The sequence below is a fragment of the Dryobates pubescens genome, chromosome 6 (assembly GCF_014839835.1).
Source record: "Dryobates pubescens isolate bDryPub1 chromosome 6, bDryPub1.pri, whole genome shotgun sequence".
Taxonomy (NCBI): Eukaryota; Metazoa; Chordata; class Aves; order Piciformes; family Picidae; genus Dryobates; species Dryobates pubescens.
Genome location: NC_071617.1, coordinates 32924957 through 32994463, shown reverse-complemented (window position 1 = coordinate 32994463; position 69507 = coordinate 32924957). Strand labels below are relative to the sequence as shown.

At 40.0% G+C, this 69507-nt stretch overlaps 1 protein-coding gene across 1 annotated transcript; it reads left to right on the top strand.

Annotated features, from left to right (window-relative positions):
• Positions 1 to 16190: 16190 nt before the first annotated feature.
• NID1 (nidogen 1) lies at positions 16191 to 62087 on the top strand. Its single transcript, XM_009907552.2, has 20 exons — positions 16191 to 16400; positions 23036 to 23335; positions 24563 to 24792; positions 25258 to 25685; positions 27299 to 27448; positions 28728 to 28979; positions 30043 to 30243; positions 32042 to 32287; positions 33295 to 33438; positions 35150 to 35278; positions 37873 to 38016; positions 38683 to 38805; positions 46638 to 46862; positions 47514 to 47686; positions 49651 to 49777; positions 54521 to 54692; positions 56668 to 56825; positions 58172 to 58295; positions 59352 to 59464; positions 60948 to 62087. The coding sequence occupies exons 1-20, from the start codon at positions 16197 to 16199 to the stop codon at positions 61067 to 61069; spliced, it is 3765 nt and encodes a 1254-aa protein (XP_009905854.2). The 5' UTR covers positions 16191 to 16196; the 3' UTR covers positions 61070 to 62087.
• Positions 62088 to 69507: the final 7420 nt, after the last annotated feature.

The window sequence follows — 69507 nt, the reverse complement described above, 5'->3', positions numbered from 1 at the left end:
TTCTAATACAACCCAGGATGCCATTGGCTTTCTTGGCCCCCTAGCACACTGCTGACTCATACGTATCCAACAGCTCTTGCAATCACTGATACTCTGCAGGAATGATCACTGAATTAAAGTTACACTGTATTAACAGGCATGATTTCACATATGCTAAAAAGAAAGAAACTATCATCTACAAAATAAACATGTATTCAGACCATGAAGTATTTTAGGAAGAGCATCATATGGACCTTTGTGTTTTCATCATTGGTTATCTTAATATTGGATACCTCAGTATGGCTGAAGAGTCAACCACAAAGCATAAAGATTTTTATACCTTTAATTTAGAGGTGATCCCCAAAGGCGGGGGGGGGGGGGGGGGAGAAGGGGCAGGGGGAGGGGGGCAATATATACTGAACATGTTTGGTCACTGAAAGTCACTATTTTACTACTTCTGGATCAAATGAAAACCATTGTTTTCAAGCTTTTAGGCACACAGGTACACTGTCTTCCTCGTGTGCAATGGCTCAGATTGTTGTCTTCTTTTGTTTGAATTTTGCATATATCCAACAACCAGAAATCTTTGAGCTAAAAATGTGATGATGGTAATGCCCAGTGTAACTCTTCACAGTATCACAGTATAACTAAGGTTGGAAGAGACCCCAAAGATCATCAAGTCCAACCTGTCTCGACAGACCTCACGACTAGACCATGGCACCAAGTGCCAGGTCCAATCTCCCCTTGAACACCTCCAGGGACGGTGACTCCACCACCTCCCTGGGCAGCCCATTCCAATGATGAACGACTCTCTCAGTGAAGAACTTTCTCCTCACCTTGAGTCTAAACCTCCCCTGGCACAGCTTGAGACTGTGTCCCCTTGTTCTGGTGCTGGTTGCCTGGGAGAAGAGACCAACCCCTTCCTGTCTACAGTCACCTTTCAGGTAATGGTAGAGGGCAATGAGGTCACCTCTGATCCTTCTCTTCTCCAGGCTAAACAATCCCAGCTCCCTCAGCCTCTCCTCATAGGGCTTGTGCTCAAGGCCTCTCCCCAGCCTTGTTGCCCTTCTCTGGACACATTCAAGTGTCTCAATGTCCTTCCTAAACTGAGGGGCCCAGAACTGAACACAGTACTCAAGGTGTGGCCTAACCAATGCAGAGTACAGGGGCACAATGACCTCCCTGCTCCTGCTGGCCACACTATTCCTAATGCAGGCCAGGATGCCATTGGCCCTCTTGGCCACCTGGGCACACTGCTGGCTCATGTTTAGGTGGCTGTCAATCACCCCAGGTCCCTCTCTGTTTGGCAGCTCTCCAGCCACTCTGACCCCAGCCTGTAGCTCTGCATGGGGTTGCCGTGGTCAAAGTGCAGCACCTGGCACTTGGACTTGTTAAATGCCATCCTGTTGGCCTCTGCCCATCTGTCCAGTCGGTCGAGGTCCCTCTGCAGAGCCCTTTAACTCTCTAACTGACCAACATCTGCTCCCAACTTGGTGTCATCTGCAAACTTGCTGATGACTGACTCAATCCCCTCATCCAGATCATCAATGAAGATGATAAAGAGGATGGGGCCCAGTACTGATCCCTGGGGGACGCCACTGGTGACCGGCCGCCAGCTGGATGTGGCACCATTCACCACCACTCTCTGGGCTCGGCCCTCCAGCCAGTTCCTAACCCAGCACAGAGTGCTGCTGTCCAAGCCACGAGCTGACAGCTTAGCCAGCAGTTTGCTGTGGGGGACAGTGTCAAAGGCCTTGCTGAAGTCCAGGTAGACCACATCCACAGGCCTCCCCACGTCCACCAGACAGGTCACCTGATCATAGAAGGATCTCAGGTTGGAGAGGCAGGACCTGCCCTTCCTAAATCCATGTTGGCTGGACCTGAGCCCTTGGCCATCCTTTCAGGTGTGCAGTTATTGCCACCAGGATAATCTGCTCCATCACTTTCCCTGGCACTGAGGTCAGGCTGACTGGCCTGGAGTTTCCAGGTTCCTCCATCCGACCCTTCTTGTGGATGGGGACCACATTGGCCAGTTTCCAGTCATCTGGGACCTCTCCAGTGAGCCAGGACTGGAGGAAAATGATGGAGAGCGGCTTGGCCAGCTCATCTGCCAGCTCTCTCAGCACCCTAGGATGGATCCCATCCGGTCCCATGGACTTGCGAGTGTCCAAGTGGCTCAGCAGGTGCCGAACCAATTCCTCATGGATTTCCAGGGCATCACACTGCTCCCCGACCCCATTGCCCAGCTCAGGAGGCCACTCATCCTGGACTCCTACCTTGCTGTTAAACACCGAGGCAAAGAAGGTGTTCAGGACCTCAGCCTTTTCCTTGTCTTCAGTCACCGTGTTCCCCTTCAGGTCCAATTCATTACAATCTCCCACATAAGGTTGCTACTGTAACTAAAGTGATAATTAATATTGGTCTGTTTGGGAAATAAATCTTGTCATATGTGGTAACAGTTTATGGATCTTGTTATTAACACTGAAATTCAGTGTGCTTTCTGTGCATAAGCTTTTCAGACCTGTATGTGTGTAGTGAGGCAGTTGCAGACCACTTACAGAGAGTATCACCTATTATATCCTGGGCTTGACATGAGAGATCCGGCTGCAGCTCCTGTCAAGCCCTGTACTAGCAGCAGGTGTATTCATGGCGGCGGCCAGCGGAGGGTGCTGTTGTTAAATGTCTGTGCCGGAGCATGGCGGGAAAACGCTGATACTGTGCCAGCGTGGGGTCCTGCTGCTCCCCTCCCAGCGTGGCGTGTGCGAGCGCCCACCCACCCCAGCCTCGAAAACCTTTGAAGCAGTTAATAGTGGTTCACTGTGAGCATCATCTCCAGTCTGAAAGACAAGGTGTACTTGCTAAGCGGTCCAGGTGGGTAAGCGGGAAGGGAACAACTTCCTTTGGGAAGGTGTTCTCAGCAGAGTGCTGCAAAACGCTGCGTGGTGGGAGTCAGTCCATTCTTTCACTTTTAGCGCATAAGGCTTAACACATTAGCTGGGAAGAGGCGTTAGGCCCAGTGTGTCATGCTAGCGGTTTGAGTTCTGTAGTCTGAACTGTCTCAGTGGAGCTTCAAAACTATGGTTTACCTTCTTTAGCATAATAAGCTTTGGCTTCGTAATTAAGACCCGTTGTGGTGAGCTTGTGCTTCCCTTGTGATGTGGCAGCTTCTTGGCTGTTTTCAAGCAAGCCTGATATCAATATCAAAAAGTCACCTTCCAGAGGTTGTAAGGTATGCAGTATTAAAAGTATCACGTGTCATAGCCCATGCATGTTGAATTGCATGTACTTGGATCTTTGCTGGTTAACCTCACAGGCGTGGAACCTCTGTCAAGGAAAAACCCTCGTGGAGCCCTTAGCTTCTGTTCTGTTCTATTTGGAGTTTGCCTGCTATCCTACAGAGAAAGCCTGCAATGCCAACAAGTCATTAATGCCCACTGAATGGAGTTTGAAGACAGAAATCAACTATTAGACATAGGAAGTAGGAGTCAATCTCAGCCAGAAATAACTTCTAAATACATTTTAAGACTTGTAGTGCCTCCTGTGTGCTGGTCTGTCTGTTTTGTGGTCACTGTCTTCACCCTCACCTAGGTTTTACTCTTTAGACCAGTACCAGTGCCTTTGTTGTGCCTAGTGAGTCAGGTGTGCCTATTCCTTTAATTTCTCTAAGCACCTTTACTTACTACTGAGTGGCAGCATTTCTTACTTCAAACATAGCAGGAACCCATTTAAAGAATTCTCTCATCTCAGCTGAGCATTACTGAAGACAGGAGAGATCTTCAGTCAAAGAACAGATTTTTAATTATTTTTTTTTCTTTAATGCAGCGTGCCAGGACCACGGATTTCATTTGGTAGTGCTGTAATGCTGGGAGTGTACACCTGGTTAGGTAGGAGTCCACATCTTGCCTCTTTGCCTGCCGCATTGGATAGCCCAAGTTGTTCTCCTCTACTTGCTGTGACTGTGTAACCAGCCCTCTTAAAGTGAATGGGACAATCTGCATACAAAAGTGCTGGTAGTATCAGGTATATTGTATTTACCATCTGACTTAACTCAATTCTCTTTCCTGGCATCCTTCTCTTCTCTGATTCTTTTTTGAAATCCAGTTTTTCCACTCCCTGATTATTCTTTGAAAAAAAGACATCTTCAAAGTAGGAGGTGAGGTTATTGAAGTCAATGGAAGTCCAGCAACTTCCTCTTCTGGGCCCTAGGACTGGCTCTGCCACAGTCAGGAGTAGCCAATAGCAGCTGGTTCAGATGCTGGGACAGTAATTGAGTTGTTACTCTACTGAAGCAACACATAGCAAATGTTTGTATTTGGTACCAAGAGGGAGAAAGCATGTTCAGCAAAGATGCAGTGAAGGGCTCTGGAGATGATAAAGCTCTTGACCTTAGGCAACTCTGAATTTGAGGGGATTTCTGTACAGGCCAGTCTGAAAAGATTAAGACTGTAGTAAACTGTGGGAAATGTTCAGAAATCACAGAAACTTGAGAATTGGAATTAATGACAATGAAATAATAAGTATAATGTACTTAAGTTCTTCTGTACATATAATATGGATGATAGTAAAAATATAAACCCCAAGATTGCAAATGCTCAGGCAGAAATGTTCCCAGGTTTTGGTGAACACTTAGATGTATGAAACATGTAAGACATACTGATGAGTATGTGGAAATGAGCATCAGCAAACAAGAAAATGAAGTTAGTCTTGGTGATAGTTTGGCATGTAAAGTGGACACAATGCTGTGGAAGCTTTAAATGTAAGGTGTCGATTCAGGTGAGGATTGTTCCAAATAGAAGTTCCTCTCTAATTCTCCTGTCATTGTACTTTGCTGTGTTTAGAAAGAGGGGGTTTTTTGGAAAGATACTGTACTTTCAGGGGTGATTTTCTGCTGCTGTAGTGTTAAATCCATCTCTTTGGTTTACTTTACTCTGAAGCATACATCCTGTTTTCAAAGTGATGACTCAATTCATGGAGATCAGAAACAGCTTGCAGACATTTAAGACCTATTTTTAAATTCCTCCACCACACAGAATGTAAATTGTGGAAGAAGTTTTCTGTCTTTCTCTACCTATTGACTTGTAATTTGTCAGTCATATGCTCCCAACAAGGCTCAATTTGGCAGCCAGCAGCAGAATTCTTTGTTACACATTAATTTTAGAAAACTGACTTTTAATTTTTCCTTTTGACTTTATGTATTTATTTTTTAAATTAATTAATTAATTTCTGCCATCTATTAGTTTCCTGAATATCTCAATTTGGTAATCTTTCCTGAGATTTGTGAGCATTAGGAATTACTACGCATCTTTGCAGTCTGGATAGTCAGAGAGACAGTTACTAGTTGAAACTGGCATTTGTCTTGGGAAGAAACATAATCTGCTGCACTTCAGAAAGCTGCTTCTCATTGTCAGGAAATGTCCACTGAGTTTCCTGTGACTTGCTATGTGGACAAGCTGTATTTATTTGGTGCTCTAATCTTTCAGTTTGTCAGTGGAATGTCAATGTTTCTGAAATCACCAGAAAAGGTTTTGAGGTACAACACAGTATAACAGAAAGTTCTCATGAGACTATTATACTATAATTGGTGTATGAAAATCTGCTTTATACTTTAGCACTTCTGCAGAGAAAAAGCTGCAGTAAATAATTACTTTTGGAATTAGGCAAAGTCCTGTTCTGAGTTCTCAAGTAACTGAATTGTATTTACTATATGGAGGAAGCAGAGGGCAGTAGATTTCCCTCAGGAAGAACACAATGCTCTTGTTTGTTTGAACACTGTGGCTCATTCTTCAGAAGTTAGACACTCTCTTGAGATAATAAAAATGTAAACAGCAGTACATCCACAAAAATCAATCATTTTGTTAAAACTTAGGTGAAGTGTGGTAAGCTTTTCCCCCCATTGTGTGTTTTCAATAATTGCATCTCCAGATATTTTCAGATTGTGTAAGCTGTGTACACATGGCGAATAGGGGTCTCTAAATGGCAATTGCATATTGTATTTAATGCTCTAGAGGTGGACGGGGTTGCTGCATCATATCATTGTTCTATTGGACAAATGCATTAAATACATGAAATGCATAAGTTAGAATTGTTGTATTTCAAGAAGAAAATAGAGAATTAAGGAGCAGACTTAGATGGTCTTATTTTGGATAACATTTTTTTTTAAAGTAATTTTCTTAAGTTTAGTGGCTGTACTTGTAAATAAGAGCAGCCCATGCTGGCAGAAGTGTGCTTTTAAAGATCTATACTGCTGGAAAACATTCAAATGTTTTTAATGCAGGAAGTTAGAGAGAATCATAAAAGACTGGCAATTAAAGGAAAACAGACGTGAGTTCTGAGAAAGAACTCGAGGAATGAGAACTGGTCAATGAGGCATGAAGTGGGTCAGCCCTAAGATCCCAAAAGGTTAATATCAACTCTCTTCTGGAAAAAAGACAGAAAGAAACTAGGATGAATGCAACTGGTAGGCCCTTGCAGGGAGAAGGTAAAGAAAGAGAATGTATGCAGTGGGTTCAGGGAGCTCAAGGGAGAGAAGACATAGTAAGAAAGATTGTTTAGGTAGAAATTCAAGTAGTGACTGCAGAGCAAGAAGAAATAATTACTCGATAAAGGTTTTGATAACCTTTCACTTGCACAGGTGACTTTTTCAGTTGTAGCAGCCTTGCTATTTCTCCTCCTTGAAGAACTTACTGCCTCTGACTGCAGATACACAGGGACATCTTTATTGTTAAAGAGAGAGGGCCGGGGATCTCTCTCGTGCACTGCACCCCTGATATATATCCTAACTGTTTAAGTGTTAGGTTGATTTCCTCCCTGGTCCAAACAGCTCTTTCCAAGACAAAGCTGAGTGGTGGTCTGGGGACAGTTTGACACACTCAAAAGACAATCCACTGTCTTGCCACGATCAAAAGACAGTCACTAGCCAGGAACAGGCTTTGCTCTTGGTCCTATATAATCTTCCAAAGACAGCCCTAAGGCTTTTCAATTTCAAGTGCCTATACATGTTCTGGTGTCATAGACTGTGGTCCATGACATGTATCCTCTTAGTTTTGTGCTGTAACTAAACCACTGCTGGGCTGCATCATGGTTCACTTTACTTCAGACACTGTGAACTTGGGAGGAAAATAAAAATAAAGTTTTGTTGTCCTAGGGCTTTAGTAACCCAGCAGAGATCATGGGCTAAATGCTATGTAGTGTGGACACAGCTGGTCAGATCTAGGGGTTAGCATTTTGGACACAATCCAGTCCTTGCTACTTGGCCTTGGGGATGACACCCTGTTCCACTCTTAATTGGGAGCGTAGACTATACACAAAATTTATTTTCAGCAGTGTCTTGTAGAAAAAAAAGTTCCTGCTTTTCTTGCTCCTACACTGTCACATCTCCAATGAATAAGTTATTGCATCAATCCTAGTGTTTGCAAACAATGCTTCTTTTTTTCCCCAAGGGCAACATGATTGTTTCTGTGCAGAGTGCCTTTAGTGCAGATCCTGATGTTTAACTGTTGCTCTGTGACAAGACTTCAGTGTTACGTCCTAGACTAAAACACTCAGCAGTGTTTGGGAAGAAAGGAGTAGGCCACTATTTATATTAGTCTGCAGATTCCAAGATAAGTGAGCAGCAATATAAATTCTTAGGTCAGGAAGAATACATACTTGTAATTCATGGTGTTACTCTTGTTTTTGTGTTTCTGGACCATTTCAGGCCAGGGGAAAGTTCACAGTCTATACACATGTTGGGTTTTTTAAAAGAAGAGAAAAATATTTTTGCAGTGTTGTAGAGGAGTTGTGTATTACAGCCAAGTATTTATGATGTCCAACATTTTAAACATTATTTGTCTCCAAGCACACAAATTAGGCCTTCAGATTAAAATGTGCCATAGGTTCTTGAACTTATACCTGTTTAATCTAAAGATAAACTATTATAATACATTATAGATACAATGTCAACTCAAGATACTAGAAATCCTATGAAGGAAAAAACGGAAGAGTAATCTTAAAATGGTGAAAATACTGGGGGGATTTTGCTTGTTGTTTGGTTATTTTCATGTATTTTTACTCAGTATTTTCACTATCATTTTGTATGAATGATCAGCAGGATTGTCACTCCAAAATCCTACCTGTTGACATTGTTCTTGGAGTCTAAGTTATGATCCAGACAAGGTTTTGGGAACAAACATTTTAGTCTTTGAGCATACACTCACATCCACCCCATTCAGCAAATTGTTATAAACTCTCAAATTTCAGTAACTAGTAGGAAACTTTGGTGTGTGCTGAGTGGATTTGTCAGTGAAGAAAGACTTTCATGGGTTTTTTCTTTGGGTTTTTTCCTTCCCTCTTCCCCCTTTGGTAGACCTTATCCAATAAAGAAAACCTTTACAAGCAACCTCATTAAAGGAAACAATAGCTTATACAGGGAACTTTGCTCTCCCTCTATGCAGGACTTTCACATGTACAGATGAACCACAATCTAGTTTTGAGACCATACAGTTAATAACAATGGGTGTTATCTTTATTAAATATTTCTTATATTACCCAGTCTTGCTGTGAAAACCAGTAAATTGTTGGCCTTTGCTTTACCACATCATCATCAGTTTCTCTTTCACTTTACAGCTGCTCAGGGTAATGATACCTTCTTTCTCATGGGTGAATTTCACTATCTTAGGCAATGAATTCCACTTCAGAAAATCAGTTTCAAAAATAACTCCTCTTCAAGGTAAAAGAGATCATCCAGTCATAATGGGGAAAAAGGAGTTAAGCCTTTTCTCTAAATTGTTATGGATATCTAGACTCATCTGAGGAATCATGTATACTTTTTCTACATGAAAATTGTTCTGAATTGTACTATTCTAGCAGGCAAAGAATATAGGCAGGACCAGGACTGCTAAGGCTCTATGCTCCATAGGCGTATGCAAGATAATAGCTTGACTGTCATGAAAGAGACTGTGCCAATGATTCACAATTTATTAGCTCTTCTGTAGAAAAGTTGGGGCTGATCTTCTCTCATAATAATTTGGGTTTGAATTTCTAGCAACTACTAGCATCACACTAGTGCTTCGCCTCTTCTTCCTGTTGACTGTCATCCTGAAGCTTTGCAACATCTTTGTGTGTGTGTGTTCTCCAGGCAAATGACACTATCAGTCATTGCAGTCAAAGTCTGGATCACAAGTAAAACAGAATATAACATTTAGCAATGATTTTGGTTTGGGTGCACATTCAATCTGAAGTGATAGTTTAACCTGAGATTCATTAAATGCCATCACCAGGTTATAAGGCCATGTGTTTTCCCTGTGTGTATTGTCTCTGTTCTAAAATCCAGCACAGTAAGATACCAGTGGGACAAAGCAGTTATTTCTTTACTCTTGGAGTAGATAGGAAGTAAAGGATACCTTTTCTATATCTATCTTCCTGTTCTATTCAAATTGCTTTTCCACATGCTATTCGCCTTGTGTTCCTTCTGATTTAACTGGGTTGTGCATATATGAGAAACTGGTTATACATTTCGTCTTCCTGTCTCCTGTGTGTTTTTTAGAAGTCCAAAGATAGTTGTTATTGTCCATTTGGAGTCTTTTGTTGCACAAAGTTAAAACTTTCACATAATAACAAAACATTCAGGTTTGGAGTAGGTGTAGTAGTTGACTTGGATTAGGTGTTGTAATTAGTTAATGTAGAAGTCTATTTGTACACCTTTTAGACCTCTTGCAGCTCTCCCATTGCAGAAAAGTCCTGGTATTTTTGCTGGATCAGAGACTCCATTCTTGAAAGACAAGAAGTATTAGGATACAAGAAGGATATTTTGACAAAATCTATTTTAAAAAGTTTAAAAGCCTCGTTCTTTTCATATGGCTGCTTTTTTTAACTAGTCAGTTTGGGATTCTGATACTATTCTGTTCTGCTCTCCATCTCATTTTTCCTAAGTTATAAACTGGGACAAAGAAAAGTATTCACACTTCTGTATAAACATAATTTCACTACATAACTTCCTCTGGGATATTTTTTTTTATCTCATTGATTTAACAGTTCTAATAACAAGACACCAAAATAAATTAAGTTAGCCCTGGAATTGTTTACAGTCTCTCCTAGCTCCAGATCTAGCAGGATCCTGAGAGATACTATTTCTCACATGCTTCTAGCCCTGCTCCAGGCAGTTACTAATCTGTTACTGCTGTGTGCCATTATATTGCAGCAGAGTATGTCTCCTGTACTGATCAGGACATTGGCCGAGTCTTGGCACATCCCTGCTCTTGCCCAGCTGTTCTCCATTACAAGATATGAGTTACCAAGCAGCTTGTCCTTTTGTTGCCTTGTAAGATCTCTGCATGAGAAAAAAAGAAAGGATTCTAGAATCTTGTACCCTCTGCTAATGCAGAGGGTGAGATACAATGTTGCTCTTCATGAGCATCTTTTCTTGAAAGCGCCTAACAGCACTTCAAAATTAGTCTTTCTGTAGTAAGTTCTGCAGCAAAATACACCTTTGGGAAGTTGTTCCTGTGCCTTGTGACCTCTATAATGTAGACTCATGTAGAATTACAGAATGAATCTCCTCATGTTCCACTCTAACAAGCAATGAACATCAAGTTCCAAGACAGAGTGATTTAAATTTATGATGCTCACTCCATGATCTTCCTGCAAGCCTTGCCTTAGCTTGTGACCCTCTTATTCCCATGACCCTATCTCTATTAAAAAATGCTTCTCATCAGACCTCAGTCCTTTTCTTTCCTGTCATTATCCCAAATGCTTAGTTCTCTCCAGTTTATCACCACATGGTTACTCTGTCCTTTGATCTATCCGCTAGAATGCTTTGTCATCTTTGGACAGCAGATCATCATGAGGAGCACAAGGCATTATTTTCCTTCCTCCAGTCATGCCAGCAAGTGGGACATTAACTCCCTTTTCTCTGTTAATAGAACCTGGGAAAAAGCATGAGAAGGTCAGGAGAGTCACAGTATCTGCAAATCCCTTTTCCAATTTTCCTCAGATGTGGGCAGTGGAAGTTTTCAAATAGATGTGCATATATATTTGTGAGCTATTTTAGGTTACCAAAGAAGGTAGAAACTCTGGTCAAAATCTGTTGGGGTCCTTGTCCCATGATCACGTACAGAATTAATCCTTAACATCTGTTATTTAGTAATCTGACCAACTGGTGCTGGAGTAATCAAAGCTTTCTGTCGTTCTTTTTCCACCATGCCTAATCTATGATTTTTCTGAAGGGGGAAAGACCTCATAGTGAGTAAATATTTTATCTGTTACTTGGTTTCACAGATTCTTTTAGTTATTTTGATCTCTTAGTTATCTGTACTCCTCAAACTCAACCATATAATTTCTCCATCTGTTTGATAGCACTCCTTGGGTATTTGAAGACATTCCATATCTTTGATGGAAGGTGTTAATTGAATCTCCTCCCCATTATCATTTATCCAAGCACAGACATTCAGTTCTTTAACAATTCCTTGTATGTCACTCCCTCCGATCCTCTGATCTTTTTTGTTATTTCACTCTGGATTCTCTCCAGTGGTGAATTTTCTGCGAGATCTCTGGTCTCACAATCCGTTTCTGGAAAAGCAGTGTCATTATATCTCTTTAGAAAATGTAATTTACCTCCTGGTAACACAATAAAATCTGCTCATTTGTTGTAGAGGGTCTCAGTGACCACTCTGGGGATGTTGTCTTTTTGTAAACTGCTGTCATATTTGATTTATGATTCATTGAAAATATGATGTTCTTTTGGGTATTTACTAGCTATATTCTGAAAGATTAGTCTCAATGGTGTGTTAGCTGGTGATATTCCAGTTTGCCTCTGAATAGATTTCTTCTTAAATCTTGCAATTCTTTTTTTTTTCGGTTCTCCATTCTGGTTAGTGTTAGCAATTCTATATCTCCCAGTTAACCACATTGTATGTAAGCATGGTTTTCTGTCCCTTTTCCTAGTCATTATTGAAGGTGCTAGAAAGGACAGTTAGAAATATTTTTGTTTGTTTCAGTTTTAGGACTACAATTCTCATTACTCCTCACAGTGGGATCCACATGCAAGGTAAACTTATTCAACCACAGCAGAAATACTATGATGCATAGGCAAAACAATCATAGAATGGTTTGGGTTGGAAGGGACCTCTAAAGGTCATCTAGTGTACCCCCCCTGCAGTGAGCTGGGACATCTAGATCAGGTTGCTCAGAGCCCTGTCAAGCCTGACCTTAAATATCTCCAGGAATGGGGCCTCAACCACCTCCTTGGGCAACCTGTTTCAGTGCTCCATCACCCTCATGGTAAAGAACCTGTTCCTAACACCCAATCTGAATCTACTCTTCCCTAGTTTAAAACCATTGCTCCTCATCCTGTGATTACAGGCCTTTGTAAATAGTCTTTCTCCATCCTTCTTGTAGGCCTCCTTCAGGTACTGGAAGGTCTCTATTGGATCCCCACGGAGCCTTCTCCAGGCTGAACAACCCTAGCTCCATCAGCCTGTTCTTGTATGAGAGGTGTTCCAGTGCCCTGATCATTTTCATGGTCTTCCTCTGGACCTGTTCCACCAGGTCCATGCCCTTCTGTTCTCAGGGCTCCAGAGCTGGACACAGTAATCCAGATGAGGTCTTAGCTGAGTAAAGTAACAGAATAACCTCTCTTGATCTGCTGGCCATGCAGCCTAGGATGTGATTTGCCTCCTGGGCTGCAAGCACACAGTGTCAGCTCATGTCCAGCTTCTTGTTCATTAGCACCCCCTAGTCCTTTTCTGCAGGGCTGCTTTCAATTTCATGATACCCCAGCCTGTACTGGTATCTAGGATTGCCCTGACTTAGGGGCAGGACCTTACACTTTGCATCATTGAACCTCATGAGATTCTCCTCAGCCCACCTCTCCAGCCTGTCCAGGTCCTTCTGGATAGCATCCTGTGCTTCAGTCTTATCGACTGCAACACTCAGCTTGGTATCATCTGCAAATTTGCTGTGGGTGCCCTCAATCTCACTGAAGATACTGAATAGCACTGGTCCCAATACAGACCCCTGAGGGACATGACTTGTCACCTGTCTCTATTCAGACATTGAGCCTTTGACAACTACTTCTGGATGCAATCATCCAACCAATTCCTTATCCACTGGACAGTTCACCCATCAAATCTGTATCTCCACCCTAGAGAGAAACATGCTGTGGGGGACTGTGTCAAAAGCTTTACAAAAGTCAAGACAGATGACATCTGTTGGTCTTCCCTTATCCACTGATGTAGTGACATCATTATAGAAAGCCACTAGGCTGGTCAGTGTCATGGACTGAGTTGAACCTGCTGCTGTTATTCACACCATGCCACAGTCAGGCCAGCTTCAAAAAAGGGAAAGTGCTAACTGAAGCAAAGTATTATGTGGCTTGAAATTCAGATTGCAGCATGGGAAGCTTCCTGTTATGGTTGCTGCTTCTGGGTTCTGGCTTCTTGGGTGTGGTGGCTTCTGCAGGTGGTGGAAAGAGTGGAAAGAGTGGGAGTCAGCAGCTGCTGGGTTTCACTGTCTGGTTTATGTTGTTGTTTTTTTTCCCCCTGTGCATTTTTACACTAAGAATCTGGCTTCCCAATGGACCTCATCTTCCAAATTCTGGACATAATGCTAGGAAATCATGTGGATCTGACAGAAAAATGTTACCCTCTCAGAGTCTTCTTCTTGTCATGCTTATACCATGACAGGCTGGAGAAGTGGGCACAAGCCAACCTCATGAGGTTCAACAAGACCAAGTGCAGGGTCCTGCATCTGAGTTGAGGCAATCCTAGGCACAAATACAGGCTGGGCAGTGACTGGATGGAAAGCAGCCCTGAGGAGAGAGACTTGGGGGTGCTGGCGGACGAGAAGCTCAACATGAGCTCTCAATGTGCACTTGCAGCCTGGAAAGCAAATCACATCCTGGGCTGCATCAAGAGAAGTGTGGCCAGCAGGTCAAGGGAGGTGATTCTCCCCCTCTACTCAGCTCTGGTGAGACCCCACCTGGAGTACTGCATCCAATTCTGGAGCCCCTATTACAAGAGGGATATGGATATGCTGGAGTGTGTCCAGAGAAGGGCCACAAGGATGATCAGAGGGCTGGAGCACCTCTCCTATGAGGACAGACTAAAGGAGTTGGGGCTGTTCAGTCTGGAGAAGAGAAGGCTCCGAAGTGACCTAATTGTGGCCTTCCAGTATCTGAAGGGGGCCTACAAGAAGGCTGGGGAGGGACTTCTCAGGATATCAGGTAGTGACAGGACTAGGGGGAATGGAATGAAGCTGGAGGTGGGGAGATTCAGGCTGGACGTGAGGAGGAAGTTCTTCACCATGAGAGTGGTGAAGCCCTGGAATGGGTTGTCCAGGGAGGTGGTTGAGGCCCCATCCCTGGAGGTGTTTAAGACCAGGCTGGATGAGGCTCTGGCCAGCCTGATCTAGTGTGGGGTGTCCCTGCCCATGGCAGGGAGGTTGGAACTAGATGATCCTTGCAGTCCCTTCCAACCCTGACTGATACTATGATATCATCTTCTTACTGAGGTTGACTTATGTATTAAGGGACATTGTGGGTTTGGAAAACTTTAAGAAACAGAAATTACATTTTTATTTCGTGAACTTGTATATGGGATTCGGGAGGTGTTATTCTGTGGAGGTGCATTGCATGAGCACATCTTACCTTTAGGTTCTGCAAGTTTGGAAACAGGCTTGTGCTGGGCAGGGGAGGTTGTAATGGGAGGATGACCTCATAGAGAAAGCAATTGGTAGTACTCCAGTCTTCAGATTTAATGTGGATGGGGAGTTATAGTTGGCTTAACTGCTTGTAGTTTAAGTATCCATTTACCAAATGAAGAGAGAGATATCTCAGATGGGTATTTTGAAGTGTCTTTGTGGATATGATTATGCTCAGGTATGCTGGTGATCCAACCAAGAGAGTGCTTTCACAGCAGTGATTAGCCAGATATCCCTGAATCCTGCCTTTACTTAGTTAAGGCCTCTTAAAATATGGAGGGCCATTGCAGGCAAAAGCACAGTGAGAGAAGACTGTACGGAGAGATCCGTCTTCCTCTCAGACCACCCTGCTACTTGTCTCAGCAGCTGTTTCCACTGAAACACAAAAGTCAATTGGAAATAGTTGCTAGTAATAATAATAATGGTGATTGGATACACAAATGTGTTTGTCTCTTTCTGGGTAGGCATGGTTATAGCTCTACCCTGAAATGCTTTGAGCTCTTACAATTCACAAAATGCAAAATTATGTTTTCCTAAAAAAAAAAAAAAAAAAAAAAAGCAGCATGTGTTTACAGAAAAGCCAAAAAAGCAAAAATACATGTAAAAGCATGTAAAAGCATGTGGGCAGTGTTTCAGCTGCCTTTCCTTGGGTGATTTTCTGTTGCAAACATTTTTGGGAAATATAATGCCATAGGCTTTACTGGGCAAGATTTAATTCTTAAACACCACTGTCTTCACCTTGAAGCTTTAGGAAAGAGATGTGGAAGCTATACGACAAGACAGGGGCAGAAAGAATGTATTTAGATACCCCATACCTGTTTTCTATGTATCTCACACCATCAGTGAGTTTTCATTTAAGAATACTTTTATTTGGTTTTATTTATGCATTGATGGTATTAGCTTATGAAACACATTCTGGTGTATTTTTTCATCCTGCCCCCCATAATAAGCAGCTGGTGTCAAAATTATTTCAGAAGGCAGCACAGGGAGTCTTGTCTTTCTTTTTTTTAAAATTTTGGTTCTTTTGTGTCAGTGGTCTTGGCGCACTGGTAGAAGAGGTTGTAGCTGCTGGGATACCTTTAGAGTCCACATCTCCCAAACTAACGCAGAAACCTCACTGGTCCTGAGAGACTGCCGTGGCTCTGAGAATCTGGGATGCCTACAGCCCTGCACCAGTGCAGTTTATCGAGGTGCTCATTCCACAAGGGACAGGCTGCTCCCGAAAGCTGTCGAGTCTCTCGAGGCCAGCGCCTCCTCGAGAACCCTTTCCCCTCTGCAGGCTCTCGAAGGCTGAGAGCCGGCAGGCGAATCTCCGAGCCGGGAGAGCCCCCTCCCCTTGCCCCCCATCTCGGGGCTGCGGGAGCGGGCTCCAGGGGGTCCCAGTGGCGGGCGGAGCGTGCCTGCGGCGCCCCGGTGGGGCCAGCTCTCCCCCAGGCCAGCCATTGGCCGCGGCGCCGCGCCTCCGCCTGCCGGCCTGGCCCGGCCGCCCCTGCTGCCCGCGCTTATAGCGGCGGGACGGCACCCCCGCGCCGGCAGCCTTCGGGATGCGCGCTGCTATGAGCCGTCCACATTGGGTTCTGCTGGCCCTAGCGCTGCCCATGGCGATTCCCGCCCAGCGGTTGTCGTTGCTGCCGCACGGCCAGGATCGCGGCGACTCCGTGCTGGACCCCGGGGACGATGCGCGCTCGGCGGCTCTGGAGTTGAGCGTACCCCTGCGCTTCTATGGTGCCACCGTCCGCTCCCTCTACGTGAGTGTGGGGCCGGGAGGGTCGGAAAGACTGCTGGGGACTCCCCGGGGGATTTGTCGCCTCTTGCCGTGGCTGGCTCTGGGTGGATGAATGGTGCTGCTTGTTGGTTTTCACGTCGGTGGTGTGAGCGACGTGAACAGAGGTTGGTCAAACGCGCAAAGGTTGGTCTCTTGGGCAAAGGAAATCCACATCCAGAGAGAGTGCAAGCTTTGGGCTGCAGTCAGACTTCAGCTATGTGTGTGTGCCTCATGGCCGATTCCACACCCCAGAGCTGGGTGTGCGTGTTCATAGCTAATGGAGGACGTCTAGTATATGAAGGTGGGATTGAAAACAGATTGTCTGGAGCAGAGCTGCTCAAGAGCAGCCAGAGAAAAGAAAAAAAAAAAAAAGGAAAACAAAGAAAAAAAGTTTAAAATGGCAGCATGTCTGCAGAAATCTGCAAGGGTACTGTCTGTTTTATCATTGTCTCTTTTCCCCTGAAGCCTCATCTAGACTGGCAGCTGAAGATGTGAGCTAACATATTCAGAAAGGTCTCAGCCAGAAAGGGCTTTAATCTGACCAAGTTAAACCCCACCTCCCTGTCCAGATATACCAACGTGCTTTATCACCATGGTTCCAAGATGCAACTTTGGAGATTTATTCACGTGGAGTCACTTGGGAAACTAGACCTCTACGTGACTGCGGTCATTCAAAATTTGATGTAGTTCCCATGTACTTGAAGGCTCACTATGCTTGTATTGAGTTATATTAGTGCTGCCACTTAAGCTGTATTTTTCTTCATTTTCCACAGTACCCCTACCTAGATAAATCCTGAAATCAGAAATCCAAGATTTTGAATGATTCATGTTACGTCCGTGTGGAAAATGGGTTGTGTTAACTGAGCCTGGCAGTAAAAGTGAAGTAATTCAGAAGTATTAAGTAGTGTTCAGATTTGCTGTTGACCCTTAGTTCATTGTCTTGACTTCTACACTCTTAAATTTGGTCGTTGATTAGCCAACACAAAACCACACATTTTGAAGCACAGAATAGTGGTCTGTGTGTCCACTTACCGAGAAGAAAAGATAACAAGTGACCTGATAGATAAGTGACAGAAAGGGGACAGAGTTTTCAAAGGGCAGTAAACTAGTTAACAACATTGGTTTCTTGAGTTTAATCATCTTGTTACTTGCCCATGCCATAAAACATGAATGGTTCTAGTTAATTTTTGTCTGGAAGAATACCTATATAGAGGTATTCCAGAATCACTAAAAGTGAGCTCTTTCCATCAGAATTCCTCAGTTCTAAGGAAGGACAATTGCAATACAGGCAAAGTCTGGTGATTAACAGTATTCAGTATTACTCTACATATTATTCAGAGGCTTTTATCTTGCATTTAATCTGTCGCAAGGATTGCAAAACAGAGGCACAAGACAGACTGGGGGGGATTAGGAAAAGCAGTATATCTGTTTCAGGAAATGTACTGAGCAGTCTTCAATGGACCCCTACAAGTACCCAGCTTTATTTTGTATATTGGCAGTGAGCTTTTCTTAAACTCTGATGTTTTTCAGCACGCAGAATTTACCAAGATATTGCTAGTTAAGAGTAAACATGTGGTATTGGTAGAAATATAACACCTAAATGAATTCCTGAATCAGATTTTGAGTAGTGATGAACAATGTCTTTCTGTATGGTTCATAAAGATAATGTGATAAGCTTATCTGAATATTTGAGTGCTTGATTTTTGCAAGTTTTGCCTTCAATCACCTGAAAATTCATGTGAGCTCTATTTTTTGTAACAGTTGAGAAGCTCAGTTGTTTGAGTTCGCTCTACACATAAGTAAAAAGGCAAAGAGTTCTGAGGAACAGTTGTTTAGTATCACAAACACTTGTCATAAAGTCCCTGGCAACAAAACTTTTTTCCTTTTCCTAGACAGCAGAGAGAACTTGAACGTAAGTGGAAACAAACTTGCACATGCTGTAATATGGTGTTTTCCTATGAAAGATATATAATATTGAATCCTATTGCTAACCCATTTGGTTTTAATAGCACACTTATGTAGGCTTTTTCAGTATACAGTAGGGCTCACTGATACAGAAAAGTTGAAGGATTAGGAATTACTTCCTTTTAGGGAAGTCAGCGTCCTTCAAGGCAAGCTTGGATCAAACATTTAATTATTACTTTTGTTAACTTCCTAAATTAATAGTTGGCCATGTTTATATTAGCAAGTTTTGCTGCTTCAAGTCAACTGATACTTCGTTATACAAATTTCATTTTTCAAAACTCTTTTAACCAGTACTATTGAAGTTCTCAAAACTCCTAGTCACTGAACAGGGAAAAATACCTCATTTGTTTGAAACTTTAATTTTTTTTATACACATACAGACACACTTTTTCTTAAAATAGAAGTAGTTTGTTACTTTATTGCTTCCTACTCTTCACTTGATTTTTCAGGGTGGACCTGTGATAGAGTGTGTGTGACTTGTTCTGCTACAACCCATGAATGTATGTTAACTATGTGTGTAATCCAGAAGTTTGACATGCTAAAAATATATCTGTGTCTGTTCTTGTCAAGTTAAATAGCATTATACCCTAAAAGGAAAGATGTACTGTACAACTGGTCTTCAGACAACGCCCACCTGAGGCCTGGTCAGCTTTTTCTTGTTACTTTTTCTTCTGTTGGTGTTTTGGGTTTTGTTTTGTTGGTAGTGGTTTTGATGTGGCTTTTTGTCCTTTTGATAGGAATGATACTCTAATGAAACTCAGTACCTACCCAGAATTACTATTCACTATCTTTTTAAATATAAATGTATTATTAAAGCTAAAAGCGTTTTTTTCAGTAATGATAAACATTATTTCTCTACACTGAAAATCCCTCTCACTAATTGAGCTTTTTTTTGTATTTATTTTCATTTAATGCCTGCAAATGTTTTCTGAGGGATAAGAGTGCTTGAAGCCAAACATTCCCTTAACATTTAAAATGGAGCTATCTCATTTATAAACTACAAATGAGATTAGGATCAGCACTTTTTGCATATCCATGAAAAAATTGCTTGTTGCATTAAGATAGGAAACTAATAGTCAGAAACAGACTCCTAGTGGGTGAAAAGAGGAAGGCCAACTGATAGGTCATTTTTTTTTTTGTGGTCTCTGTTTTGCTCTGTAGTATTAATTAGTCCCAATAGTGTATTTTCCCTTACTGTTATTTTAATCTCTGCCTTAAATGGGGGGCCTTGCAGCCACAAAGTCTGCACGCAGAAAATCTGATGAAGAGCGTGGAATTTGTTTAAAATACTTCAAACACCAGTCATCTCTCACAAGAGGATTTAGAGTGGGAGTAGGGGTACTAGTATACAAAAAGTGTAAGCACGGAGAAGGAAGGGAAAAACTTTCAATTTACTCTAAGTTTATTACTTTAAAGGTGGAGTACATCTCCTTGCAAAAATGTCCTAGCGAGCAGACTGTAATGCCCATCATCTTCCCTGCTGTTTTCCAGTGGTGCAGTGTAATTGGTGACTTTTTATTTTTAGGATAATTTTTATCTTTTCTTTACAGACATATGAGGCATTTTCTAGTGTGCAGATGTTAGAGAAGTTCTGGGAACCTTTCTGGACTAGATCTCTGCTGCTTGTCTGCCTGCAATTTCAGGGTCTATGTGAGGGTAACCTATTCTGTCTTTCTAGTTCTGTACTGCTAAATTTCACCTTAGGATCTGTGGCCAGAGTTAAGTCACAAATGGTTTGAGGAAAAATGATTATAATATTCAGCTTCTCCTCCCCCTTTTTAACATGATCTGCATTCTCATCATGCTTGTGCAGATCATGTACTGCTTATATATTTTAAATACACTGTTCATGCATAAAGCCAACTTCCCACTTTTGTACATGATCTTAACTTAGTAGTTTTTACTGTAATAGCTAATGAAATTTTGTATCTTCAGACAATACAGTCAGTATTAAAAAAAAAATTTTCTGATATACAGTGTGAACTATTTACTGAGTTTAGCTAACCTTTTGTGATAGGCATGATTCAGTTATATACCCAAATGACTGACCACTCGTCAGTGGCAGGGGGCATGCTCTGATCTGCTGGGCAGCCAAAGGAAGCTTCAAGGTATAGGTGTGTCATGGACAAGGTGTGTACTATATTTGAAGGAGTTCTCATGCTACGCTTTTTCTGAGTTGCTCTGTGTATCAGTAGTAATGGTGGCCCAGTTTTTAAGGGATGGTGCCAAGACATTTGTAGCAAACATCCTTGACCATCTTGCACAGTCCACAATTACTCTGTGTCATGAAGAATACAGGTAGTACTGACTTCCTTGTTTTGAATGTGTATAGTAGAAAAGGGGAAGAAAAATTTAGCAACAATGAGAATGATCAGAGGTGAGGAACAGCTCTTACACAGGGCAAGCATGAATAGGCTGATGGTCTTCATTTGGGAAGAGAAATTACACAGCAAGAGAGACTAGGTAGTATTTGACTGGTAGTATGTTCCAATACAAAAAAACTACAGGCCATAAAACGCAGCTTGGAGCCAGACTGAAAACAAAAGTAGGAGAGATCTGGTGGTATGAGCCATGGATCTATGAAATTCATTTTTAAGGGATTTTGTGGATGCATAAAGTTTATATATGTTGAAGGGAAGACTTAACAGGATATTCACTTATGATGAACAAACAGTCAAACCACAGGGAAACCCTTGAGCTGTATGTGGCTGGAGGCTGGTCAAAAGAATACGTACATGTCCTTCTCTTGTTCTGCTCAATCCATAATCTGGCAGGTATGGGGACGGGATACTTGGGCTAGTTGGCATTGTAGTCTGAGTCACTGTGGCCACTGTAACCTTCTAAGCATCCATAAAAATCATGTAATATTATGAACACCTAGATCTTGTGAAAAGATCTAGCAGCAATTTATTCTTGAAATCCCTGTGAGTGAGATAAATTGGGGGGGGATTGCAGTTACAGTTTCATATCTCGTGGTGTTAGGACCTCTGTCCCTTTCTGAGTCAGACCTGTGTAGCAGCAGCTGCAGGTAGTCAGATGTGTCCTGTTATCAGGCAATCAGGTACTTCTAAACATTTGTTTTTGTCTGATTCTTACAGTGCCATATGTATATGGAAGAGGGGCCTGGGACAAAAAGCTGTGTGTGAGCAATTTAAGCACTGCCTCAAGGCCTGACAACTGTAGTCTTGCTTGCTGCTTCTAAGTGTGCAAGTCAGCTCTGGTTTGCCAAGGGAGTTTGACTGTCACACTTGGGCATGCCCTAGCATCTACCTCTATGTATGTATATATGTATTTCATTTTCAGTCAATAGGTGGTTAGCTACAAGTTATCTCACTGACTAGCTAAATCTTGCTGAGCTGGTAGGTATAGATTTTCAGATTGGGAATTTAATTTGTAAAAGTGTACTCCACTGTAAGGGAATTTACAGAGTGGCCTTTATCTGATATAAACTTTCTGTCTCCTAGTCTCTATAGCTTCAGGTATTTGAGCTGTGCTCACAGCATATCCTAAGAGTGGGCAGCAGCTTGTTGCAGTCAACCTTACTTGTTGCAGTCACAATAGCAGAGATGTTTCTAGGAGAATGCCTGTAGTGAAGCGAAAATCAGAGCATTCTTGGTCAGGCAAAGAGAAATCTGTACATCTTCTCAGCAGACTTTCACCCAAGGTATTGCAGTATTTAAACACGGAACAGGATTTTTAGGTGAGTGTCTCTGTGTAGATCATGATTTAATGATCAGTTCTTTGCTCAGAATTTGTATCAGCTTCTGAGGCAATGCTGTAGTAATGAGGAAAGCTCAGCTGATCCACTTGTGTCCTGACTCCCTAACTTTGTTTTCATGAGGGTGACAGCCTGTTGTGCCATGACATATGGAGGGAGGGATGCAGGGAGAAGGTCAAGACAGAACAGTTCAGTTTCTCCTTTTGTCCTGCCTTTTTTGTTGTTTGGTTGTTTTTTTAATCTCATTGACATCAGGTTATTTTGAGAATGGGCAGCTTTCTAAACTGTCCAGATTAAGTATTCTTCTCTACCTTCAAGGCAGAAGTCCAGGTTCCCAAGGGTATGCTAGGACTTTGATACCATTTCTCTATAGTCTGCCCTGATTTACAGCAGGGAAGAACCTAGCTCACTGGTTAACCAAAAAGGAACTGTTTTAAATACTTGCTTCATCCTTGCCATCCCCAATCATTCCCATGTAAAACTGCTCTTCAGGAGAGTAACAGTTGAAAGTGAGAAGAGTTTATGGCCACATGGGAAGGTCTGTATGTGATTCCTGACAGACTTAGGGGGATTGCACTGGGTCTTATTCTGAGAAAGATTTGGCAACTTGTGAAATGTCGTTGAAATATGTGAAATATGTATATTGCTTTTAGAAAGGGTGATAACTGTCTGAAATTTAAATAGCTAATATTTTTGTCTATGGGAAAAAGATTGGTATATCTCTAAAGCAGACCTCTGATTCGGGCAACTGAAATCCCAGGACTGCTGACATGGAATATAAAACAAAATCCTGAACACATTCAGTTACTTTACAAATACAAGACTGACTTTTGACTCTATTTCTTTTGGAAATGCAATGAAAATATCTAGAGCATGTCGTGTAGTAGACAGCCATAGGAACAGTATCTGTCTCACAATTTTCACCTTTTTATTAGGTTGCCACTAATGGGATTATTGCGGTGAATGAACCTTCAAGTGAAGAAAAATATCTTGGTCAATTCCCAGTCAGTTTTGGGGCTATTGCTCCTTTTATGGCTGACCTTGACACAACAGATGGACGTGGAAATGTGTATTACAGAGAAGATGCATCCTCAGATGTCTTGCACCTTGCATCAGACTATGTCAAAAGAGGTTTTCCTGAGACTACTTTTGATCCCAGCAGTGTTGTCATTGTTACCTGGAAGCTGGTGGCTCCTTACGAGGCACCGGGAGAAGATCATGCTTTGGAAGAAAAAGTAAGCTCTAAGACATCTTGGAGGCATGTTCAACTGAAGCATAATACAGTAATCTGTAGTTTTGAAGGCCTGAATTCCATTGAATTTAAATGAACCGTGTACAGTTAAGGATATATTTTGTTGTTGAAAAGGCTGTAGCAAAATAGGACTTTCCAGAATTTTTGCTTGATTTTTAATTTACAGTGTTTTTTTTCCACTCAAAAGAAAATGCTTGCCTCTACATAGCTGATTGTTTTATCTTCCTTGAAAAGCCTTACTTTGAGTGTTAAGTGTGATGTGATAATAACTGAAATAGTAGGATATCCTGCCCACCATCTGTGCAGTATAATGCTGTTGTCTTGCACTTATCAACAGACTTGAGTCATTTGGACAACAATCTATCTAAAATCTATTAGGTAGATAGACTAATGGGCACTTCAAACTGTGAATGCTTTTTGGACAGATAATGTTGCATTTGCAAAAAGGTCATGCTTTGTATCTAGTATTGAATGAAGAAGCAGTTAGAGTTGTGGTGGCAGTGGTTGGTTGTTTTTTTGTGTTACGTGCAAACCATTTTCCCTTTTTAAATGATGCTAGGTACTATCTTGAAAAGATAGGTAACTTTATGCACTGTATTACCCCATTTGATGAGCCAGCTCACAGTGTATAAACTGGAGATCACCACAACTGAACAAATCTTATTTTTCCAAAGATCAGTTTCTTGTGGGTAACTTGACACAGCCATTGTGTTCACAGAGATGATTCTGCACTCTGGTACCAATGAATAGCTGATGTCTGAAAGGGTCCTACAGTATCTAGGCATGCTTCTACAGGAAAACCCTTGCAGCAATGTGAAACTTGAACTCTTCTTCAAATATTCTGTTAGAGAATTTTTCTGTTTAGTCTAGCACATCACTCTGTATTTTAAGGAGAAGATAGAGCATCCTATACATGTTACAGAACTCAGAATTACTGTTTCAGGCAGCCTCTCTGCCTATTTCCAAACAGATTTAACTTACCTTTGATAATGCTTTCTTTTTAATGTCTATGCATGCTAAACTTTAAACTGCCTAGGCAAAACATAAGCTTGGGTAATACTGATTTCTCCTAGGAAGTAAATTACGTGTTATGTGTCATGGGGAATTCTTATCTTGACTGTGTTTTTAAAAATTTTGTTCTGTTGTCTATCTTGACTACTTTTCTATGAGTAAATGGATGTTTGTTTGTTGGTTGTTTTTTTTTCCTCAGAGAAACACATTCCAGGCTGTTTTAGCCTCTTCTGACTCCACTTCCTATGCTATTTTCCTTTATCCAGAAGATAGTTTGCAATTCTATAGTACCTACTCCAAGAATGATGATGGAAGAATTCCTGCTATTGTTGGCTTTAGTCAAGCCTCTACAAACTACTACTTCTGGGAAAAGCCAGGATCTTACAATGTCATTGCTGATGATGAAGACAGCATTAGAAATTTGCACAAGTATGCTTTTCTGTTTGTTTAAACTCCTCAAGAAAACATGGAGTTCCATATTTTTCTCAATTATGACATGAGCTAATGACAATCAATAAGATCCTATTAGCTATTGCATGGGAAATCAGGAGTCTGCCACTGATAGATATCCACTGTGTTGAGAAATAGGAAGACTTTGGTGTAATTTGTCAAAAGTCTATAGTTCCATTGTTTACTGTTAGAAGCTGCTGTATATTTAGGCCTTCTAAATATAGGCTAGACATTCTTAAGAAGAGAGCTCTGGGTGTGGAGAAGAAATACTATCCAGTTAGGGGTGTTTATAGCGGAATCAACTTTACCTGTATTTAAGTATGTAGCTAGGATAGTTCAACAGTTTTGTCCTGATAGTTCTCAGTGAACATTTTGTGTAGGCTATAAATACCGCACAACCTGTGCTTGATCATTTCAATTTGGCATTATTCTTTTCTTTGATAGAAGCAGCAATGCTGGGAAACAAGGTCTATGGGTATTTGAGATTGGCAGCTCATCTGACAGCATTGTGCCTGCGAAGATTGGCAACATTTTGGAGAGTCTAGAGTCCAATGAGCAAGAACAGGAGATGACTTCAAAACCATTTATGTTGGACTATGGCTCCACTGAAATAAGACAGCCAGATGTCACCAGTAGTACAGACAGTGCAGAAGAGGATCAGCAACATATTACATATAGCGTCCCCCAGCTAACTGCAGAAGACTTTCTGACTTCATACCAAGATGTAACAGGAACACCTTCAACTGAGTCTTTTTACAGTCATCAAGATTTCCCAACAGCAAAAGCTCCACCTCGCCAGTTCCATGTCCAGCAGTTCCCCCAACAGCAACCCCAAGTCATAGATGTGGAAGAATTTGATGAAACGGGTATAGGTAAGGTCTTTTTTCATAGCTTGGGCACTTCTAAAATGCATAACAAAAAAAACCCCACAAACAAAAAAAAACAAAACGCCCCCCTCCCCCCCCCCCCCCCCAAAAAAAAACCCCCCAAAACAACCAAACAACAAAACCCAAAAAACCCCAAAACAAAACCAAACAAAAAAACTCCAAACCAAAACCAATCTGAACCATACACTTACAAGATATTGAACTGCTAAAGGAATAATCTGTTTCCTTCTTAGTACCTTCATATGTGAAAATCTGGACACATTTAATAAACTTGCTTTATTCATCTAGGCACTTAATTTGCATCTTAGATTCAGGTCTCACCAGTTCAGTAAACTAGCACCCCAGTCAAGCACCAGAGAGCTTGTGTGTCTGTGGAACATGAGTGTCTCCTAAGGAAGGATTCCTATACGGATAATTGTATTCCTAAAGCTGGTGGCAACTGATCCCTCCTCCTCTTTTGCCCAGCACTGTTGTTAAAGGTGTGATCTTAAGTTTAGTAGATGCATTAAGTGACTGTTCCTGGCAAGGATATTATGATCATTTCTACTGAAACCTAGCTTATTTCCTTTCGTAGATGTGCTGCTGAAAGCAGGTGATTTAGCAAGGGTTGGGAATAGTAACTTGTAAAAAATGCTGGCTAGGGTTTTGTGGCCTGAAATTTTACAAGGGTGTGATTAGCAATTCAAATTTCTGAGGAAGTGTTTATAGAAAATACAAAACTGTGATTGACTTCCTGGGTGTTAAGTGTTTCTTGAAGCAGATGTGAGAATTGTTATTTTCATGAAATAATAGGGTAAGCCAATTAGGTTTACAGGGTTCATCAGATGGTGTGTGGTCCTGGGTACTGTACCAATGTGTTTTGTTCTGGGTTGGAAAGGGCTCTTTTAGCTTTGTTTTGAAAACAAGGACGGGTTAACACTTTGGGAACCCAAAAAAGGGAGTGATAACAAAATGTTTAGATGGCCTTCATGTCTCTGTAAGGCCCTGGAGGTGATAAGAGAGGTTGTACCCAAACCGTATGAGAAAGGATGGGGATAAAAAATAACAAAGTGTTGCATCTTTGAAGTGGATGGGAAAGGCAGCTGGGGAGAAGAGCATCTGTTAAAGATAAAACAGTGGGCTTAGTGGGGATAGACTGTGGGAAAATGGAATTGTAACATTCATGTACACCTTAATAAATAGACACCAGCTCTGCAGGTCTGGGCCCCTTGGCTCACCTTGTGTCCGTGGTCATGCTCTCAATTGGTCTGTTTATTTGTATCTTAGCTCATCATGATGGAACTGGCTGGACTGGGACCACTATATTTTTCACTATTCTCAAACGACACCACAAACATTACTGTGTATTTAGCTTCTCCAAGACAGTTTAACTGACCTGTATTACTACAGATCTGTTTTCCAATATCTGATGCCCTAATATTTTCTGCAGACCTGTTACTTCCATATGGCAAGGTCAACAAAAATTAATTGCAATTGTTTATTTTCCTTGAAAAGAATAAGAAGAAAACAATTCAAGGTAGTCTAGAGATATTTTTAAACTAAATCAGGGATGTGTGAATATTAATTACATGAAGTGGCTCTGATCTTATTTTCTACAGTGTTTCGCTACCACACAGACGTCCAGCAGTCCTGTGCTAACAACCGCCACCAGTGCTCTGTTCATGCCATTTGCAAAGATTATCCCAATGGCTTTTGTTGCAGTTGTATTGCTGGTTACAAGGGAAATGGCAGACAATGTGTAGCAGAAGGTAACTTTTTTGAAAGTAGTATTGTGTATGTGCAATAATTGCTCTTGGTATTCTTGAATCAGGTGACTTGTTTTCCGTACTAAAACCACCATGGTTAAATACTTCTTAAAAGTTTATCACTGATTTGTATTAAAAGACATTTTAAGAAATTAGCTATACCTTGGTGTGCTTTTTTTTTTTCCCTTTGAAGGAAGCTAATTATATTTTAAATGGTCAGTTATATACATCATGCATTTTAGCATGACTTTCTGGAAAAAGAAACTCTTACATAATTGACATAGCTTAATAGATAATGTAACACTGTTTATTGCAAGAAGTAGTTGTGGAGTTCCAATATGTTCTAATCTGATTGCTCCCCACTCTAGAAGTGGATAGTTCAAAGGGGATGAACAAATCAGTTTTGATCATCAAACCAGAGAGCATGGCTCCTCTTTGTCTGACTCTTAAGCTTCTCTACTAAAGGGCTAATTTGCCAGATTTTTGTTAGTTATCTGTTTAAACTTTGTTCCTGTGTAAAATCCATAAAGGAATTTCTTATGTATACACTTGTAATCCTCGTAGTGACTTGATTCAGAGTATAGATGCATTTCAACAACTAAAATAGCTGACTGCAGGCTTTGTGTTTTATGAAGCAGGAAAGCAAAACCTACTACTTAGCTTTCAGTTCATAAAACTGAACTTTCCAGATTTAAAAAAAAAAGGATCTTATGCTAATAGAATTTGATTTGCATGTAGGAAATTATATACAGAATGAAACCAGCACTTCACTTCCATAAAACAGGGACAGTCTTAAACAGTCAATAATTTTGAGTGAAGATATTAGAATAGCTTGGAAAAATCTATTCTAACACCTAATGTTGTTAGCTCTCTAATAGGGAATGAATGCCTTTATATTCAGTAGGCAGTGATATGAAGTGTGATATTCAGAAGAAGCTTCTGTATATCACCTCTTGTCAGAGAAACTGTAACACCTTAGGCTGTTTATGGAGTTATCCTTGAACACAAAATTGTTAATTAGGGTAAAGGACATCTCTTCAGGAAATTTTGGCCACTTAGTCATCTGTATAGTCATGACACACACAGAGAAACTCATGCACTTAGGTATTCACATAAGCAAGGTAGCACACTGTTGTTTATAGACCGATTCCTGTCTGTTGAATTCTGTGGGCATTTTTTCCCCCATTTATTTCCACACTAACCTTTTTGAACACTCTGAACACATTCCTTGAAATGTACATGAAAACTAATTTTGTTCTGATGCATTGTATTGATTTGCCAGGTTCTCCTCAGAGAGTCAATGGGAAGGTCAAAGGAAGAATCTTCATAGGAAATAACCCTGTTCCAGTTGTATTTGAGAATACTGATCTCCACTCCTATGTTGTGATGAATCAAGGGCGTGCCTACACTGCTATCAGCACAATCCCAGAGATTTTGGGTTATTCTTTATTGCCTCTTGCCTCTATTGGAGGTGTCATAGGATGGATGTTTGCTGTGGAACAGCAAGGATATAAAAATGGATTCAGTATTACTGGTAACTTTAAAATAATGTTCAAACACTGCAATGCTTTCCTCTGTCTTAAAAGAAATGAGTATTTAGAAGCAGTATAAAATGAAAATATCTTTATTCTGATCTGCAAATGGATTCCTTTGTAATGAGATTTGTCGCTGGTTTTCTTGTTTACAATGTTCAATTTTACCATTGGTGTGCAAGCACATGAGTGTGTTAGAATGAAGGATGGCTTGGCCAGTTCCTGTGCAAGAAAGGAATTCTTGACAAGGACCTGATTTTTACTACTAAAGTGTACAGACCTACTGAAAAGCTGCAAAAGACCTAACATGTTAATTGCCTGATTATACCAAAAAAACAAAACAGAAATGAAAACCTGACCTCATGAAGATATGCAGTTCTTAACAGAAGCAGTTTCTGCATGAGATGCAAATGATTCTGTTAACTTATCTGAGGAAAACCCCAGTTCACAACCACAGGTTTTCACTGAAGGTTGAGGTTAAATCTGGCTGTTTGTGCACTTGAATCCAAGCTGTAGGTCCAGTCTGTCTGAGGAGAATACATATTTCTTTTGAAAATTCTATCCTTTACAGCCCTGTACTGTGAGTTCAGTTGAACATAACCTTTTGGTTCAGGATTTTCTTAGATTCAGTGTGTTCCAAGTTTTTTCTGGAATTTACAACATACATTTCTCTTGATTTTGATTTGGAAACATATACTGGATTTGTTTTATTTTTAACTCTCTATGTTCCTAATGTAGGTTTTCTGTAAAATATACAACTCCTTTGCCATTTTAACTGCTATGATAAGGCCTATTACTATTAGATTTGTTGGAATGATTTTTTTTTTTCTCATTTAAGCAACCCTGCTTCTTCAGGACTTACTTGCAATTGAATATGTTCAGTGCTTGCATTATCCAAAGGATGCTACCATACTTTTGAAAGTTGTAGAAAGCCAAAGCATTAGCAATGTGCTGCACCAAAACTTGCAGACAGTAATAATTGTATTTCATCTGCTAGAAGCAATATTTTGAATAGAAGAATTCAGAAACGTGTATTAAGTGGTTTAATGAATGTTGCTTCTTCAGGTGGTGAGTTTACACGACAAACTGAAGTTACTTTTCTTGGCAACAATGAGAAGCTGGTTATAAAGCAGAAATTTAGTGGAATTGATGAGCATGGTCACCTTACCATCAGCACAGAAATGGAGGGAAGAATACCTGAGATCCCATCTGGTGCATCAGTCCAAATAGAACCATACACTGAACTCTACCACACTTCAAGTTCTGGTAAGGATCTCTGAGAATGAAATTATAAGATAGTGCACATTTCTCAGATCAGAGGGTAAGACAACCTGGAAAACATTACTTCATTCTCAGTGACTGTGTTTAGACCTTGCCAATTTCCAGAAAGCCTGGGGGGTTGCTTTTTAAGAACGGGTCCTGAGAGAAGACAGATTTTGAGTGGGACAATACAAATATTTATAATCTTTTTTTACTGAGAAAAAGGTGAGTTTAAGTTTCTCTGACTTGATGTTTGCAAATTAATCTTGAGTTCCCTTTTCATTTGCCTTATTTTTACACTGCTGATGGCAGTCATGCAAATTGCCAAGCTGTGTGTAGGTTCCACAGCACTTCAGTAGGAGCTGTACTGTATACCTTTTAATGGTAATATAATCAAGTGGGCTTTGGTCTTGTCTGATGAGACTGCAAACCAATTATTTATCAGTATGTGTCATATAAACTGCATTGCAATGACTGTGCCTTGTATTTGTCAGTATTATTTGAGCTGAATTTGAACAAATGACCAGAAAATTTAGGAACATTGTAATTCTCTTAACAGTTTCTTCCATAGTCTCTTTACTATTTCTCTCCCTCTCTTCCTTATCTCAGACTGATATTTGGTAAGAAAGCCATTTGTCATCTCACTATTTACAGAGGAATCTCCCTTATTTTGCTTTCATCTTTCTGGATAAAATTACGGGTGTTTCAACACAGCAAAACCAAAGTGAGGTTGAAGTATTGCAGCTAACCAGCCAACCCAGCTACCAAAGACCAATAGAGGAAGCAGCCTGTGGTGCACCCAGGTGTGTGTGGATACTAGAGAGAGTACACTTTGCTCCAAGGGCACAATTAGATTCCTAGAGATAGTGTGAAATGGTTTAGCTGCATCATCACTGCCTTATATCTGATATACATTATATATTGGTAGATGGTGATGAATCCCAATGAGAAGGAGGATCTGGAGGCAGCAGGAAACTTCTGCTTTGTGCTTGGTAACTTCAGAGTTTTGGAGGAGTTGTTTGGGCAGCGTGTGCTCTTTGGAGTGCCTGCCTTCTTGGCAGAAATTCTGTCCCCATGAAGGAAAAGCTGGAAGGAAGATTTGTCAGGCTTGATTTGATTTACCGGTACTCAAATAGTTATCCTTCACATTTGATAGACCATTGATTGATGGAAATCCAACTCTTGCCAGCTGTTTAAGTGGATTGATACAAGTGTGTTCTGGTGTTCAGATGAATAGTGGATTTCTGAGGAGCTTTTTGTTGGTAGGAAAATCCACAAGCTCAGGTCTGCTTTGAGGTTTTGGTCATGTTTTCTTTCACAATATAGAAAACTGTTCTGAAGCATACAAGAGCTCTCAGACCTGCATCTTCTTTAGAACTCTGTCCAAACCTGAGACAAATAGACCACAATGAACTAAAACTGGGTGTAGTTTTGTGCTGGTGAGGTGGCTCTTGTCCTTAGCTTATAGATCCATTATTTAAACTAATCTAAAAAACTCCTTTGAGTTTCCCAAGTTGGATTTTCCTTTCTTTGCCTGATAACCCACAAAGTAAATTATTTTTTAAAAAGAATATGTCAAAATAAATTGTCTGCCTTGCTCCTCAAGGCTGTGGTGTCTGAAAACAGAGTAAGCCTAGTCAAATATATGCTCATCCCTTTGCTTGCAAATACATCCATTTTCCTAGCTTCTTGCCTTTGAAATTTCTGTTCACACCACTCAGCCTGTATCCCAAGTCTACAGAGAGCATTTGGCAGCATGCTTTTGCTCTCAGTTATGAACAGCTTGGTTTTTGATATGTTGCAGTGATCACTTCATCATCCACCCGGGAGTACACAGTGACAGAACCAGAAAGGGATGGGGTTGCTTCCACATATACGGGTGCCTATCAGTGGCGACAGACCATCTCTTTTGATGAATGCATCCATGATGAATCTCACCATGCTGCTTCTGCTACTCAGCAGCTCTCAGTGGACAGTGTGTTTGTCCTATATGACCGAGATGAGCAGATTCTGCGATATGCTATGAGTAATTCCATCGGCCCAATCAGTGGTATGTATGAATTGGAAATCTTTCTGTTTTCTCTTTTGTGAGTAATTAAGAACAGGTTTCCATATGTTTTTATTAGCCTGCCTAGATTAATTAAATTTAACTAATATGTAGTAATACTAATTTATATTAGTTAGTAATTAGCTATTAATAACTAATTAATATTAATGTAATTATATTCATTTGTTCCATTAGTCAGTAGGAGTCTGGGTCCATCCATTAAGAGAAAGTTGACTGTTGAAAGCTTGCATTTTTGCTTAAGGAAGAGTATTTAAGTGATTCTCTCCTCTCAAATTATGGAGGAGTTTGCATCTGTTCCCATGAAATGCTCTTGGCGTACCAGCTTAAATCAATTTTTGCTCAAATATGTGGAGCATGTAATTTATTTTTATCTATTTTATAGTTCCTCTATGAATTTGTTGTTGTTGTATTGTCAGAACAAGGGGCAATGAAAGGACTAAGATTTGCCATTGAAACAGCTAATTTCTATAATTTATCTTGAAACAGTATTTTATCTTTGGAAGGTAGGCAGCCTAGGTACATTTTCCTGGTTCAGCTGTCCAAATTTGTTCATTTGCACAAAAATCAGAAAAGGAAAGGTTCAATTTGAAAATTCACACCAGGTTAGTACAAGAGAAGACTGCTCACTTTAATTTATTACAAAGATAAAGTTCTACTAATTAAAAGGAACAAACCAAGCTGTTACATGTCAGACTGACACACTAGTGTCAGTGGCTGGAAGATGCATTATCTTTGTCAGTCTTGCTTCTTAGAGAGGTTTTTGTGGATTTTCCATGTATTAACTCAGCAGTCCTTCGTACAGGTCACAAGGTTTATAGGTGCTGTTGCCGCATCTGATGAGATTCACCTGCATGTCCACTTCTTTCTGATCCAAAAAAATACTCTCTTTCCTTGTTATGTGTTTACTACAAGCAATCTCTTTCTAACCCCTAGTTGAGTGCTATTACTTGGATAGAATTGTCCTGGCTAAATATGGTCTCTTTTGTCAGATGGTTCTGCTGATATTAATCGGAATCCTTGCTACACTGGTACCCATAACTGTGATACCAATGCCGTGTGTCGCCCAGGGACTGGAAATCGTTTCTTCTGTGAATGTTCAATTGGCTTCCGTGGAGATGGAAACGTTTGTTATGGTATTAGGAAACTTTCATTACAAAATGACAGCTAATGTAGATTTTGCTTGGAATGTATTTACCCTTAGGACTAGCCACTCCATCAAAATTTACTGTCCTGAAAGGCTGGTTTGGGGAAAGATAGGTTAGAGAGATGCTGGGGTAGATGATGTATCTTAATGATCACAGTAATCAAGTTTAACTGTCTTGAAAGGTCAAACCTGGATATGTTTTGTTAGCTTGCAAAATATCTTTTCTACCAACTTTGTCTTTTCATAAAACTTGTGGTAACTTGTGGTAACTTTGCTGTGAGAAATTTGCTGTACTGCAAGTTCTGGTTAAAAGAAATCACCTGAGTCAAAACATCTTGTGGGAGATAAGGAACAGCGTATGCACATGCATGCAGAGCCACAGATATGTGGAACCCACTGAAATATTTTTCAGGATCTGCTTTGAAAATCCCTTCTTTTCAAGGAGACTTTCCTTCTCTGCCCAGCTCTATAGTCATGATGTATTCGGGATTTGTTTTACAATCAAATCATAGCAGAAATACTTATTTTCAGGAAGTGAAATTATTAATGAAATAACACACCATCCCCAGTAGTTAACTGAACTGTACTGTTATTGGTTTTGGGTGGTTTAGGATGGTTGGTTTGTTTGTTTTAATTAAAACAAAACAAAGCAAAATACAACAAAACACAACTTTCACACACACCTCCAACCACTAAATTGACTTGCAAATGAAACAACATCACACTCTCCCTGTTAGTCCTCTGGTGCTGTGAGGTGAGCAGCAATGGATTGTTGGGAAAGATTCACTCTGAGGTGAATCTGAACATCTATACTTTTACAATGGATTAGAGATGTATGTGGGTAATAAAAGGGGAAGTCTTTCCTAAAGTTCATGTTTCTTCACTAGTCTTCACTGCTTTAATCGCTTCCTAGGCTGAATTTTCTTTCTCAGTGACTCCTTTCTCTCTTATTTCCTCTCCTTTCCCCATAGTATTACATCATAGAAAGTCTTCTGGGTTTATTTTTTGTTGTTGTTAGAGGCTGAGGGAGCTGGGATTGTTTAGCCTGGAGAAGAGAAGAATCAGGGGTGACCTCATGGCTCTCTACAACTATCTGAAAGGTGGTTGTAGACAGGAAGGGGTTGGTCTCTTCTCCCAGGCAACCAGCACCAGAACAAGGGGACACAGTTTCAAGCTGTGCCAGGGGAGGTTTAGACTCGAAGTGAGGAAGAAGTTCTTCACCGAGCGAGTCATTCGTCATTGGAATGGGCTGCCCAGGGAGGTGGTGGAGTCGCCGTCCCTGGAGGTGTTCAAGGGGAGATTGGACGTGGCACTTGGTGCCATGGTCTAGTCGTGAGGTCTGTTGGGACAGGTTGGACTTGATGATCCTTGGGGTCTCTTCCAGCCTTTGTGATACTGTGATTTTATTTTTTTGTGATGGGGTTTTGGGTTGGTTGGTTTTGATTGGTTGGTTTGGTTGTTTGTGTTGGGGTTTTTGGGGTGTTTATTTTGTTTTTTTTTCTCTCTATGATGCAGATTAGCTGAGGATGCAGTTACCTGAAAATAAGCTTTCTGGTTATTAACATCTTGAGATACGGTCTATTTAATATGTGTTTTAAATATGCAAGCCTGTTATTATTCAACAGTTACATAGTTTCTGTTTTTCTGGCATCAGTATGAAATACATCTTTATAATAACTGGAATCTTTGCCATATTGTAGATGTTGATGAGTGTTCAGAGCAACCAGGTCTGTGTGGCAGCAATGCAGTCTGCAATAACCAGCCAGGAACCTACCGCTGTGAGTGTGGTGAAGGCTACCAGTTTGCAGCAGATGGGCAAACTTGTGTTGGTGAGTTTTACATATCTTAAAAAGCAGTGGCCACTGGCCTTCAGGCTGTGATTGATCTTACAGAGACAGAAAATAGAGCTTTGAGGATTTGCACTGACTTCTAACTTGAACTGCGTTTAGGAGTTCATGCTGCAGTCCATGAGGTGTAACTGAAGATGTCTAACATACCTTTTTTTTCATCTCATAAAAATTCCCCATTTAGAGTGTTTCTAAATAGAAAGTGGAAATGATTATTGAATGCTTCTGTCCATTCTACATCCTTATTTAGCTGTAGATTTCACACAGACATAAAATTCAAATTAGTAAAAATAAAAACAGTGAACAGTTATTAATTTGTTGGTATTTTGTGGCATCTCTCTTTCAAGATGAGGCAGAGGGTTTTCTGCATTTTCTGTAGTGATGTACTTTGGCTTTTGCATGTTTTTCTTGGTTGTTTTTTGTGTTGGTTTTTTTTTTAATCTTAAATCTAGTTCTACATTAGCTGCAAGGACATATTTACCAGCATCCCCTGGGTATGAACTATCAGCCAGTTCCCCACCTACTGCACAGACCACTTGCCTAGACCATAATGTATCAGCTTCTCTAGAAGGAGACTATGGAAAACTATATTAAAAGCCTTGGAGAAGCCCCAGTGGACCACATACACCACTTGTCCCACACCAGCAAGGCAGGTCACTTCGTCATTGAAGGAAATCAAGTCTGTCAAGCATGATTTGCCCTCGGTGAATTATAGTCAAGACCATTCTTCAGCTAAGACTTAATGAGCCTTCATCGTATAGCAGCAATTTGCACTACCTTCTCTAAGTACATGACTTGGCATGCTGTGTATTACATTCCATCATGAGCCCCATTTCTCTGTTTCAGTAAGAATTGCTATACATTTCTGCTCACAGTCAACCTCAAGTCACCCTTTTGTTGCAGAACAGTTAAAAAAAGAAACTACTTCTACCAGGACACTGGAAGGGATAGGGTGAGAGCAGTTGTATGTTCTTTCCACTTGCATCCACCATTTCCCTTTTGTCACATGGACCTGAAAAGGAACGTTCTTCTCTCCAGTCATGCCCTCACTGGCTTCACTCTACCACTTTACCATGAAGTTGACATGTCACACTTCTAACAAGTGCTAAGTAATCCTTCATCCATCTTGAAGAACTTCAGTTTGATCTTTTCCTTCAATCAAAAACCAAACTTTGCATCTCTAAGATTGAAGGGAGGCATGAACAACTCGTTTCCCAACAGACTGAAAATAAATGCCATTGTAATCTTACTCCCCTTTCCACAGGGCAGAGTTTTATGACCCACACACAACTTGAACTCCAGAAGAGGCAACAGTTACCCTCTTTGTACTTTTGCAGCTTGCTCTGGAATACCAGCTTTTGATTCAACTTTTTTGCAACTGCAACTTTTTTATACTTGCTGTGTGACTCACTGGATAGCTTTGGAAGAAAGCTGCAAACAAATGCTGTTTTCCTGTTTGTAGGTTGAGGAGTAAAAGCACTTGGGGACTCCTTTTTAAATCCAACTCCAAATCTTATGCAATTATAATGCAGTTCTGAATAAATTATTTTGTAATCTAAAATTTACTTCATCAAACAGAATAGATATCATTTCCCCTAGAGAAATGGAAAAAATTACTGCTTTCAGATCTGGCTCTGATGGGAGATTTTTGTTATTTCCCTGCCGATACTGTGGTAGTTTCCATCTGTGTACTGTGATGAAAGAAGCATTGTAGTGTTTGTCTTGGGCCCCTATTGACTCTTCATAAGAACTATGTAAAGAAAGCCTCAGTGGATTCTCTGCTACAGCAACTGGATGTCTGTTCTAGGTGTCTATGCTGCAAACTCCTCTACTCCAGGGCCCAACATTTTTGTAGTATTTTGCTTCATGCTATTTTAAATACCACGGTTTCCTTTCCGCTTCCCTAACATAACAAGTAAGCATAGGCAGGGCTTCTGCAGCTACCTGAGATAATTCATGTGTGAAGCAGTGCAGTGCCTTCAGAGTCACTTTGCACAACAATGAGAAAGTTATTAGAAGCTGCAGGACTTATCCCAGCTCCCACACTTGGTCAAAAATCTCTCCAATAGTTGAGAAATATGTTTGTCTTCTACTGCGTGAGTCACAACTCCTATCTGTTGCCAGTTGAAGACAGCCTTGGGTCAGTGGTAGGTTAGTGTAGCAGGATATCTAATAATTCCCAGAGCAGTGAACTGGCTGCTTAGCTAACATGTGAAGTACCTTTGTAAGATGCCTTACATTTCTTCATCCATGACTCCTTTTTATAAACAAAACTGTCATGGATATTGGGATATTCCTATTTGTCACTGTGTTAGCTTTTCTGCTTTGTTCTATGTTAACAAATATTTATTAGCTTCTGAGGACAATCAATTTCATGTAAAACATGCAGATTTAATACCAGTGAAAGGAAAGATCTTGGCCAAAAAAAATAATTCCCACTTGCTGCCCCCCTTCTTTCCATTCTCTACTGTATGCTTTCACAGCTGTTCTTTGCTTCCTGTAAATTTATTACAAGCTTCAAACTTTGTGAAGAAAAATTCAGCTTTTCATTTCTTTTTTGTGCATCTAACCTGCAGCTGTTGAATATGCCATAAACCATTGCCAGGCAGGCACGCACAATTGTGACATTCCTCAGCGCGCTCAGTGTGTTTACACTGGTGGCTCTGCCTACATCTGCACATGCCTTCCTGGCTTCTCTGGAGATGGGCGTGCCTGTGAAGGTGAGTAGCACCATTTGTGTGGGGATTATGTACTGTGTTGCATAACTTAGCTGGCAATTGCAATGTCCTATGATTACTTGTCCCTTGAGCAGGTATTGCATTAAGTTTTTGTCCTTTTCTCCCCTCAATTTTGAATTCACTCTTCACTTCTGTAGCTCCAAGATGAGGTAAATGCAAATATTGTGGTAGCCACTGTTAGCAGACTAGGCCTTCATCTGCTGGAACTGTTTACACTGTATTGATTTATATTACTGATATTCAGACTATGTAGAGAAGTCATACTCTGTTTCATGTCCAATTGAAGTGCAGTGAGGGAGAAGCTTTACCTAACTACAAGTCAGACAACTTGCTGGTCAAATCCTATTTTTCTTGTCTTTTTCTTGAGAAAAATTAGCATGTATTTCTGAAATACTGTGAAAGTTAGCAATGCTAATTAGCCACTGGAACAACAGAGTGCAGGGCTTTGCTGAGAGCCAGAACCTAAAATACATGCATGCTTTTTGTTTCGAGTCCTTTTCATTTCTATGTAGGTGTTCCAAAGGTCTGTAATTCCAGTCAGACATCGTACAATAGGAGCCTGAGAATAATACGACAGGTTCACACTTCATCACTATAATTTGTCCATCAGGAGGAACAGTTATCTGAGGTTGGCTTTCTCTTTTACAGATGTAGATGAATGTCAGCAGGGCCACTGTCATCCAGATGCTTTCTGCTACAACACTCCCGGATCCTTCAGCTGCCAGTGTAAGGCAGGTTATCGTGGGGATGGCTTCCGGTGTGTGTTAGGAGGTAAAATTTTATAGTTCTTGAAAGTAGGACCAGAAATACAATTTGGAAATTAGGGCAAAGATCTTAATTTGGTTCCTCTTTGGTATAGGTTGTGTTTTGTCTTATTGAGGTCTTATTCTTTCTCAGGTTTTTTAGTTTTGAACTTCACCAAGCTTCTGTCAAGACGTGTATCTGAATTCTTATCACTTTTCTGTGGCATCCTGTTCAATGTCCCCATTTGAATAAAGATTTATTTGTTTTGCATGAAACATCTGGAACTGAAATTACAAGAGGAGTGAAGGATAAGACCAAAGTACCTGCACTGTTGTCTGTGGTGGAATCTAGATGCCCTTGTGCCGTGTAAAACCAGAAAGGGTCCAGAAAGACTACTTTGAATTTCTGTCACTTAATTGTTTCTGTATTTATCCAAATTGCTCTCTATTTAGCAAAAAGTTCTTCACATGCTCATGTTCTTGAAGGTAATCTTAAAAAAAAAGAGTGAGGAATACTGAGGCACAAAGTAGTTCTGTTATGGTTACTTCAATTCAAAAGTAACCTATGGGACAGCATTCAGGTTTTGCAGAATGACAAATGCTTTCATCCAGGAAATAAAGCCCAACCTGAATACTCGGGTTCCATTCTCCTATTTCAGAGGTACTTGCTGCTGGGTAAAAGACCCTGCACCTCTCAGCAGAGCAAAACTCAAACTATGTAGCTAAGCATAAGAAAGGCATAAGGCTAAAGGGAAGGAGAGGAAGAAGCAGTATGACTGAGGAGGAAGGCTCTCTTGATAATTCGGCTTCTGTACTTTGGTCTTAATGATGTCTGAAGTTTTTGATTATTCAAAATTGAGAGGTTTTTTAAAATAGTGGATGTGCTGGTTTAAAAATGCTTGTCTATTAGCACAATATTACTACCTGATGTGTTGCTGAAACTTAATTTTTTTCTTTTGCCACTGTATTCCATAATTCTGATTTTCTGACTATTTTGCACAATTGGAAGTCATGTCTTAAAACAAACAGACAAAAAAACCAACCCAAACCAAAAGCAAAGGAGCTTTCATAGGATTGGAATAAAAAGTAGCAAAGTTGTTTCTGGTTTTAGGTCATAATTACATGACACTCTGTCATGTGGTCAACAATGTGTTCTGTGACTGTACTGTCACAGGTGAATTGTAGGAGGTTTTGCAGTGTTTAAATTCTGAAGCTCTAGCTATTGATACTTTGTCAGTATTTCAATATTATTTTTAACTGACTTTTCATACACAAACCTCACATGTATTTGCGCTTTAATGCCAGGTGAATTAAGATCTGCCTAGTGTTTCTGGCCTGTGTCAAAATACTTAGCTAACAACCAGCTGATAAAAACAGGATTATTCTTCTTAGAGGACGAAGTTAATGTGATTAACTCAAAGCAAAATCAAACCTTAAAGCTTCCAGTTCTTCAGGCAGAATTGTAGAGGCAGAAATACTGCCTTCGTATCTAGCACATCTCCTTTGTAGCAGAAACAGATGGTTTGGTAGACTGATGTTTGAATTCCACCAATTAACTTTATTACTAGGACACAATTAATTTATTCTGAGTATGTATGACAGCATACTTAAGCATTGTGGAATTTTATTTTTCTTTTTTTAAGAAAAACAGATTTTCACATGCTACTAAACTGCTAAGAACAGGCTCAATGTTCACTTTTGCTGCTTATTCCTATACACTTCTTGAGTTTTCATACTCAGCACAAATATGGAATGTCTGGAATGGGGATCTTTCCATGTTACAGTTTTAATGGTAGTAACAAAATGTTTGGGAGAGTTTTGTTTTAGTAGGTGAGGATCTGCCTGGTTTTGTGAATCTTCACACACCTCTCTCTGATTTTTAAATTATTATTATTATTATTTTTTATAGTGTTTTGCACTGCCAGTAGAAGACATGCTTTAGAAGCACTTACATCAATTGGCTCTGCTCTGAGCAGACTGAAATATTTGTGGATAAGAAATCTTGCTTTTGCTGAATCCTGACTCAAGTAATGCATTGCTCTGCTACTCTTCTGCATTGGCAGTGTTTGCTACTCCTCCCTTTTTAGAGGGGTAATAGAACAATAGTTGTCTTTGGGATGTCATCTGTTGCTAAAGCTTTAGTAGTTTTAAAATGGATATAAACAACAGTTAATCCATTGCCAGGAGACAGAGTTAAAATACACTTTCTGAAGCCTAGCAAGAAGCAGATTGGTTTACTTTAGCGCTCAATTTGTAAAATAAGTTGCTTCAGAACGGAGATTTCAGATGAGGCTATACTGCATTCAGTTGTAATTAGAGACTCTTCCCCTTTTTATCCACTAAGGTTTTTATTTAATTAGCATTGGTTGAGTACTGAGGACTTTCCTGGAAAGATTCATTCGTCGGAATACTCAATTCTTTTAGCTGTACCAGTCCGTGTGTACTATTGCTTGAATGTTTGGTGTCTTTATATATTGAATATTACCACTGCTGAGTGGCAGCTCTTGAAACAAGTGACTAACAAGTAAAATGGATTTGAGTCACGCACAAGAGAACGTCTGTTGGAGTGAACCAGAAGGTTAATGAAAGAGTTAATGATGCTGGAATGTCCCACTGCTCACAGCTATTGAGAAAGTCTGTACTTCGTTATTTCCTCACGCTTCATTTTTCCATTTCAAAAAACCAGATGTCTGAGTGTTTCTACCCCTGCAGACCCCAGACACTGTTTACTAAACAGAAGCAAATCTAGCGTCTTGGAACTAGGGCTCTGACTGTTAAGAGCCATTTGCTGGTCCTCTGTAGACAATCCGTTTCACATGGGAAATGCACTTAGCCAGGCAACATTGTAAGTGAAGGATGACAAAGAAAAATTAAGGAACAAAAGGAAGTGTGCAGTTTTTGTTTGGAGTTGGTGGTTTGGGTTATGGTTTTTGGGTTTTTGTTTGTTTTTTTTTTTTTTGGCAGTGTCTGAGAACAGCAATTAAAAATGTCAGTAAAACTCTTTGTGATATTTGGGAAATTAAATGATCCACATAGGGAATTAAAAAGTAGTCTGACTACATACTCTGAGTCTGGAGACAGTTTTAAATCACTTCTGTCTTTAGCTTGTGAATGAAAACTTGTTTGAGTAGTTATATTTTTAAAAAATTTCAAATGCTGCCACAGAACTAATTGGATTTGGCTTATTGTGTCAGACTGTAATCCACTCCTGCAAAATGGAAGGGAAGAAGTCTGGTACATCCCTGTTTCTCTTCCTGTTTTCTTAGCCTCCATTTTTTTTTAATTGATAAATCATTTTCTGCAGTGCTGCTGCAAGAGCTTCAGTTATGAGGAAAAAAGAAAAAAAAAAGAAAAGAAAAAAAAATTCAAACATTTCCATATGGCTTTAGGGTTGTTTTTTCCCCATTCTGTTTGCTTCTGTGAGAAATGTGTACATGTATATTTTTCATCTGTCCCACCTTCTATGTTCATGACGTTTCCTTTCATTTTTTCCATTTCCATGATCTATTTCAGTGACTTTTATATTCCAAATTGTTAATGGTGGTTTATGAAACAACTGATTAACACATTAAAGATATGATTAACACATTGAATACAAATTTATTTTACTGAGGAAGGATATGCATTTAGCTTGAGTTCAGGATGCACTGTTCTGTGTATCTAATCTGACTTGCATGTACTGTGGTCCATGGAACATGAAGTCTTTATCAGGCCATTGATCTCTGTTCAGCACTGCAGCTTCTCTCTGAGGAGCTCTTTTCTATGTGTTGGTTCAATTTTTCATTCTTCTTTTGAACTGTGACTACCTGAGCTGGACCCAGTACTTGTTGAATCACCTTCCTGGTCCCATATTGCTTGTTTATACCTGTGTGGTGTTCCCTCTGTGTAGGTTGAATTCTTAGTTACACTGTCTCACAATCCCTACAGCACTGAGCTGGATGTTTGCAGTTATCTGCTTGTAACTGTGATCTACTGATAGCTTTTTTTTTCCAGTTTGGGTTTCCAAGATGAGTCTGTCTTTAAAGGCTGGTCTTCAAAGTGTATTCCAGAAGTGTAACTTTCCGTCTGTCTGAGAATCTACTTGTGATTTTAATGAGCTCAGTTTACCTAGTGATGAGGTCCCGTCTTGCTCATGTTTTATGGCTGTTTCTCTTCCATAAATGCCTATGGTTGTACGTTTTCCTTTGGAATCCTAATGTAAGATTTAAATCTGTTAATAAGGAAATTTAAAACTGAGAGTAAGGTAATATGGGAACTTACTAGAAATCTCACTACTTTATGACTACTGTCTCAGATGATTTTTCAGTTTTTAGTAATTTATCAAATTAAGGTAACCTACATTATGGTGCTTTGTATGCCCACAGGAGCGTATCATTTTTGAAACATAGAGTACCATAAGAAAGCATAGAGCTATCATGTCAGGGTGCTGCCTTCATCAGCAAAGCACTGACTGCATCGAAAAGCAACAAGAATTTTCACTCGATATTGTAACAAATGCTAATGAATTAATGTTTAAACATAGATACTAAAATCTTGGGTCTGCTGTTAATAAAGGGCTGTTGCCATCCCCACTTCCCTGCATCACTGTGGATTACCCCCAGGTCTTGCTCTTACTCTTTGTTTCATCTCTGTCAGTGTGACCTAACTCCAGTGTGTAACACTTTTCTCATGATTTACGTGATCATTTGGCTTGGCTTTCAGACGCACGTTCCAAGAATGGTAAGAAGCTCTGAAGGTTAGGGTTGGTGGTTAAGCCCTGTAAATGAAGCCTTGAAATAGGTATGTCCTGGGTTCTATTTGCTACAACAGGTATAGTAGTAGAGGTAACTGTGCTGTTACACCAAGTAAATGTTACTTGTTCTTAGCTATACCTCTTGTAGTTAATGGCAGTTTTGTTCATGGCAGTCAAGAGATCAGAGAATTATCCTAATGTTTTCTGTATCTTTGAAGAGTCTTGACTGGTTGAACTACTACTGTATTTATATTAAAGGAACAGCGCTAAGAACCTTAATTGAGGCTTCTGTGCTGAGGGAAAGTTATTAGCCATAAGGTCTGTGTCTAGAAACTGGCTTACCAAGTAGCCTTTGTCCTACATAAGTATGTGTCAATTCTTGTTATGTGTTTTTTGTGTAACTTGTGGTGTTAGCTCATCAAAGCATGAAAGGTACTTTCTGTGTCAGCCTCATCTTTCAAACTTTCTCACAGTTAGCCTCATGTCAGACAGTTAATGAGTGCAGTCTAACACTTGCAAAAATCAGAGCATGTTCTCTTAAGCACACTTAGTAGAATACATGACAGTATAAGCAGATTATGTCAACTAGCTGTCACCTGTATCTAGAATTACTGTGCTTTTGTTGCTGCACAGGCTGCAACACTAGACTGGTGCTGAGTTTGCTTTATGTGCCTCTAAACTGATCATGATTCAGCGGTAAGGAGAGAAAAAATACGGTATGGATTCCCAGTGTCTGGTTTGGGCTGTCATAACTAGTTTAGGGGTTTGTTTTGGTTTATAAATTTTAAAGTGGCTAAATGCATGTTACTGAGTTGAAACAAGTTGAATGTTGAAAGACAGCTTGAAATGATGGAGTTAACACAGATGGATGTGGTAGCACTGATTTTTATTTATTTTGAGAATGTTTCTTTAACATAGATTACTTATTGCACTTGATACTGTGAAAAAAATAGTTACCGTAAGTATGAGAGACTTTGGGGAGCACAGAAACAGAAAAGAATACACAGTTATGCCTCAAAGTGAGTGGCAGTAGGCTATTTGGCATCTTTCTATGCAACTGAAAAATGAGCATTGGTGGGGTTGTTTTAGAAAGAACAAATCATATTTACTGCCTTCTAGAGGCTGAGTACTAATTGTCAAAATTAATTTGACTATTTTCTTAGTTTAGCAGGGTTACTTGCATGAGCAGGCTGTTTGTGATTGATCTGAATTATTGCAATATAAGTACAATTGAAAAATTCCATCAGTTTCCTGTATAAAATCTGCAGATACAAATGTAGTAATTCTGTTGAAATTAGAACAGACAATGGTATTGCAAGTTACTAACAATGTAATATATTTTATGTGTAACTGCTGGGTCCTGTCTGGGATATATGCACGTTCCTTTGTATAATTAATATTTGCTAACTCATTTTCATAAAGTTGATGGAGTCTGTTGATTTTAAAAAGTTGCAAATTGTGGATATTCTTTAATTCTGTGAGTTTCAGGTGGGAAGGAATAATGGCCATTTTTTTGGTGTTTGTGTTTTGTTTTTTTTAACTTCACACTGAGGAGTCAATAGTGTGCCTCAAAGATGACATGAATGCAATGAAGATTTTGTTTTCCAGTGAACAAAAGCAGGGTGTGTCCATTTATGAGACGTGCAGCATGAAACAACCCAAACTGTAGCAAAACTAACCAGTTACAGCTCATTGAATACATGCAAACAAAATTTGATAGATAATGGAGGCTTTGCTTCAGGGTCTGGTTTTGTAGGTTGATTTGAGGCTCTCTACCACCCACATTAAAGCTGATGCCAAATATTTCAGTTGTTCAGAGTGAGCTGTTCTCCAGACATTTATTCTCTAATTGTGTCCAGGTGCATGAAACTTATCCAAAGCTTTTACTTGCATAACTAGTTTAAATAATAATAATAAAAAAAACTTTTCTTTTTTGCATTTATGTGATTTACACCACAACAGTCTGAGCACATGGAATTAGTTTTTTACTTAGCTGGGATAAGTCCAGTTTGAGACATACTTAGCTAATGCTGTCCACCAGGCAATGTGAAAACAAGGAAGGAATAAAAGGAAACATTATGTTAAAGACTCTTCAGGACACAGTTTGCAGTATTTCTAATTGTCTGTAGAAACCATTGATGGGAAAAAGATACTCACTCATAGTTATAGAGCTCTTTCTCTCACAATACACAGAACCCTGCAGATGTCTTAAATATAAGGCAAAACTATGCCAGATTTCCTCGTCTAGAGAAAGAAAAACATTGCTTTTATTATATTCTTTTAATGTAATTTGGCATCTAGGAGGATGTATTGATCCAGGTGACATTCCTTGTTGTATGACCGATAGTACTGTAAGTTGATACGTATTTTGGTCCAGGCTGTTTTGTAAAATTGAAAGCAAAAGAACTGAAGCTCCTAATCATGTGGAAATTTAGTCTTCCCTCTGTAATCTTTGGAGTAGTATGTGGTGTAGCCATTGTGCATCTCATTATTCTCTGCATATGTCATAGTTACCATTCCTATTTTCTGTATAGTCTTACATGCTTTACCAGGAACTGGACAATTTGTCCCTGCAATTCCTTTCTTACGTCCAAAAGTATCAAAAGAGTGCACAAATTCAATAACTGAACTCTGAAAACCTAATATATGTCAAAGCAATGAGTTACTTCACTTCCTCGGTTCTGCCTCATGTTGTGATTCTCTCTTGTGACTCTTATCCACTGTATGGCCTGGCTGATTAGTAACAATTGACAATTATCCATGGGCCTTAAAGAACAGACAACAGGTTTGCAAGTTGGACAGAATGTTCTTGGTTATGTGCCTCTAGGAGAAAAACAGTGTCTTCCAGATTCTGTTTATCACTCTTCTATGTATGAAGTTGCAGAGAGACTGTTTAAAACTAGGCAATGAAAGATAAAATTAGCTCAGTTTAAGGCAAATGTGTCGTATTTACACAGGGCAGACTGTCCCTGAATGTACAAACATGGTTTGTAACAGTACCACGTTCCTCCAGTGCTAAGAATACTTGTGTTATAGGTGGTCAGCGTGTGTTAAGTGTTACTGGAACATAATTGTTAATTAAATAGAACTATTCACTTGTCTTTGTTTTTTTTCTTTCCCCCCCACAGAATTGGAAAAGACCAAATGCCAACGTGAACGAGAAGTGGCTCTTGGAAGTGGAGGCAGTTTCTTCCCAAGGGAGATAAGAGTTGGTCACTTCATTCCCCAGTGTGATGGGCATGGAAATTACCTACCTACTCAGTGCCATTCTAGTAGTGGATATTGTTGGTGTGTGGATAGGGATGGAAATGAGATTGATGGCACCAGAAGTGGCCCAGGAGTTCAACCACCATGTAAGCAACTGAAGCACTTTTTTCTTGTGGGTGTCTCTGTACCCAATTGTACTATCTCCAGATGTAGGGCTTAGTCGTGCCCCTGAGACACAACACTGACTTGAAACAATGCAGATCTTTGTTCTTCCAGTGATTCTATGTCTCTTGCTGCATCTCTCTTATAATTCTAGCATACACTTTTCCTTCAGTCAGGGCACCTAGATGATAGTTGTGAGCCTCTGAAAGAGAGGATGGTTTTCCAACTTTTTCCTGCCTTGAAATTGTGAGGGGTCATTATAGTTTCTGCCTTCTGAGAGCTATGGCAAATCTGAATATGTGGTAACTGACTTGCCTCAGGAAATGAAGGATGCTTCTTCCTACATCTTCCTCACTTCAGATGCAAAATAAGATAGGTTTTGCTAAACATTTAATGAAAGAGCAATTACAGAGCTGAAAAGATCTATTATGGCTGTTGCTCCTTCTATCAGCCAAGGGGGGAAATTCAGAAGCTTTCTGCATCTGATTATAGTTATTACTGTCTGCTTTTAGGGCTGTTTCCTTCTTAGAAGTCAGACTGTTACTGTGTCTCTGCAAATACAAAGAGCCTTTTCATGCCGTACAAGCTAATTTCCTGCCGTCCCTCTCCCATCTATTTCCTTGTCTTTTTAAAAGGTCTGAGCACAGCTGCTCCCCCTGTTGTTATTGGGCCATCTGTTCGACCAGATACAGTACCTCTGCCACCAGGAACACACTTGCTCTTTGCCCAAAGTGGTAAAATCGAACATGTTCCACTAGAAGGGAATGGTATGAAGAAAAATGGTGCCAAAGCACTCTTGCATATTCCAGTAAGTAACTTACTATACTACGTCCATGTGTTTTAGAACATTTGTGACAAAGATGAAAGCCAGAGTGTTTGTCTATGTAATTTGATAATTTAAATTCCAAAATTAATTTCTACTCTTGATTAGAATTTCAGTGTCATGTCACTTTGTCACTGTAAATTCCTGACATGACTAGTCAAAAAAGCCTAAAACTGAGCTATAGAAAAAATTATTTGCCTGTAAAGAATAGTTCATAAGACAAAAATAATCTAATATATGTGATTTCACATGCTTCCAACACCATATAAACTCTCCTACATTCACACTTCCTTTGGCTTTCTAACTCTGGTATAAAAGTCTAGGAGACCTACGAAGAGCAGTAGGTGGAAAGATCTTTCTTTTGTTTTCTTCCCTCAAAATTTTTTTCCTAAGTCTTAATCTCTTCTTGCTTTTCAATCAGTTCCATGCACTTCTTTGCTACAGAGATGTTTGGGTTTTTTTCTTTTTTGCTTGCTTCTCCATGTGCAGGCCCAGTGGGTGGTAAATCTTTTTGCCACTTACTATTATCTTGAGTTTGGTTTTTTCCTTAAAAATGAATCCTTGATAGTAAAAATCTGTCTTTTCCATCACCTGTGACACATGCCAACCCTTCTCACTTCCAATTCCATAATATTAACTTATTTTCCCAAAGCCTGGGATTTTTGTTTTCACTCTGGTGTTACAGTGTTTATATAGTAGATAGCAATGCAAGGCAACATACTGGCCTCTTTTGTGGTTTACTGTGAATATCTGGTAGACTAAATACTGACTAAATTGCACAAATTCAGTTCAGTAAGTAGTGTCACAAACTACTGTGATGCAAGGGCAAAATCAAGCTTTTGATTTTTCTCTATAATGCAACTACAATAATGTAAAAATAAAGTAAAATATTGTGTGCAAAACAGGGTAGCTAATGTTACAGAGACCCAATTCTGAATTCTTCAGCTAGTCTTGTTATTTACTTGATCTAGTTTAAATTAATTAATTAGAAGTATCTTAAGGAAAGAACTTCCAAGAAGTAAGTTACAACTCTTCTTCAAAATCTGCAATTGAAATTAAACTTACAGTCTGTGGTAAGTAAGAGGACACAGTCTCAGGCTGTGCCAGGGGAGGTTTAGGCTGGAGGTTAGGAGGAAGTTTTACACAGAGAGAGTGATTGCCCATTGGAATGGGCTGCCCGAGGAGATGGTGGAGTCACCATCATTGGAGGTGTTCAGGAGGAGACTTGACAGGATGCTTGGTTGCATGGTTTAGTTGATTAGGTGGTGTTGGATGATAGGTTGGACGTGATGATCTTGAAGGTCTCTTTCAATCTGGTCTATTCTATTCTATTCTATTCTATGTGTTGTCTCTGTGTTGTCTCAGTGTTGTGTATTAGTGAAGTAACAGTTAGTATCCTAGAGGCATTCAGGTTGTTTTGTAACCAACAGCATCAGTGTAGGCCAATGAACAAGCACATATGCTTTAATGTGAGGTTTAGGATCATCTTTGTAAGAAGCTGCACATTATAAAAGCAGCAAAGATGACAGAGCAATTGAAACACATCAGATTTGCTGGAAGTCATTATTCCTCTCTGAAGGGAAAGAATGAGAGAAAAAAAGCATGTGAAGAATACCACAGTAAAATAACGAAATTTCTTTAAGTGGATATGCAAGTGAAATGTCAAAGTCAGACCAGCTGTTCAGTAATAATATCTACAATGCTTCTTTGAAAGAAGATAATTGTAAATGGTGCCTGCTAGTTAAAAAGAACATTTCGTTGGAAGTATTTTTCTAAGTGGTTCTACAATAAATATTCACCAATTGTTTTCTCTGCCTGTCTTCTCCATCTCTCACCATTCCTCAAGAGTTTGTGTGTTCAGGCTTGAGATTTAGATCCATAAGCTAGTGCTGCTGCCAAATAATTGTTGTTTAGTATAAGGTGATGCAAGTTGCTTGTTGACCCAACAGGACAAGGTTGTTATTGGAGTTGCTTACGATTGCATGGACAAGATGGTTTATTGGACAGACATCAGTGGCCCTTCGATCAGCAGGGCTAGCCTGCATGGTGGGGAGCCAACAACCATCATCAAAACAGGTAACAGCACAAAATTCTTTCTCTTGTTACTCCCTAGGAATTAAGTTAGAGGCTTGAATTTAGTAATATATACTTCGTGGGTGTTGCATTACATGTTGGTTTTACTTAGATAAACAATAACCAAAAAGTCTGGATAACATAAAATGAAAAAAATGTCTATTCCCTGTGCGATAGCCCTTCACTCTCCTTGCCTACTAAGATAGGAAAGAGGCCAGTTCTCCTTAAATCAACTAAGGTCAGAAGGAGAAGCAGCATGTCAGTGAGATGTTTCTGTCCTTACTTGCAGTTGCAGGATACTGTGTCTAACAATTGTATGTCTTGTGAACATCACTGCAGATATTTTAATTGAAGGTTGAGGGATTTGAAAGATGAATCAAGCAGTGTGGTGTTTTTAAACATATCCCAAGGTACTAATGGGCGCAAGGCTCAGTTTCATCTTCGGACAGTGTCTCAGCTCCTCACAGGAACATTTAGAGGATTTCTGTACCAAATTACTGTTGTAGGCTGTGCTTATATTCTTTCTGTGTTTAGCAAAGCAAAAGAAAGCCTTTACAGCTCTCTAACCATGGTGGCATCCTTAGGGCTGCCACTATAGTGGGGCAGCACAGCTAGTACTCTCAGGGCAAATCCCTAGTTCATGACATCCTGGATTTCAAAAGAGCACGCAAGACCTCACTTTCCTGTATTGCCCGCTGGTTATAGTATGCTGTACTTAACCGGGCAGCCTTTTTGTAGCCCACCTCCTTTGTAGTCATGTCAACCATACTGATCAGAAAACACAGTCCAGCACCCTTCCTGAAAAGGTCCCACGTGCCTGGATATGAGGAATGGAACGGATAGGTAGGCTGAGTTCAGACTGCTCTGAACAGACGTTATTCAAGCTTACAATGATGCAATAGCTACAAGATGTGAATATATGAAGAAGGAAGATGATCACTGAAACCTAGATCATGTGCTGGAGTAGACCCATTGTTGTTCAATGTGTTCATGATCTGAAAGGACTATGATAGTTTGTCAGTTTGCTGTCAAATGGGTATTGAACACCAACTAAAGCTAAAGCTGATGGAAGAGCTGCATTTATATGTTAACATGGAGCAATAACTGAGAGTTCCACTCTTTGATTTTTGTTCTTACACCAAGGTAGATAACCCACTGGCTAGCTGAAATTTGGTTATGTTGTAGTCCTTTTCTCTCCTACACTCTTTCTGTCAGCTGTGTGCTCTGCTGAGAAAGGGCTGGTGAGCATTCACATTGAAGAGGAGAACTACTGCTGTCTGGTCCTGTGTTTAGGGATCAAAGGTGGTTAGAAATTGTTTCAGCTGTGACTTTCCATGACACCCAAGTTGTAAAATAAAAGTGAGTAAAGCCACTTTGTTTGATTTTGCTCAGGTTGGAGGTTTGGATTAGAGGGTATTGTGGGGTTAGTGCTTTTACAGTTTTGATCCTATTCTTATGCATTTTTTTCCCCAAAGACTGTGCTGCTCACTGCAGTCCATGTTTACTTGCATTAGAAGGGCAAGTGTAAGCCTGTATATCTTAACTATGAAAACTTCTTTTTTTTTTTTTTATGGAAAGGGTTAAGTGAAAAGACAGCTTTAGAGAACAAAGTGAATGAGGGAGCATTGAAATTACTAATAGCTGGAGGCATTTTTTGAATACTGGTGTCCTGAGGATCCCAGAATACTTGTGAAATCAAGACACTGGAGGAGGTTACCCCTGCTTTGGATCCTTTACAGATATTGTCATAAAAATTAGGAAATCATTTTAGCAAAACGGTCATCCAGTTTTAAAACTCTACAATAAATTTGCTTTGTTTTTTCTTTGGATGTGTTCAATATCCTGGAGTTTGTTCTTCAGAACAGCCAATTTGTTGTAACTCAATTTGGGCTATTAGGGGCAATAATGAGATGAGGGTGGCTTGGATCCTGCTATTGTCCTGAAAAGGTAAAAAGGAGAGCTTAAAGCCATCCCTCAAAATTCCAGCAATTATGGACTTTCTTATTTCTGTATAATTTGATGCCCGAGATATTTGTAAGACTTCTTTTTCATCCCAACATATTTAATCTGAAAGGGACTCTGTCCTGTAGTGCAAGCATGCATGTGCCTGTACAACTACAAATTCTGTGGGGAAAGGATTTCCAATTTCCACTATTATTTTCTCAGATTCTGCACTTTAAAAAGTGTGGGAAATTACTATTGCTGAATTTAGATGGCCACTAATTAGTCTGTCTGATGAGAGCGTGTGTGTGTGCATTAAAAATGTGCCTAAAATATTTTCAAAATACTTGTGAAGGCTTTCAGCTAAATTAGATTATATAAGGTAATTCAAGATGATTCATTGCCACGTGGAAACCTCATGCATTTTTAACTGCTATGAAAAACATTGTATGTGTAAAGATCTCTCATGATTTGTGTTACTCTGTTGATCACACAGGAAGGAAATGCCATTCCTAAAGCGGTGTTGCACTTTACTTTCAGCATGCTAATGGGGTCTTTGATAAGGAGTCAGAATAAAATAAATCTAAATATTGAGTATTTGAATGGATGTCTTCTATCCTGTCTGAAACTGAAATTTTAACATTTCAGGAAATAGGAAAATGCTTCACTCTCAGACTCATGAGAATTCTTTGTTTTGTTTTGATCTTTGTCTCTTTCCTCCTGTGAGCTGCAGCTGCTTTCTTGACTTCACGTGTATTTTTGTGGAATGCGCTAGTTTTTTGTCTGTTAAAGCTCTTGTGATCCAAGTTGCATTGCTTTGCAGAAACTTGTTTTATTGTGGAGCCCCATCCAGTTCTCATCTATCCCTGCAGCTGTATAGCCTGTGGAGGCTTTCTGAGCTCTGCAGCTGTGGAGGCAGATCGAGAAGGAGAGCTTAAGTCATATCATCTGTACATGCCTGTACAACCTTGTCCCCAGGACAGAGCCTGTGACTCTTACTACGCCTGCAACAATATAGCAGAAACACATTTGTGCCTCTAAAAAGACTGGTGATACATGAAGCCTATATATTCCCTTACCCTTCCAGGGCAGGACAGTTTTTTTCAGGCTCATTGTCAACCAGACAGGAAAACACACTTGAGGCTTCTTCAAATCTCCTGGCATACTACTGAAACAAGTAAACTAGTCAGGGAACTGGGGTAGCAGATCTTTTGCCTGATAACTTCTGTTTACTCAAAGAGATTGGTAGCTTCTACAACACCATTTGGTCTGTGATCATCTGATCCCAGAGACTGGGGATTGTTGCTGACATTACCTCAAAATGAGGCTGCTCTCAGCATCCTCTGCCATTAGCAAGAAAAGAAGTAGGAACATTTGTGGATCTGAGTATGCATGAGGTGGTTTCTTCCAGACAAGAGGTTTAGCTCCACAGAGGAATTTGGAGAAGTACAAGTAGTAACATGAAGTCAGTGTAACTAAGTTGAAGTATGCACAAGTGTCCCTGTGAGGAGTTATCTGATTCACATAAACTTTTTTGGGCCCTTCCTGTGTACAAGCTGTGAGTCAATAGCAATGAGCTACATCTTATTTGCTTTTTTCCACCTCTTCAGCAATGAATATACATCCAAACGTCATGCATCCAGATGGTAAATGTAATCTGCCTGTCTGAGGGACCAGAGGCTGTTTAACCTCTCATGCAACTATTATTCATTACAAAGTCACAGTCAAATCTTAGCTCTACTTAATGTTCTGGACCAAATGCCTTTTCTCCAGAAATGTTGTCTGTATCACAGACTGTTTCATGGCTGTCAGTAAATAAACTTTAGAATTAATAGAAGGCTAATGGGCCACATTCCATCATTCTTGGATATTTACATGATGTGTGGATCTGCATGTGAAATGTGTCTTTTTTTCAAAAGCAGGTTGATATGAACTTCTTTTTGGAGTGACCTTGTACAATTCTTTCCTTTTTTTTTGCAACTGAAATTGGACTAAAATTGATGATTTGTACCTGTCTTTGGCTTCATTACATTCCACGTGACCTGCCTGCTCTTTTTAGTGGATGCGTGAACCTTGAAAAGTATAGAGCAGTTTTTCATAGTGGCTGAATTAAATCTTGCAGTGCTATTTATTCTACATCCTTCATCTGAGTTAGAAATTACTAATGCTAAAGCAGTAAGGTCATTATCTGTTATTTCCTGTTTGTTTTGGAACAACTAACTGTCCGAGAAAAATTGTGCACATACAGTACTAAAACATGTTCCAAAAAGGATTGCTCTGCAAAAACAAAGAACTGGGTCTAAATCCCATCAGTTAGCTAATATTGTTTCTCTGGTGCTTTGAAGATTGATTATCTTTAAGTATTGGATTGGATAAACACAGCATAAAACCAGTTATCAGAGGAGTGCCATACATGCCAGTACCAAAGAAGGGGAAATATTAAGGATTATAAAATGCATTCTAGATCTTGGCCTGCTGAGGAGGGTAGAATAAGATTCTTATGGTCTCTGCTGTTTATTTCTCTCCTATCAACTCTGTGTACATCACCCAAGGAAAGCTCACATGCATGATGAGTTAGGTGGTTCCTCATAGATTTTTGTCATTGTGTGCATTTATGAAAGTTCTGTGTATTTAAACTTCATAAGGCAAAACATGCATGCCTCTTCCAAGTGATGTGAGGTTGTGTTGGACTACACAGAAAACTGAAGAAAACTTATTTCAGTTAAGAGCTATGCTTATGAGGCTGGCATTGTGTATTGGGAAGAAATATAATTATTAGGCATGTTTTTCTGTGCTCTCCTGCAGACTTGGGAAGCCCTGAAGGGATAGCTGTAGATCATCTAGGTCGCAATATCTTCTGGACTGACTCTCAACTGGATAGAATAGAAGTGGCTAGACTGGATGGGCGCCAGCGTCGCATCCTTTTTGACATTGGCCTGGTGAACCCTAGAGCAATTGTTGCAGATCCTGTAAGAGGGTATGGTTATCTTGTCAAGACTTATGTGCAAAGTTTTATTTATTTAACATGAGCATATACTCAGAGTCAATGTTTTGTGGCTGCCTGTGGAAAAACTGCTAGCAAGCCGAAATGGAGCAACCCATCTACATCCTGTGTCTGAGTGGTACACTGGAAATAAAAAATTTTAAATACCTGCTAGATAATACTGTGATATTTTGTTGAGAAGTTTGTCCAATATTTATTTGTACCTTTCAGTACATTGTGTGCAGGGTAACAGGCATTGCCCTTACCTAATAATTTCATTTTTCAAGATTAGTGATCTAAAATACTAGATTAAGCAATCTTTATTTTCATTTCCATTATGACAGCCCTTCTTCCTGTGTTGTGTTCCTTCTTTGAAAACTTCCGTGGTGCCTCTTTTGTCATCATTTTCATTTCTGTCATTCAGTTGCCTCAGAAAGTCCTATTAGGCTTCTGTGTGCAGGCGCTGATAATGACATACTTTAAAAATTGAGGCTGTAAGCTCCAGTCACAGAAACGGCCCAGAAGAGTGGCAATAGGAAAGCATAAATATCTTCAAATTACAGAATCACAGAGTCATTTCAGCTGGAAAAATTCTTTAAGGTCATCAAGTCCAACCATTCTTTCTTTCTGAATATTGGAAGAAATACAGGGAAAATTAAAACTACTACAGAGTCCATGGCCATACTGCATGTCTGTTCATTAATGTCTGAATTTGCCTGCTATTGTCCTGGCGCAACTTTATGTAGCGTGGCCACTGCTGAGAAGAAGCATTTCAGCCAAAATACTCAGAAACACAGAAGCAGAGACTTTCTTTTCAGTTTTGAATTACTGGCAAGCTGCATTAAACAATTGTTTAATTGATATAATAGGCATTTGGAATATTCTTAAGTGATAATTCATGTATGAACAAAATTACTATGTTGCTCAAGAAGAGTTTTTTGAAAGCCTCATCCTCATCCCAGATGTTTATAAACAAGGTTTGTAGTGAGAAAAGAATACATGCCACCCATAAGGCAAAATTAAATGAGAAAGTAATGGTACTGAATTGTGTAATTTCTTTAATATAAAATAAACTTTTCGCTAAGAACCATATAATAGTGGGCTGAAAAACTCTGTGAATGTACATCAAGTGACGGCATAATAAGGAAAAATGAGTGCACTTTGTGATGTGAGAGAAGGGGAGACACACAAGTGTAATCAGACTGAGGAGTGACCTCTGTTCCATGAAGAAGCATACTGACAGAGTGGAGCTTTGGGTTCAGGTTAAGTGGTGCAGACTCCTAATAGATTTTTGTGTGTTAAGGAGTAAACTACAAAGGTACTTGCATTGAGGGGCTATGTAAATTCTTAGCCACAAAAGTGCATCCAAGGAAAAAAGCAAACAACAACATAAACAAAATACCCTACCAACAACAAATAGTCATTAATAATTAAGCACCACTGAATTAATGGCCTTCTCTGGAGTTCTTCACTGCCCATAAACTACTCTGATTCCATTGTATGTTGCTAACTTGGTAAACTGAAGAGAAAAATGTAGTTTTGAACGAATCCCACAAATGCATGGAAAATGCTGCTGCTGCTGCTTAGCCTCAGCAGACGTGACGGACAATGAGAACTCTAGATGTTCTTTCTGACTGGTCCTCAAAACTGTTGGAACTGAGGTCTTTTTATCTGGCATCTTGCACATAACATAACACAGAGAAAGTGTTTCTTCTCATGTGTGTGCTTGCTGGTTTTGTTTTAAATTAAAGTGTAATATTTGCTACAACTTCACTATAATTTTGTTACCTCTGTATCAAAGTGCAGTGTGGTCTTTCATGCTTATTTTTTACTTATTTGTTTATTACTCATTTATTTAATTTATTTAGAATGTGTGCTTGTTACTTTTGTGTCCTTAACATTTTCCTTAATTACAACAGTCTCGAGATCGTTCTCTGTCTTAAGTTTTCCCTTTTTCCTTCTTCTGAAGAAACTTGTACTGGACTGACTGGAACAGGGAAGCTCCTAAAATTGAAACCTCATACATGGATGGCACAAACAGAAGAATTCTTGTTAAAGATGATCTTGGATTACCAAATGGGCTGACATTTGATCCTTATTCCTCAATGCTGTGTTGGGTAGATGCAGGTAAAGAGATGCTGAAATCTTTATTCATAGTAGTAGAATGAGTTTGTCCGATCTTGAAGTTATGCACAGCTAACTAGTGTTTATAGCTCTATGGGCTGTATTTCAGATTTCATGCCTTTCTTTTTTACTCTAATAATCTCTCTGTGAATTTGTCTTTACTACCAACATGCCCACAAGCATTCACATGAGACCATGTGCAAGCTCAAAGACTGTGATTCTGATCACAAAATTTTCCACTAATGCCACACAGGTTTTTATCTGTGTGTCTTGTATGTGGCCATCTCTTTAGGTGATGCTTAGGCCTTTGTAGAAGAAGCTGTGTATTTAAGACCAGGAAAAAACACTGATTCATCTAATCTGGCTCTACAGAATGTCATCCTGGCTGTATTGCTCCAAGACCTGTAATGTTAGTCAAAATCTGGCTTATGTTTGACTGAAACAGCTCCTGAAAAAGTAATTCTCACTAGATTTAAAGATCAAGAGATGAAGGTTTGCCACTGACCCATTGTTAGTTTTGTGCCTGTGCCTTACCAGTGTGCTTTTAGTTCTCATTTGAACTTCCTAATCATTCTGTCCTTTTCTCTGCCAGGGATCTCCTCCTGTGGAGGTTCTTTTATACTGCAAGTCACCTTTCAGGTTTTTGATAAACTTTAAAGACTGAGCTCTCTCTTTCACTGGAAGATAGTTTCTCTAACCTTCAAATATGTCTCCATGTGCTATTTTTCTTTTCTTTTACTCTCTTCCTCTCTTTTTCTTGTGTTTTTCCTTCCCCCCCCCCCGCTAATTTTGAAACTCACTGTTTAAGAGAAAACTACAGGTGTTTACATTCACTAGCAGTGTTCCCAACACGTGTAGTAACTTTACAGCAAGACAGTTTTACGTTCCATTTGCATCTACAAGTTAGATGTTCTTCCTGAAGTCTTGCCTTCGTGGCCCAACCCAGGAACCATTTTTGGGACATGTTCACCAAACAAAATTTGGAAAAATGCCTTCCAGAGGAGGTGGAGCAGGTTAGTGGTTGAAGTGTGCCTCCAGAATGGAGGAGGCCTTCTGTCAACTTCCACGCCAGCCTGAGGATGTGGTATTTGTAGCAGAAATCTCAATTATAATGGGTTTGGCTGCACTAGACATCTGTGTTCCTGCAAGTTAGGTGGTGTGCTAGTTAGCCTTAGCACAAATTTTTCATCCAATCTTTGGCAAATGCTGACAACTGAGATCTTTAGCTAAGCATCATACTGAAAGACTTCCAGGAAGTTTGACTGTCTTCATGTGTACATATGCTTGTCCTTTATCCCTCCAGAGAGCTATCTTTCTGACTTTCAAAGGCTTGGTTGTTTAATTTCCAGGTACCAAGAGGCTGGAATGCATGAACCCTAATCAGCTCGGTCGACGAAAGATCCTTGAAGGAATTCAGTATCCTTTTAGTGTTACAAGCTATGGAAAGAATTTATACTACACAGATTGGAGAAGGTATGTTATCTGCTAAAGAAATTACAGCATGCTCTAATCCGTTTTTCTCCCTGGTAGAAACTGAAGCACATACTGCATTTCTTAGGTCTGACCTTTCACATGTTTCTGTGTTTCTTCTCTCCTGGCAACAGATGATGCAGGGTGGAGTGGATATGTAGAGCTGACCTATTGATGTTGCCAGTTAACTGAGTTTTCATTTTCAGTATAGTGATTTGTGCTCTAAGAAATACTTTTAAACACTGAATATTTTTGGGAAAGGAGTGGAAGCTCAAACATATTTCCCTTGTGCCTGTGCTTGCCGAATAGGGCAAGAGGGCAGAAATTAATCATTCGTGCTCTTCTTTGCCATTTATCATCTGAATGTTCAGCCAGAAATAAGGGAAAAAACCCTTTACTTTCTTTTTTTTAATGAAGAATATAAAACATAATATAAAACATATATATGATCAAGACTCAGGAGTTTACTATATTAAAAAAAAAAAAAATCCAGTCTGCATTTTTAAACATTTATTTTCCCTTGACATAAATAGTTGTATAGGGCACATCAGTTGCGGCAGGAATTCTAAGAATTGTAAGAATTTCCAAGCTAGAACCTAAGAGCTGGGAAATGCTAGTCAAGAATGGGCTTGTATAAACAGGAAACAGCATGTTATAGGTCTGTCAATCAGTTGACTGACCTTTGTCCTTAGAAAGAAAAGATTGCCCATCACTAGCTGTATGCCTTCTGGATATCAGGCTCCACCTGAAATGCAACACTGTCCATGTTGCAATGTCATCAATGCCACAGAAAATGTCAGAGGGGCAGAATATGGAGAATGTGTTCTGTAGAGGTATATCATCCCATCCTGGCTCCTTGCAAAATTTCTTAGCTGCCTAGGATGAGGGTTGTTAGATATTTTAATTATCTTGGAGGATTTTGCTTCTGGTGCTGCTTCCTAGCTATAAAAAAGAAGCAACTTCAGAATTCTTCCCTGTTGGGTTCATTTGTTTTTTCCTGTTTTCCCCTGTGCTCCCACCTTCATCTTTCTTCCGTATTCTCTTTTCTGCATGTGGCAGGGATGCGGTTGTGGCCGTGGATCGCACAATTTCAGTAGAAAAGGATAACTTTCAGCCTCACAAGCGCTCCCGCCTCTATGGAATCACTACAGCCTTTGCTCAGTGCCCAGGAGGTAATCCAAACGATTCTTGAGTTTTCACAGCTGTGCAGTGCCTTAGTATGTAAATGAACTTAGCTCCCATTGACAGGCTGCCAGCTCCTCTAGGTAGGTAGTGAACAACTGGTTAGTGCTTAGATTTCTGTTTACTGAGAGATTAAAAGCCACCTACAGGTGGTTTATTGTTCTTTGGTTTGCTGTTTCTTTTTTCATAAAAGCAGTTGTGGTTGCCATATGAAAGGGAAAGAATATATGCATATGCCAGTATAAGGAGGGAAGAAGGGACCTGTTCTATCCTCTATGAAAGGACAGATCTATGGTCAAAATTAGGATCTGATGTAGCAAAAGCTGCTGTTTTCACCATCTAAATTAAATGTTATATTCATGATTAGGGCCTTATTTACTTAAGTTTTAACGACAGCTCATGGTTTTAAAAACAGTATTGTTCAGAAAACAGCAGGTAGTAGAGTGGCTGGGTTGAGCTTTCTGCTCTGTTGAATGTGAAGTTTTTCAGATGCATTGTTGAAAAGCCGCTTGTGAAGCACAGAAGAGAGGAAGTTGATACCCTTGAAATAACAATTCCTTCTTTGGGAAGCAATGTCACTGTTTGGTCATGTGGATCTTAGCAAATCACAGCTAGGAGAAGGGGGCATTTTTTTATTCTTACAATGTGGCTGTAATTGTAGTAGCCGTGGTGGTTTTACTTTAGGCCTAAGCCCCTGTATTTGCAAGTTATTCTATATATAGTAAGAACTTAATTTAATTAAAAGCTTGATTCATATAAATGTCATAATTTAAGTTTTATTTTGGCAGGTGTAAATGTTTATCTATGTAAAATTCACAGCCTTGGTATTGTTTCTTTCTCATCATATATCTATTCCAAGTGTTTGGTTTTTCTGAGGGATGTCTTTCCCCTCAGATCCACTGCTCCTGGCACTTCTCTTTCATTTTAGTCTCCAACATTAATGTATTCCACCTTCTCATCCACCTGACTTCCCCTTTTTGTGTGTGTGGTGGGTTTTTTACCCCCTTTTGGGACAATCCTGTATTCCTTTATGGTTTTTTTTGTAGTGGATGGCATCCAGGGATGATGTCCTATATCATTTTGGACTTGTCCCACCTTGTTGCATTTTCTGTATTTCCTCACTCACTGGCTTTTCATTCTAATATCTGTGTCTACTAGGCCAAGCTGTGAAGGACATTTCAGGAACAGCCTGGGGTTTTATCTTTTTTTTTTCCTTTTTTTTTTTTTTTTTATGTTGCCTGTCCTGCTCTGTCCTGCTATCTAGATCTTTCTTTGAGGTGATTATCAGAAGCTGACACAAGAGATGTGATGACTCCCATCTTCCTAAAGCAGTTCTGTTTCTCTCTCAGTTTTGTTGTGGTTTGTTTCTCTGCTGTAGTCATGAAATCTGCACCTTTTTTTTTAATCTATGTGTTTTTATTGTGGTTTTGCTTTTGTTTTTCTTCGGCATCTTACATTTCTCTTCTTTTCCAGGACATAACTACTGTACAGTGAATAATGGGGGTTGTACTCACCTCTGTCTGGCTACCCCAGGAGGCCGTTCTTGCCGCTGCCCTGACAACACAGTTGGAGTGGATTGTATAGAAAGAAACTGAACATTAAAATAAGCTTTAGAGCAACAGATACCTTTTGGAAAATGTGCTGTAAACAATTAACTCCTGTCAACACAATCAGACCCTAAACATGCTGCTGACAGCAAGCCACAATGCACGTACACAGACACACACAGAGGCAGTGACTGTTTTGTAGCAGTTAGGCAAGAGAGAGGTGCCTAGGTTGAGTCCAGCTGCATCTTGTTCCTTGTAGTATTATCTTCTTGTTTTCGAAGATAAAAGTGGAGGCCTTCTCTGCACTCATGTTGGACTAGGAGAATTTGTCATTTGGCAAAATTAAAGTAACAGATAAATATTAGTCAAAAGGATGGCATGACTCAAATCCTGAGACTGGGTTGTACCTGACAGCATGCACCAGTTATCGCCATAGTGGCATGCCTAGCCTGTCATGTGACTGGATCATACCTACAGCTGGGAAAAAACAAAGGGAGTCCCAAGGATGAATAGAGGTGGGTGAAAACACCCAGTAATATCACAGACTTAATGCCTAATTGTATTCATTCCCACTAGCAGTGCTTCCACTTCCAGAACTTGAATCTCAGCTTTTGAGATTACCAAAGTACTTCATCTTTGTGCTGTGAAGGTCTCACCCTGGGTCATGTGGTCCTTTCCCACAGCACATGATTATAAATGATCAGTGCTGCTTAGTGGCTATGTTTGAAAATCTTGTTGGACTCTAAGATGTTTTTTTCCTTCTGTCTGAGGTGGATTCCTGTGTAGTTTCCTAAAATCCACTAAACAAACTTTAGAGATAGATCACAGTTCCTCGTAGTTCTTCAGAGAATGGATGTTGATTCTTCTGGAAGTGTTTGGTTTTAAAGGGGCACACAATTACGTTTAATTCCTGAGAGCTATTAAAATAATATTTCTGTTTGATCAATCTAAAAATCAGCTTTGAATCCTATCCTAGTCATCCTCCTTCTTTAGCAAACCATGCCATGCATTTTCATAGACCATGGGAAACCATACCAGTTAAAAATTTGTTTTCCAGAAAAGACACCTGTGTGCTTAAAAGAAATGGTGATGCCTCATTTGTGACCCAGTGTTCAGTAACAGCAAAAAAAAGAAGGTGTGCTGAAAATCAAAGTTGAGTTTTCATCATCACCAATAACTATGGAGTGGGAAAATCAGAATGCATATTCTATCTCAAATTAGCAGCACAAATCTGTGAGTGAGGTTTGACTTTCACACTGTTAGAAGGGAAACTTACCTGTAAGTCAACCTGCAATAGCAGGGAAAAAAACCAAACAGGGCTTGTGACCCTTCCACTAAGAGCAGAAATCTAACTTTACCATTTCCTCACTCCCAGACACTACATTAATGGTTTTAAACAGAGCCAGTTCTGAGTCTTAACTGTATGACATCTTCCTTTTAACTGTATATTTATCACAAAATAACAAGCCATGTAAACATTTAAAATAATTTTTGTATAACTTTTTACAGCTTTTAATTCATTTTATTAATACACTTAATCGGGTATGTCTTACTGTAAATATCAAAGATGTGTTGAAATGAAGGTGCTTGATAACTCTTTCTCCAGAATGATTCACAGATCTGGTGAAATATTAAAGTTTACACTGTACAGGTATCTACAGTACAGTCAATAAAAACTTTTGGGTTTTATTTTCTATAAAGAAAAAGGTCATACCTCCACAAGGAAGTGACATGTGATGTCTCAAATCTCATCCTGATGATTTCTGGTTTTAAGCTAACTCTTACATCTAGTGATGCTTCTGTTCAAGACACAGCACTGTATGGGAAAAAGGGGGAAAAACTGCTTCTGGGACTTGTGTGTTGTGAAACCATTAGGTTTTATGAAAAATGAATATATGAAAGCATTTAAGGAGCGTGCAGCTTCCTCTGTTTGATGCACTTTCTCCTGATTTTTAACTCTTGCTTACGTTTGTCAGGTAAGCGTAATTGGTTTTGCTGTACTTCAGACTTCTACATTAGTGGAAATACAGAGCAAGGACTGGATTAAATGGGGGACAGAATTCATCCCTCTGCACAAAGATGCCATGGTGCCAATTTTCTAGGTGACAGGGTGCTTTGCTAGCTGGTGCTGTATCATGCAGGCTCTGGGGGGTTGCAGATGTTCTGTGACTGCAGGGCAAGTTGCAAGCTAAGTGAAGTGTGTCCTGCTGTATTTGATGATGCCGAGTTTTAAACTCTTAGACTTTTGCGAATACAGCATGTCAGTGCCTCAAGGAGGATGGCAAAAGCCTCTGCAGTACTGTGTAGATGAGTTGCTGGAGAACAGCATGCCTGTTGAGTGAGCCTTTAGAAAGTGGACAGCAGCACAGCAAAAAGGGTGTGTAGACAGCAAAGCTATCTAAAGGGTGGTGTGTGGAGTTACAGGAGGAGACTGGTGTTAATCCATGCTGGAGACTATACATGGAACTGGACAGAACTGGGCTTTTAGCTTCTTTACTGTATGCTTTGATTATTTATTTATGTTATTCTGATCCTTTAAAATTGATGATGGCCTGCTTTGCGTTTGGACCCACAGAATATGTCAATCACTAGTTTACTAATCCTCAGTCAGCTAATTTGGTGCTATGCAGTGAGCAATGACTAAGTTGTCAAGGAAAATATACCTCAATAGAACTTCTAGTGTTAATGCTTGAGTTGGGGTAAGAGAGAAAGAATATTACTATGGCCTGAGTTTTCAGACTGAGTGCCTCTCTTTTAACTCTGTTATCTTTGCTGGCAGTAGATAGCACTAGGTTAGGGGAAGTTTCAGCTGATCTATGTCAGTAGTGCAGATGTGGCAGTGTGCATAATTTCACAGAATCACCAAGGTTGGAAGAGACCTCAAAGATCATCGAGTCCAACCTGTCACCACAGACCCCATGACTAAACCATGGCACCGAGTGCCACGTCCAATCCCCTCTTGAACACCTCGAGGGATGGTGACTCCACCACCTCCCTGGGCAGCCCATTCCAATGACGAATGGCTCTCTCAGTGAAGAACTTTCTCCTCACCTCGAGCCTAAACTTCCCCTAGCACAGCTTGAGACTGTGTCCCCTTGTTCTGGTGCTGGTTGCCTGGGAGAAGAGGCCAACCCCCTCCTGGCTACAACCACCCTTCAGGTAGTTGTAGACAGCAAAGCAACCTTCACTGTTCCAGTCACTAAAAATGAGGAATTTTTAAAAACATCAGAGTTTATTTCTCAGAAAATACTTGGTGCTAGCTTCAGCTGTTGTTGCTCTGTTTCAGGGTGCAGCAAGGGCAAAGCTTCTCCTTCAGGGAAGGATGACCGGCTACAGAGCATGATAACAAAGCCAGCAGAAGCAGTGACTTCCCCACCAGTGACCAGTCCCACCATTCCCCAAGTGAGGCAGGCAGTGCCAATGAGGGTAGGTTGGGTTCAGCTGAGGGGCCACACCACCAGGCAAATCTGTAGTGACAGGGTAGGTCTAAAGTCAAATTCAAAATCTGAGCTGAGGTCAGGATCAGGCCCAGATGTGGTGATCAGTGGTTGCCAGGCAAGTCTATAGTGGTGAAACAGAGCTGCAGTCAAGATGGGAAGTGGGCCAAGATTGGAATCAATGGGTGTCTTGAAGGGAAAGAGAGCTGGCCTCACTGAGGCTAAGCTGCTGGTGGTAGGAGTGTACTCTGGGTCTGTAGTTCATTCCTATGCATACTTGCTTTCTCATTGAATCTTGCTAAATTTTTGGCCTCTAAAATGATCTGTGATCTTGAGTTCCTTATGTTAGTCACAGTTTGGGCCACTAACCATTCCAGGGTATCTGTTTTGTACCTATCTTTTTTTTTTTTTTTTTTTTTCAGTTAAAAGTATTTTGAAGGCTCAAAATGTGAGTTTTCTGTTTCCTTCTTCTAACCCTACAGAGTTCATGGCACCATTTTATAGCTGGGTTTTCTCATACTGACCTGGGTCTAATTCATCTCCCCAATCCTTTTTATGTTATGTATATGTATTTTTATGTTGTGTTTGGGGTTACAATGGTAGTAGAAAATGGGAAGTGTTTTACTTCATTATTAACGTTTTATTTTGTTAGTATAATAGGCTGGGACTAGTAATCATGTCAGTCTCTGATGTAGTGGTGAGGAAGATTCAGTTTAACTACAGTTCACCTTTCCTGCTAAAAAAAATAATTAAAAATTAGTAGGTTCCCAGGAAAGGAGAATTGCTTCCATGGTTAAACATAAGATGAAATACTGCTTAGATTTATTCAGAGATAGGCTAAACATTTTCTTAGATGTTACAGTTCAGATCTTCTAGCATGCAGAAAAATATTTAATGGTAAAACCATTAGTGATGTCGTAAGGTAGAAAAAAACCATCTCTACTGCAAGCAACAGTGGCTTCCTCATGACTTAATGGGATGGCTTAGCCATCTCTTCATCTGATGGTGTTTGCAAACCCCAATTTAACTTAGTCTTTAACCTGTAACCTCATGGTGAAAATCCAGTGTGGCTTTCTCTAAAACCCAGTGTCTTGTTCAGTTGTTCCATGGTGGCAAATTGCTTGCTTTGCAGTTCTCCAGTTGCACAGTTTTGTCACAACTTATTAGTTTTTTAACTTGCAGGCATATAATTAAAAATGACAGATGATTACCAGAGGATAATGGCCTCTCAATGGCAGTGTCACAATGCATCAGTGTAACCTATGGTTAACTGCAAACTGATTTTTGTGTGGTATTTCACAGTGTAAAACAAATACCTATAGCTATAGAGACTAGAGCTTGGCCTGTCTGTAAGAACTATATAAATCCTCCAGAACCCAAGTCCCCAGCTGAGGATCTGGCACCAGTTTGCTCATTAAGTGATTGAATCACCTCCTTCCTTTAAATTCTTCTCCACTTGAAATCTGTTCCTTATCTTATTGATAAGTTTAAGACACCATGTAGTAAAATAGGTGAAAGATCAGTATATTGTGTAGTACAGATGTACATATTGATGATTCTGGAGCTTTGCTTGACTAACAAAAGGTTTGTCAGCCAGTGGAATGCAGTGAGTGGTCTTCCCTGCTGCTTTTGGCATAAATTAACGTCTTTTGTTGTTGTTGTTTTTGGTTGTGGTTTTTTTTTTGGTGGTTTTGTTTCCAGAAGGATTCTGGGGTTGGTGAATGGGGCCTTTGGCTTCTTTGTCCTAAGTAGCCACCAGAGTCCATTCAGTTTGTGGTGATGTTCGCTTTGCCCAGGCAGTGTTTCTTACCCAATGGAGTGTCTAGAACACACAGGTAGCACACAGAGGAGCTGCATAGTGCAGGGCCTTCAAGATGAGGAAAATGATCTGCCATAGAGATGTTGGGGAAGTCATACCAAGTGGTGACTGTGCATCTGATGCAGTAACTTGTATGTTGAGGATGACAGTGGAAATCCTCCCTGGAGCTGAGTGTAGACTTATGGAGAAAGAGGAGTTGTGGTGGAAGGCACGTGAAGAAGAAGAAGGTGGCAGTGTATGCAAATGTTTGTGAAATTTGGGAAGCTGGAGGAGCAATTAACATACGCTGTGCTTTTGTGGATTGTGGTTTGTTCAGCAGTATGCTACTGGGGATAGGATGAGGGAGACTAAGATGCAGAGTTGCTAAGTTATAGCAGGTTGTAGAAACCCTTCCAGTCTCTTTCTTTCCCACTAGAATCAGAATAACTGAATAACCCACTGACCACAGCATTTTCTTCAGGCAGCGTGGGACCAACTGTGGGATCCCAGTTTCAATTCCGTTTGAAGGCAAAACCCAAGAGCAAGAGTTTTTGTTCTTCCCACCTCTCTTCCCTGCTTTAAGCAGCTAAGAAACCTAAACAGATTAGCCAGAACAGAGTAGTGGTACAGTCCATCCAGTTTCCCGTCAGAGGACCTGGAACACATTCCCACCACTAGCAGTTTAGCATCAATGAGGCCAACTCTCCTTCCTTTCAAGAGGTCCATGCTGCTGAGCGCTCCTGAGGCAGCCCCAGATACCCTGGTGAGCTGACATTTCATGGCACAGCTGCTTTCGCAAGTTGGTACTCCCGGAACAGTTTCTGATCTCTCCTGCACCACCTCTAGCTGTGTGTCAAACAAGTCTCTTGAAGAATAAACAGTGGCAAAGCACTAGTCTGTTAACAAAATGCTAAACCTATCCAGCAGCTTGAATTCAAAGGTCCCTGATGAAACATTTGTAAGCACATGTTTTTTCCCTCACATTGTATTACAGGCTTATTAGTTACTAACCCTTGAATGGAAGTGTCTCATGTATTTGTAGGTGATGGCACTGTAGTTAACCATTTATCTCAATGGCCTGTTGTCCTTTCAAACATGCGTATGGAGAAACGGCAAAGTGGCACAGCAGGATTCAAAATTCACCAGGTTGGAAAAGACCTTTAAGATCATCGAGTCCAACCCATCACCCAACACCATCTAATCAACTAAACCATGGCACTAAGTGCCTCATCCAGTCTCTTTTTAAAAATTCCAGTGATGGTGACTCCACCACCTCCCTGGGCAGCCCATTCCAATGGCCAATCACTCTTTCTGTGAAGAACTTCTTCTTAAGGTCCAGCCTAAACCTCCCCTGGTGCAGCTTCTTCCAGGCAGAATATTCTTCTAGGCTTTTGGCTCCCAAGCAACAGTGCAAATATGACACTGATTTCTTCAAAACAGTAAACAGCTAATGTGCTGCAATCAATTTGTGTCCCTGTATGTCTTGTAACTCAACTGTTAGGCTGATATGCCACACTGACATTTTTGGCTGACTTTAACTTGCAAAACCAAGCCAAAGTTTTGCTCTACAGTTGCTTCAGCCTAAATCCTGGCATGTCTGCTAGATCCTGTACAGTGTTACACCCAACTAATAAGACAGACCATGATTTTGGTCAAATCCAATGGTGCTGTTACAGGAAAGGGAGCCTTGTGAAACATTTAAATGAAGGATTCTGTCACTTCAAACACTAACAAGGCATATGACAAAATTGTTACTCTAATGTAGCAATCTGAAATATAATAATGGAGCATGTAGAAATAGTCATGTGTCGCAGTAGTCTATGTCAGAAATTACATCTCTTATTTTCTATATCTGTCTGTATTTCAGGTTCTGCATTTGTTCTGCTGAGTTGCCATTGGACTTAGGAGCTCATGAGATATTTAAAACACAGTCAGTCTAGTCACAGGGTATCAAAACATTCGACTGCAAAATACAGCTCTGAGTGCAATATGCCTTCAGGCAGGTCACAGAATTTAATCTTTGATGTCAAGGCATATCATCAAGTTGCATAACAGTGTTTCAGGTACTGTATTAATGTTATTAAATTAAATAGCCATCTCATACAGTTTATCATCCTTGTGTTAGTCATAGTGTTGTATATGGATCAGGTATCATTTTCTTAATGCACAATTGGCTAATATTGGTTAAGTTACAGTAAATTCTGATTCAGTGTTTCAGGTGGCTAGGTAAATAAATTACTAATTCTAAAGGGAGAGGCTTCAAGTACAATTTCCTTATGCACTTGTACATGCTCACAATTTGAGAGGCTTCCAAGAGAACACTGCTTAAAGCTCCAAGATGCATCGAGCTGCAGCGGCCTGAAATGGAAAAGAGATTAGGCATCAGAGGAGGGCTTTTTAGGTTCCTTATAATTGTATGGATTCCACAGCCCTGTTACTTGGCTGTGCAGGTCCCTTACAGCAACTCACATGGCTGTAATTCTAGTGGTTTAGAGAGGAGTGGGGAAAAAAAAAGAAGGTAATTCTTTAGAAAATGTGAGTTACTTTGTCCAGCAACAGTCAGATTAAAATATGGCTTAAAATATGCTAGCAGTTACAAACCAAAGTCTTCAGAAGGCTACATGTAATCTGTGACATCAGTGGTCTACTTGTAGTGGGTGTGCTGACTTGCAATACTCTTACAGAACAAGAGTCTGATTTGTTCTTCTATGTGCAAGTATCACTGAAGAAAACCTGAAATAGGCAATTATCTTAAATTACAGCTAAACAGCCCTGAAGTCATGAGTTACAACTCTGATTTAGGCTTCTCTCATGAACAGTATAGGTAACTCTAAGCTTGACATTGGTAAATAATGGGATTTTTTTGTGTTCCTACCACAAAACCATTCTTTCAGAGTCTTACTGTGCAAACAGTAAAACCAGGTTCCAGTCACATTTTCTACTCTTTTTACTGCAAAGTTTCACATAGATGAGTTTTAATGCTGCTGTCCTATTGCTTCTTTCTCTTTTACTTGTGGTCATTGTTTTTACTCTTGTGAAATGAAGAATTTGAAGTGTTCTAATTCAGCAAGCAAGGGGTTAATGTGAGCTGCTTTTCTTGCTAGTGAATGACTGAGGCCCCCTGGTGACTTATTTATTAGCGTTGCTGGGAACAGTGTGAAGCGTTGCGGTAACTCAAGTTTTCCATTTGTCCTTCCATTTAGTTATACAGAAAAAAAGACCAGTAAAGGAGAAGGAGAAAATGCACTTTT

Coding starts and splice junctions, on each gene's coding strand:
- NID1 (XM_009907552.2), top strand. CDS start 16,197: ATGCGCGCTGCTATGAGCCGTCCACATTGGGTTCTGCTGGCCCTAGCG. Junction 32,288..33,294: donor TTCCATCGGCCCAATCAGTG/GTATGTATGAAT, acceptor CTCTTTTGTCAG/ATGGTTCTGCTGATATTAAT. Junction 46,863..47,513: donor CCCAGGAGTTCAACCACCAT/GTAAGCAACTGA, acceptor TCTTTTTAAAAG/GTCTGAGCACAGCTGCTCCC.